Raw genomic sequence first — 72,089 nt, forward strand, 5'->3', positions numbered from 1 at the left:
TAACTCCTTTTTCTACTCAAATTGAATCAGTTAACTCCTTATTTTACTCAAATTAAATCCGTTAACTCCCTTTAATTAGGAGATCTCTCTCTATGACTGAACTTCACCTTTAATCCTGACCGTTGATTGAAATCGATCTCAACTGTTGATGAATTTCAGGAAAGTCTATTTAAGAGACCCTCATCTCTTCATTTTGAAAGGTTGAATGAGAATTTGCATCGAATTGTTGCTAGAATTCATACTCACATTTGCTTATATTCACATACAGAAAGATCAAGTTTGACCAAAAGTTGACCAAATTTAACAACAGTTGACTTGAGTTGACTAGTTTTGAAAAGAATTTTGAAATAATTAAATGAAATTATTTAATTAAACGGAGTACTTACTTCTAATTAATTAAACAAAGTTATTTAATTAAATGAGAAGCCATTCCTAATTAATTAAATGAAGTTATTTAATTAAATAAGAAAAGTGTGTCTAATTAATTAAAGATTATTTAATTAAATAGAAAAAGTAATTATGAGAGCATATCTAATTTTATTAAATTAAATATCTCAACAAATTCTCTCTTCAGTTCACAAAGGGAAATTTCCTGTTCACTATTGATAAAAAATGAGTTAAATCATTTAAGTCCTTTTTCTACTCAAATTGAATTAGTTAACTCATTATTTTACTCAAATTAAATCTGTTAACTCCCTTTAATTTGGAACTCTTCCTTTATTAATGAACTTCACCTTTAATCCTGACCGTTGATTGAAATCGATCGCAACCGTTGATGAATTTCAGGAAAGTCTATTTAAGAGAACCTCATCTCTTCATTTTGAAAGGTTCAATGAGAATTTGCTTCGAATTGTGGCTAGAATTCATACTCACATTTGCTCATAAGCACATACGCAAAGATCAAATTTCACCAAAAGTTGACCAAATTCAACTACGGTTGACTTGAGTTGACTAGTTTCGAAAATAATTTTCAAATAATTAAATGAAATTATTTAATTAAATGGAGTACTTCTAATTAATTATACAAAGTTATTTAATTAAATGAGAAGCCATTCCTAATTAATTAAATGAAGTTATTTAATTAAATAAGAAAAGTGTCTATAATTAATTAAAGATTATTTAATTAAATAAAAAAAGTAATTATGAGAGCATATCACATTTTATTAAATTAAATATCTCAACAAAATCTCTCTTCAGTTCAAAAAGGGAAATTTTCAATTCACTATTGATAAAAAATGAGTTAAATGAGTTAACTCCTTTTTCTACTCAAATTGAATCAGTTAACTCTTTATTTTACTCAAATTAAATCTGTTAACTCCATTTAATTTGGAAATCTCCCTTTATGACTGAACTTCACCTTTAATCCTGACCGTTGATCGAAATCGATCTCAATCGTTCATGAATTTCAGAAAAGTCTATTTAAGAGTCCCTCGTCTCTTCATTTTGAAAGGTTGAATGAGAATTTGCGTCGAATTAGTTATGGAATTCATACTCACATTTGCTCATATTCACATACGCAAAGATCAAGTTTGACTAAAAGTTGACCAGATTTAACCACGATTGACTTGAGTTGACTAGTTTCAAAGAGAATTTTGAAATAATTAAACGAAATTATTTAATTAAATGGAGTACTTACTTCTAATTAATTAAACAAAGTTATTTAATTGAATGAGAAGCCATTCCTAATTAATTAAATGAAGTTATTTAATTAAATAAGAAAAGTGTCTCTAATTAATTAAAGATTATTTAATTAAATAGAAAATGTAATTATGAGAGCATATCTCATTTTATTAAATTAAATATCTCAACAAAATCTCTCTTCAGTTCAAAAAGGGAAATTTTCAGTTCACTATTGATCAAAGATGACTTAAATCAGTTAACTCCTTCTTCAAGTCTGTTTGCAAGATTTAACTCATTTTTTATTAATAGTGAACTGGAAGAAATAGTGAACTATCAACTCGGTCGTTGTTAGTAACTCGGCTCCTGAAGGCAATTTTGACATATTTTCACAAAAGCTGTCAATTTTGACTTAGCATCTTTGTTTATGCTGATTTCATTTTTGCAGTTCTTTATATGTCTTGGGACTGATTTATGATGTAACTCGATTTATCAATCCCTCACAATTGTTCTTTGCTTAATTTGATGAAGTGTGATCACTTGACCTATTGGGGGAAGTGATCTTTGTACTTGATGTGCTAGACTTTTCTTTCTTCCTCCATGTCTTATTCATTTAACTTCTGATGTGTTCAACATCCATCTTTGTCTTTCCTTTGCTGAGCTCAGAACTTGATGCCTTTGACCTTGTTGGGCAATTTTTGCTGACATGACCAGTTTTTAAGCAACTAAAACATGTGGTTTGACTCAACCATATTTTTTAGTTCCCTCTAAAATTGTGTTCTTATGTAATTCTTTGGAATATGTCCATATTCTTGACAATAGTGATAGTTGTTCCTAGTGTTGTAATCCCAAAATTCATGGTTTGATGTCTTTGTTGGTTGATTTACTGTCCACATAGGTTTTGATCTGCATTCAAATGCCCTATGTCCATATTTTTTGCAATTATAACAATGTCCATCAAATCTTTGAGCCCTTGTAACATTGGATTTGTAGTTTTGTGTCATATGTCCTTGCATGTTGCACTTGTGACAAAAACTTTTGGGTATGTTTGATTGATTGAATCTTCTACTCCTGCACACACTAGTTGTATGTCCCTTCTTATTACAGAAATGACAAGTGGGTTTTGAATTCTTACCTTTATCACTTCTTTGTTCAGCACTCTTTGATGATTCTCCAACTTTAGTGCTATTGTATCCAAGTCTTGATGTATCATGGGTAGATTTTGGTGATTTCAGCAACTGTTCAAAATATTTGATTACTTAACTTGATTTGTTGAGATTCTCTACTACCTCTTTTTTCCTATTCAATTCATTCTTCATTTGTTCATTTTGCATCTTGAAGGTAGAGATCTCAATATTTTTTACATTGAGTTCATGATGAAGGTTCATCATTTGCGCAAGTGTATCCATCTGCATGTTTGAGATCCTTGTCAGTTCAGTACATTTTTCTTCAAGTCTGTTTGTAAGATTCCTTTTGTCATTTTCCATCATGACCTTATCATCAACTGCTCTTTTCTTTTGTTCAGTAATTTCACATATCATTATAGTCTGTGATTCATGTTCCATCTTGAGAGTTCTTATTTCTTCTGCTTGAATTTTATTTTTCTCCGTCAGTTTTGCTATTGCTGCATCAAACTCTTTAGTGTCTCCACTGAAAAATATGTTGGTGGTGTCAATCTCCTTGTAGTATATATCATTTTCAGCTATGGCTAGATCCTTCCTCTTTTTTAATGAGTTTCTCAATTTGTTTCTGAATTCCACCAAGCTATGCAGAGCAAGTTGCACATCTATCACCTGATTTTCAATGATCTTTCCAAGTTTGAAAGCTTCCATCTTTAGATCTTTTCCCTCCAAGCTATTAGGCTTTTTCTTGTGAGAACTTGATAGGCTCTGATACCAATTATTGGAATATTCAAATATGGAAAGAGTACTTATGAGAGGGGGGGTGAATCATAAGTATCAAACTTTAGCCAATAAAATTTTTAACTGAAAATAAGTTGCATGCATGTAAATACATCAAATAAAAACTCATGCATCAATTAATCATAACACCAAAATTTTGATAACCCAGAAACCCTCCAGGAATAAGAAGGTAAAACTGGGGTGGGGATGATACCCACAAAAATTACTGCAGCATTATTGTTCAACCACTTCTGATGCTTTGCCCTATTAAAGGCCTGCCCTGTTAAAGGCTTTACAATGTGTTAATAGTGACCTGGTTAGAGGATTTGCAAACACTTAACATGAAGTGTCACCTGGTTAAAGGATTTTAATCACCTAATCAAAAGGTTCTTACAAAATAGCTATAAAGCTAACCTATCACCATAGGATTTTTATTCTAATACAATTTCTAGAGAGTATTAGATGCAATAAATCTGATAGATTACAATCCTTGATTGCTGAATGCAGGATCCTTTTCTGCCTTCTCCTAATCTTGATCCTGTGTGATCTGATAACTCTTGCTTCTGAAAATATATTTGCTCATGCACCCTTGTATGTCCTTCAATATGTCTCATTTCCCTATTTTTTTACAGTGAAATTTCATCTTCCTTATAAAGACTTCAAAGACTTAGGGTTCGTTTTGGATCTACGATCTCAATTTCTCGCTCAATACTTATCTTTTGCTGATTGGTTGCATGCCTTTTGCATTTTTCTTATTGGCTGCATGCAAATTGCATAGGAAAATTAAAAGATTCTATCTTATCATTCAATCCTTCGAGATTTACCTTCTGTCGACAGCAAAAAATATTTGCATCATAGTTTGTGTAATTCCAAACTTTTATGTTGTTCTACTAAGTTACTCGGCTCCTGAAGTATTTCTAATACTCGGTACATAATGTTTTCTGGATAGCTCGACACTTGAACAAAAATTGTATCACTCGGCACATGTTGCACTCGACACTTATTATCACTCGGCACCTGTTGCACTCAGAACATGTTATCACTCGGCACCTGTTGCACTCGGCACATGTTATCACTCGGCACCTGTTGCACTCGGCACATGTTATCACTCGGCACCTGTTATTACTCGGCACATATTATCACTCGACACATGTTTCACTCGGTACTTTCTATTGATCTTGGTTGAGTGTATTGACACTCAGTTGTCAAATTTATTCTTTAAGCTAACAATCTCCCCCTTTGACATGAGTGGCAAAAACACTTAATTAAGATCCATGTGACTCAGTAATTTATCCTTTATTCAAACTTTGCTCCCAAAATTTGCTATCTCCCCCAAAATTTCACAAAATTTTCTATCTCTGCTATCTCCCCCTATTACTATACTTATCATTTCATTCCTATATTCAACTTTTATTACTTATTCTCCCCCTTTTTGACACTTATGTCAATGGTCTTTACAATGAAATTCCATACTTGGCCAAAAATGTGATGTTTACTTCAAGGAGTACTTTTAGAGCTGCATCCCAATTTGCTAATGCGACATCCAATGTCTTATGCTAGATGGCAATCTCTGCTACTAGATGTACAAGTCCATCAGATGAAGAAAGGTTGGGATCTTTCCTAAGGACTATTTCTGCATTTATCTACTCCTTATGAAGTAATTCCAAATGAGGAGTAATTGATGATTGAATTTGTATCAATTTAGCTTTTGTGGTTGCCTCCTCTGTTGTTAAAACAGTTAGCTCTCTTTGTGTGTGAAGCAATTGGACAAAATGCTTCTGACTCTAAGCTGGATCTATGGAGAGTTGCATGCTAGAAGTTTTCAGATTGTTTTCCAATCTCAGTATTTTCTGGCTAGTGTCTTGTGTGAATGTGGAAAAATCACACAATTTTTTGTACAGGAAAAAAAATTTTCCTAGTACAATTTTAACTGTTACAACTTTTTTTGTCAGTTCTTCTTGTGATAGTGCTATATCATCAGATATTTTACTATTTACTTTACCTTGGAACTTCTTTTCGGACCATTCAAGCAATCTAGCATTTGTTTGCTGGTCTTCATTAGTCACCTGGTCAACTATATCAGATAGTTGTTCCATGATTGGTCTTGACTCATCTGGAGAGTGTAAGCAAAAAGCTTTTGTGAATATATCTTTAATTTCATTCAATGTAAGCTTATGCTTGTATTCTTTTCTTAGTGCTTCTTGTCTCTTTCTTTTGTCTAATGCACTCTGAATTTCATTAATCTTTTCTTTAGTAAGAGTGTTAGATTCATAATATGGGATCTTTATTTCTTCATCAAGCTCAGGAACTCCATAGTGAAGTTTTCTAACTGCCTTTGATGAGCTCGATCCTGGTGTCCTGATTTGCAACTGTAATCCATCTGTGCTCGGCTGCTAAAGAGTTTGTGTAGGAGTACTAGATTTTGGTAATGCAACCAATGTTTGTATTGCAGTCTCCTCCTTTTTTTGTGTCTCTTTTTCTTCAGCATGAATATGCCTTTTATGAATGCTATGTGGGGTTGAACTTGTTGGTTGTTCAGATATTTCTTTTGTTTCCCCTGCTGCTGTACTCGGCACTTGGAGTGTATCAGTGATTATACTTGGTGGAGGTGGTGGTGGAAGGAATAGAATACCAGTAGTTTGTGTGGTCAAAGGTGGCACTTGTGCTTTTACCTTGACTTCTAGATTCTGTAATTCATCAACACTGACCAATACATGATTTGAACTTAATTTTGCTACAAGTGATGATTGGTCAAGGATTCCCAAATCCTCTGCAGTTAATGGATTGATGTTTAGATTTGAAGTATCTGTAACATCCTTTATTTTTATGATATCTGTAGGTGTGATGGTGGCATGAGGAGGACTAGGAGGAGATGTCTGTATATCTTATATACTTTGATCTTGTGGCTCAACTGTATCTTTATCTTCCTCTTTCTCCTCATAGTGTGCCTCTTCTTCCTTTTCTTCTTTTCTTTCCTCCACTAGTTTCTTTTTTTTTTCTTTTGTTTCTGTCACCTTCTTTTCTTTTGTCTTGGCAATTTCCTCTACCTTATATTCTTCATTATATACATCTTCAGTTTTCTTGTAAACTATTTTCCACAATCTTGTGGATTTAGTAACTACCTCTTCAATTTTATTCTGCAGTATGTTGAATGCTCTATACTTGGGAGTGAATCTGTTATTATGCCTTTTTACGGCATTTATTATTTGATCTTTAGTCAGATTAGGCAACAATATTGCTAATGTAGACTCCCTTATTTCTTTTTCCATTTGTAAACAAAAATGCCATTTATCCTCTACAATTTTATACAATTCTCTCGACATAGATTCATCTAATTCTAGAGGTGTGTGCTTATACTCAGCCATCATAGCATACACAGATTCCACTAGTTTATTTTTCTCTTCTTTGGTGAGCTTAGAAAAATTTAGGTTCTTTAGACCTTTTAAATCATTATTTCTAATTTTTGAGCATAATTTATCAACAGTAGTCTGAGGTTTGTGTCTTACCACTTGAAATTGACTAATGTCCTCTAACTCTATTTTCTCCTCATCTGTTTCAAGTTGGGGAATGAACTTCCTTTTCTTTGACTCAGTAGCAGTCTTCTTTGAGTCTTTCTTCCTTGCTTTTGTCTCTTCTTGGACTTTTTGAGCTGTAGCCCTTGTGGTAGGTCTCTTTGATGCAGGGGCAGCTACTTTCCTTCCTTTGAATTTAGGAGCAGAGGGAGTTGTGATCTTTCTCTTAACTGGTGCTTCCTTAGCTTCTTCTACCTCAGCACTTTCCTCTTTGTCTTCTCTTGACTCATGAGTCTGACTTTGAAGTTTATCTCCTTCTTCTTCAATGTCTTCTCCTTCTTCTTTTGTTGTTCCTTCTTCTTCTTCCATGCCAAACTTTCTTTTGATTTGTCTCACCATTTTCTCTTTCTTCTTTATTGCTGAAGCAATCTTCAAATCTATTATTACCTTTGATTTGACAACATCATAGGTTCCAAAAATTTGTGCATTTTTATCAACTTCTTTTGCAAGTAGAGTTGTTATTGCTGCAGAGGCTTGATCAACATCAAGTTCATAACCTAGTGGCCTAAGCTATCTTATTCTAGGTATAACTGCTTGTATGTAAGTATAATCTATATCTACAAGAAAAAAAATATCTTTTTCATATTTCTCAGTCAATGAGACTGGAATTCTCATTCTTTGTTTCATGGACTTTTTGAAGTCCTCAAATAACTTTTCATTTGGGCATCAAAATTTTCACCCATTTGTTCAATGTATCCATTAATTTGTTCAACAATTGTTTTATCCAGATTCCATTTTACTTTCCCCATAGAGGGAAATTCTTTCATCAGATAGAAGAACATACACATCAAAACTTATCCAAATTTGCATTGAGCTCCCTTGCTCTTCCTTATAGCTCCCAGATTTTCATTAATCTTTTGAAACATGAGCTCTGCCAAATCATAAGTGTGATCCCTTTTGATTATCTTGTATGCAACATCAACTGCTATACAAGGTACATTGTTCAACCTACTTGATTGATAGAATTTGTGTGAAATAATTCTCACAGCAAAATCTAGTAGGGGATCTATGACTGTGTCGATAGTCAATCCTCTATTGTTCCATTTGGCACCTGTATTTTTCTCTATTATTTCCCTTTTGTCACTTCGCAGGGTCTTTGGCCGATCTAGGGTTGGAATACCAGTAACCCTATGAATAGTTTTCTTGGTAAATTTTACTGGCCTTGATTCTAACCAAAAAGCTCCATCATGTATTTGGCTCAAAATTATCCATACCCATTCTGTTTTGAAAATAGTCGAAAATGCTAGAGTTTTGGTCAATCCTTTTCTTTCTACTATTGAAAACTCATTTTTTAGTACTTTGTTTTCACACAGTTTATTATATGCATTATGAATTTCTAAGTCTTCTATGGCACCAATTTTGCAATTGTAACATCTGCGAACATCTTAGACCATAACAACCTTATTCGGAATAACTGATAATGCTCTTGCAGGATTATTCTTATATGCTACTTCTGGAATGGGCTTAAATTCAGGTTGTTTTACTTCATTGCTGACCAACTGAACTTCATGACTCTCTATACCCTTAATGGTTCCTAACCCAGATGCCATTGTTTGCCAAACTAGGGTTTATAATTTAAACAAGTTTATGAGTCCTACGTAGCTCGACACTTAAGTAAAATACCTTAAATTGACGAAATTTGTCTTGAATCGCTGTTGAAATCTTCACGAATGGCTTTTGAGCTGATCTTGATCTTCTCTGCTCCTTTTCTGGCTTTGCTTCTTGTTTGAATGGTGATAAATGATCAGAAATAGGATTTATGTACCCTTAAAAATAGAGTAATAAATGCTTAGTATGCTGCCAACTGTTTACTCGGCTCTTGAAAGGTTTTGTCATAACTCGGCTCTCATTATGTTACTTTACTCGGCTCCTATTGATATTTCATAGCTCGACATCAACTATCAACTCGGTTGTTGTTAGTAACTCGGCTCCTGAAGGCAATTTTGACATATTTTCACAAAAGCTGTCAATTTTGACTTAGCATCTTTGTTTATGCTGATTTCATTTTTGCAGTTCTTTACATGTCTTGGGACTGATTTATGATGTAACTCGATTTATAAATCCCTCACACTTGTTCTTTGCTTAATTTGATGAAGTGTGATCACTTGACCTATTGGGTGAAGTTATCTCTGTACTTGATGTGCTAGACTCCTCTTTCTTCCTCCATGTCTTATTCATTTCACTTCTGATGTGTTCAACATCCATCTTTGCCTTTCCTTTGCTGAGCTCAGAACTTGATGCCTTTGACCTTGTTGGGCAATTTTTGCTGACATGACCAATTTTTAAGCAACTGAAACATGTGGTTTGACTCAACCATCTTTTGTAGTTCCCTCTAAAATGTGTTCTTATGCAATTCTATGGAATATGTCCATATTCTTGACAATAGTGACAGCTATTCCTGGTGTTGTAATCCCAAAATTCATGGTTTGATGTCTTTGCTGGTTGATTTACTGTCCACATAAGTTTTGATCTGCATTCAAATGCCCTATGTCCATATTTTTTAAAATTATAACAACATCCATCAAATATTTGAGCCCTTGTAACATTGGATTTCCAATTTTATGCCATATGTCCTTGCATGTTGCACTTGTGACAAAAACTTTTGGGTATGTTTGATTGATTGAATCTTCTACTCCTGCACACACTAGTTGTATGTCCCTTCTTATTACAGAAATGACAAGTGGGTTTTGAATTCTTACCTTTATCACTTCTTTGTTCAGCACTCTTTGATGATTATCCAACTTCAGTGCTATTGTATCCTAGTCCTGATGTATCATGGGTAGATTTTGGTGATTTCAGCAACTGTTCAAAATATTTGATTGCTTCACTTGATTTGTTGAGATTCTCTACTACCTCTTTTTCCCTATTCAATCCATTCTGCATTTGTTCATTTTGCATCTTCAAGGTAGAGATCTCAATATCCTTTACATTGAGTTCATGATGAAGGTTCATCATTTGCGCAAGTGTATCCATTTACATGTTTCAGATCCTTGTCAGTTCAGTACATTTTTCTTCAAGTCTGTTTGCAAGATTCCTTTTGTCATTTTCCATCATGACCTTGTCATCAACTGCTCTTTTCTTTTGTTCAGTAATTTCACATATCATTATAGCCTGTGATTCATGTTCCATCTTGAGAGTTCTTATTTCTTCTACTTGAATTTTATTTTTCTCCATCAGTTCTGCTATTGCTGCATCAAACTCTTTAGTGTCTCCATTGAAAAATATGTTGGTGGTGTCAATCTCCTTGTAGTGTATATCATTTTCAGCTATGGCTAGATCCTTCCTCTTTTTTAATGAGTTTCTCAATTTGTTTCTGAATTCCTCCAAGCTATGCAGAGCAAGTTGCACATTTATCACTTGATTTTCAAAGATCTTTCCAAGTTTGAAAGCTTCCATCTTTAGATCTTTTCCCTCCAAGCTGTTAGGCTTTTTCTTGTGAGAAATTGATAGACTCTGATACCAATTGTTGGAATATTCAAATATGGAAAGAGTACTTATTAGAGGGGGGGTGAATCATAAGTATCAAACTTTAGCCAATAAAACTTTTAACTGAAAATAAGTTGCATGCATGTAAATACATCAAATAAAAACACATGCATCAATTACTCATAACACTAGAATTTTGGTAACCCAAAAACCCTCCAGGAATAAGAAGGTAAAATTGGGGTGGGGATGATACCCACAAAAATTACTGTAGCAATATTGTTCAACCACTTCTGATGCTTTGCCTTGTTAAAGGCCTTACACTGTGTTAATAGTGACTTGGTTAGAGGATTTGCAAACACTTAACATGAAGTGTCACCTGGTTAAAGGATTCTATTCACCTAATCAAAAGGTTCTTACAAAATACCTGTAAAGCTAACCTATCACCATAGGATTTTTATTCTAATACAATTGCTAGAAAGTATTAGATGCAATAAACCTGATAGATTAAAATCCTTGATTGCTGAATGCAAGCTCCTTTTCTGCCTTCTCATGATCTTGATCCTTTGTGATCTGATAACTCTTGCTTCTGAAAATAGATTTTCTCATGCACCCTTGTATGTCCTTCAATATGTCTCATCTCCCTATTTTTTTACAATGAAATTTAGTCTTCCTTATAAAGACTTCAAAGACTTAGGGTTTGTTGTGGATCTACGATCTCAATTTTCCGCTCAATACTTATCTTTTTGTGATTGGTTGCATGCCTTTTGCATTTTTCTTATTGGCTGCATGCAAATTGCATAGGAAAATTAAAAGATTCGATCTTATCATTCAATCCTTCGAGATTAACCTTCTGTCAGTTGCAAAAATTGTTTGCATCATAGTTTGTGTAATTCCAAACTTTTATGCTGTTCTATTGAGTTACTTGGCTCCTGAAGTATTTATGATACTCGGCACATAATGTTTCCTGGATAGCTCGGCACTTGAACAAAAATTGTATCACTCGGCACATGTTGCACTTGGCACTTATTATCACTCGACACCTATTGCACTCAACACATGTTATCACAAGACACCTCTTGCACTTGGCGCATGTTATCACTTGGCACCTGTTGCACCATGTTATCACTCGGTACCTGTTATTACTCGGCACATATTATTACTCGGCACCTATTGTACTTGGCACTTGCTATTGGTCTTGGTTAAGTGTATTGACACTCAGTTGTCAAATTTATTCTTTAAGCTAACATAATCTCGACTATTGATTGAAATTGATCTCAACCGTTGATGAATTTTAGGAAAGTCTTTTTAAGACACCCACATCTCTTCATTCTGAAAGGTTTAATGACAATTTGCATCAAATTGTTGCTGGAATTCATACTCACATTTGCTCATATACACATACGCAAAGATCAAGTTTAACCAAAAGTTGACTAGATTTAACCACGGTTGACTTGAATTGACTAGTATCGAAAAGCATTTTGATATAATTAAATGAAATTATTTAATTAAATGGAGTACATACTTCTATTTAATTAAACAAAGTTACTTAATTAAATGAGAAGCCATTCCTAATTAATTAAATGAAGTTATTTAATTAAATAAGAAAAGTGTCTCTAATTAATTAAAGATTATTTAATTAAATAGAAAAAGTAATTATGAGAGCATATCTTATTTTATTAAATTAAATATCTCAAAAAAATCTCTCTTCAGTTTAAAAAGGGAAATTTCTAGGTCGCTATTGATCAAAAATGAGTTAAATCAGTTAACTCCTTTTTCTACTCAAATTGAATCAGTTAACACCTTATTTTACTCAAATTAAATCTGTTAACTCCCTTTAATTTGGAAATCTCCCTTTATGACTGAACTTCACCTCTAATCCTGACCATTGACTGAAATCGATCTCAACCGTTGATGAATTCTAAGAAAGTCTATTTAAGAGACCCTCATCTCTTCATTTTAAAAGGTTGAATGAGAATTTGCATCGAATTTTTGCTGGAATTCATACTCACATTTGCTCATATTCACATACGCAGAGATCAAGTTTGACCAAAAGTTGACCAGATTTAGCCACGGTTGACTTGAATTGACTAGTATCAAAAAACTTTTGATATAATAAAATAAAATTATTTAATTAAATGGAGTACTTACTTCTAATTAATTAAACAAAGTTATTTAATTAAATGAGAAGAAATTCCTAATTAATTAAATGAAGTTATTTAATTAAATAAGAAAATTGTCTCTAATTAATTAAAGATTATTTAATTAAATAGAAAAAGTAATTATGAGAGCATATCTCATTTTATTAAATTAAATATCTCAACAAAATCTCTATTCAGTTCATGAAGGGAAATTTCTAGTTCACTATTGATTAAAAAAGAGTTAAATCAGTTAACTCCTTTTTCTACTCAAATTGAATCAGTTAACTCTTTATTTTACTCAAATTAAATCTGTTAACTCCCTTTAATTTGGAAATCTGCCTTTATGACTGAACCTCACTTTTAATCCTGACCGTTGATTGAAATCGATCTCAACCGTTGATGAATTCTAGGAAAGTCTATTTAAGAGACCCTCAACTCTTCATTTTGAAAGGTTGAATGAGAATTTGCATCGAATTGTTGCTAGAATTCATACTCACATTTGCTAATATTCACATATGCAGAGATCCAGTTTGACCAAAAGTTGCCTAGATTTAACCACGGTTGACTTGAGTTGACTAGTTTTGAAAAGAATTTAGAAATAATTAAACAAAATTATTTAATTAAATGGAGTACTTACTTCTAATTAATTAAGAAAAGTTATTTAATTAAATGAGAAGCCTTTCCTAATTAATTGAATGAAGTTATTTAATTAAATAAGAAAAGTGTCTCTAAATAATTAAATATTATTTAATTAAATAGAAAAATTAATTATGAGAGTATATCTCATTTTATTAAATTAAATATCTCAACAAAATCTCTCTTCAGTTCAAAAAGGGAAATTTCTAGTTCACTATTAATAAAAAATGAGTTAAATTAGTTAACTACTTTTTCTACTCAAATTGAATTAGTTAACTCCTTATTTTACTCAAATTAAATCTGTTAACTACCTTTAATTTGGAAATCTCCGTTTATGACTGAACTTCACCTTTAATCCTAACCATTGATTGAAATCAATCTCAACTGTTGATGAATTCCAGGAAAGTCTATTTAAGAGACCCTCATCTCTTCATTTTGAAAAGTTGAATGAGAATTTGCATCGAATTGTTGTTGGAATTCATACTCACATTCGCTCATATTCACATACGCAGAGATCAAGTTTGACCAAAAGTTGATCAGATTTAACCACAGTTGACTTCAGATGACTAGTTTCGAAAAGAATTTTGAAATAATTAAATGAAATTATTTAATTAAATGGAGTACTTACTTCTAATTAATTAAAAAAAGTTATTTAATTAAATGAGAAACCATTCCTAATTAATTAAATGAAGTTATTTAATTAAATACAAAAAGTAATTATAAGAGCATATCTCATTTTATTAAATTAAATATCTAAACAAAATCTCTCTTTAGTTCAAAAAGGGAAATTTTCAATTCACTATTGATAAAAAATGGGTTAAATTAGTTAACTCCTTTTTCTACTCAAATTGAATCAGTTAACTCCTTATTTTACTCAAATTAAATCTGTTAACTCTCTTGAATTTGGAAATCTCCCTTTATGACTAAACTTCACCTTTAATCCTGACCATTGATTGACATTGATCTCAACCGTTGATGAATTCCAGGAAAGTCTATTTAACAGACCCTCATCTCTTCATTTTGAAAAGTTGAATGAGAATTTGCATCAAATTGTTGATGGAATTCATACTTACATTTGCTCATATTCACATATGCAGAGATGAAGTTTGACCAAAAGTTAACCAGATTTAACCACGGTTGACTTGAGTTGACTAGTTTTGAAAAGAATTTTGGAATAATTACACAAAATTATTTAATTAAATAGAGTACTTACTTCTAATTAATTAAACAAATTTATTTAATTAAATGAGAATCCATTCCTAATTAATTAAATGAAGTTATTTAATTAAATAAGAAAAGTGTCTCTAATTAATTAAAGATTATTTAATTAGATTCAAAATTAATTATGAGAGCATATCTCATTTTATTAAATTAAATATCTCAACAAAATCTGTCTTCAGTTCAAAAAGGGAAATTTCTAGTTCACTATTGATCAAAAATGAGTTAAATCAGTTAACTCCTTTTTCTACTCAAATTGAATCAGTTAACTCCTTATTTTACTCAAATTAAATCTTTTAACTCCCTTTAATTTTGAAATCTCCCTTTATGACTGAACTTCACCTTTAATCCTAACCCTTGAATGACATCGATCTCAAATGTTGATGAATTCCAGGAAAGTCTATTTAAGAGACCCTCATCTCTTCATTTTGAAAAGTTGAATGAGAATTTGCATCAAATTGTTGCTGGAATTCATACTCACATTTGCTCATATTCACATCCGCAGAGATCAAGTTTTACCAAAAGTTGACCAGATTTAACCATGGTTGACTTGAGTTGACTAGTTTCAAAAAGAATTTTGAAATAATTAAGCGAAATTATTTAATCAAATGTAATACTTACTTCTAATTAATTAAAAAAATTTATTTAATTAAATGAGAAGCCATTCCTAATTAATTAAATGAAGTTATTTAATTAAATAAGTAAAGTGTCTCTAATTAATTAAAGATTATTTAATTAAATAGAAAAAGTAATTATGAGAGCACATCTCATTTTATTAAATTAAATATCTCAACAAAATCTCTCTTCAGTTCAAAAAGGGAAATTTCTAGTTCACTATTGATCAAAAATGTGTTAAATGAGTTAACTCCTTTTTCTACTCAAATTGAATTAGTTAACTCCTTATTTTACTGAAATTAAATCTTTTAACTCTCTTTAATTTGGAAATCTCCCTTTATGACTGATATTCACCTTTAATCCTGACCGTTGATTGAAATCGATCTCAACTGTAGATGAATTCTAAGAAAGTCTATTTAAGGGACCCTCATCTCTTCATTTTGAAAGGTTGAATGAGAATTTGCATCGAATTGTTGCTCGAATTCATACTCACATTTGCTCATATTAACATACGCAGAGATCAAATCTGACCAAAAGTTGACCAGATTTAACCACGGTTGACTTGAGTTGACTAGTTTCGAAAAGAATTTTAAAATAATTAAACAAAATTATTTAATTAAATGGAGTAATTACTTCTAATTAATTAAACAAATTTATTTAATTAAATGAGAAGCCATTCCTAATTAATTAAATGAAGTTATTTAATTAAATAAGAAAAGTGTCTCTAATTAATTAAAGATTATTTAATTAAATAGAAAAAGTAATTATGAGAGCATATCTCATTTTATTAAATTAAATATCTCAACTGTAATGCCCCGCCAAGGGATCCAAAGAATTTCGCTAAGTTTGCTAAACAATTTTTTTTTTTTAAAACATGAAATATAAACCATTCATAACATTCATGGAAGCAATAGTAACATCCAACTGAAAGTAAAACATAACATACATAACACATTATATTCTTTAAAGATCCCTTAACATTGAATCACATCTAATCATAACTTATTCATCTAACATCACATTCTTATGAAATAACAATGATACATCCAACATTCTTAACCATATACAAGTGTCCTTTTTGTAATTACATTTTAGTTTAGCTCAATCATCTTCTGTACATGATACAAGGTATGAAAAAGCTTAAAAGAATAAACATCTGTATATATAATCTACATCATCATACTAACTCTAATCCATGATGCAACAAAGTAAATAAAACCACATTTCATACATGATACATCATCATAGAAGATATAAACACCCATCACAAAAGATAATTATTTATCACAAACATAAATAACTAAGTGCACAGTTCCTCCCAACCATAAATAGCATCGTTAGACCATCATGGATCCTAGCCATCCCTCTATGTGTAACATTCCAAAGCACCAAAGAGATCATCGGTATTATCATAGTAGGAATGTCACTCCTAAAACATCCTACTAACATGCAAAGTAAAACATAAAGTAACATCATCTAACATATGCAAATCATCAATATAAGAAACATACCAATAAATACATCTATCATAAGGTATATCATCTATCATAATGCTCCAAGAACATAATGAAGATAAATACTAACCAAGAATACTCTAGCCACGGTGTCTCAATGGATCTCAAATGATAAGAGTGGAGAAACACTACCACCCAACCATGTGGAACTTAAGTGGTCCACTCCCACCGTGCTGAGGAGATAATCTCAAGTCCCAAACAGGATCTCATAACCAAAAAGCATAAATCTCTATAAATCCAAAAATCCTAAAAGTATACTACTCAAAGGTTCCAACACACACAAAATCGACATCTAATTCCCAGAGGCACAACAATGACATGTAGAAAACCTACTATGCAAGCGGGAAAGTGTCATTGCATTTATCACATACAATTTACCTTGGCAGTTAGCTAAACTCCACGGGTCCATACTGATCTCATGTGGCCACTAGTATCCTCTCATACTAACAAGGCATACTACGGAATGCACAGTCACAACCATGTGTTCTCACTACTCCCATCCTAGCCTGTACAAGCACTCAAGGCATGGGCAATAACATCAAAATAATTATCTTTTTAAGTTCATTTAATCCCCATTTAGTGTGTAAATTTTATCACTTATTAACCAAACTTACAATGAGTTACCCTCGCAGCCACTTAGGGCCCCGGCCCCCATTACAAGCCACTTTCTGACACTACGAGTAGATTACCTACCCTAAGCTCATGGAATCATAAAATCACCACAATCCAGTACAAGCGACTGTAAAGAAAATCCAAAAGATAATCCATAAAAAGAATTGTCAAATATCTATGATAAAAGCATCAAATATCCATAATAAGAGTCATCAAATCATCAATATAAGAATCATCAAATCTTCATGAGCATCCGAAAAGAATCCATAAAAAATCATGACCACAATAGTTCTCTATTGGCAACTGAAGGCATCACTGATAATCATAAGTATCCATTGGTTCTCAATAACCAAAATATATCACAATATCCATTGGTTCTCAACAAACAACCAAGAATATCTCAAAATTATACTGATCGAAGACTCCAAAATGATTGAGTCAAAACATATCACAACATGATATCATCAAGAAATAAATCAACATTTCAGTCCCATCATGGCGACTAGAAAATAATCCAAGGATAACTGATCAATGACTCAAAAATGATTAGCTCAAGTGTCTCAGATACATATACATCTCAGCTTCACACATGAAGACTGATGAACAATAACAATCAGAAAATAAAAACATTTCATAGAGCATATGATCACATTACTATGGTTGGGCTTATTAAGATCAAGATCAAATAAGATCAACATACCATCACATCTCATAACCCTCGAGCCTCTAATAACAACCTAAGACTGGTCAACACTAGTCAACCCAAAACCCAAAACAAGAAGCATATAGAATACACAATGCAAACACATGTTTTGGTTTACTAATATCACATAGATGAGTTAAGTGTAGAGGTTTCCAGTTTTCGTTCCAAGTATACTTTCAAGTGTCTTAAGTCAATTTGTGTTACCCCTCGATTCAAACATAAAATTGTCCTTCCATTTATTAAAAGTAATTATCCAAAATTGATCAAAGATAACTATTTACTTTTTAGGTCACTAAATATATTAAACAATAATGTTATATCCATTAATGATTCCATTTATTACACAAAAATATCGATTAAACATTAAGTTTAGAACTTACATAATAACTTTGTCCATGGCATAATGATATGGACAAGCAGTCATAAATAAACCTCTGTGACAGGTACCCTACAAACTACCACCCCATACATACAAAAAATGATAATTAATACAAATTAAGCGTCCCTTATTCCATTTGACTAAACGTATCTACACCAGATTTGTCAGTGTGAAGGTGTTGTTTTATTAATGATTGTAGGGCAATTCACTGTGCAAAAAGACAGTCCCAAAAGCACATAAATCGCTCAATCTTCTCAAGTCATCCATATATGTGACAGGCCATGCTACAGTTAAAAAAAACCCATCACAATCTGAAGACATGGACATGATCAAAATTTACATTTATTAATCCAAAATTGTAAAGGTTAACCTTAGAGGGTCGTGACATATATACTCCAAGCATTAGAATTACAATTATATTGAGGAGCATCGCAGTTAGCAACAACATGCTTAGGAAATACAATTCACCAATAAGATCGATACCAAACAATAGTTATTATAATTAATAAGCCAATCACTATGAGGAAAAGGTTGATATGATAGGGAAGTCCTGGAATTATAATGGGCAAACGATGCCTCATGCAAGATCTAAATTCAAGATGTTGGCCAATCGAACTCATATGATAAGTATATTTATGTCAACACAAGGTCACTGATATGTATCCATGACCAAAGAGCATGCAAAGTCCTGGAAGTCACAAAATTACCATGGTAAAAAGCTTCATAAAACCCATGCTAGTGATTTAAAGTTCATGAACAATCATGATTTTAGGCTTGCGCAGCCAAAGGTGACATGCGGCAGCCCTCTATCGTCCTTATTTTTCGTGGCATCGCTTTGTAATGCTTAATATTGTTCACCTCTATTTGTTTCATAGTCTTTGAGTTTTAGTGACATGGCAGATTAGATTGAATGACTTGCAACATACTTTTGTAACTCTCGTCATCCTATTCTCCATTGCTATCTTTGCAAATTTGACTATCGATCTTAATGATTTAAAGCTTCAATTTCTTCACTGTTACCTACTCCTGGGAGTAATCTTATAATGATGTGATTCTGTTCTTCGGATGATTATTATTGTAGGGAATACTTTATTATGCCGTTAGCAGATCTCAATCACTGTTCGTAGGCCATACTCTGTATTTAGTTTAGAGAAGCCTTGAAAAATTTGGCAACAAGCATTAATGAATCCCGCTAGCTTGCCCAAGATATCCACTGGCATCCACCAACAGAATCTTGGAAATTCTTCATTCGACGACGAAGATTGCCTCATCCCACCAGCGAGCTTCATTGTTTTTGAATTAGGGAGTTATAAGCTAATAGGAATTAGAGTTTTGTTATGACCTCTGGAAAAAAGATTAACAAATAATCGTAAGAAAGACCAATTTATTCTCATCCAATTGAGAGATCCCAAACAAATGAAATCATGCAATAATTGTTATTGATGGGAATATCTAAGGGGTGAAATCACAATGTCGTAATCTCAAGAAATGCCAATTTATCCTACACTAAATGTTTTGGTTACATTCTGCTTGCAACATTCAGCTCCAATTTCTTGTCTAAATTGATATACAATACCATTGTTATGGATGTTCTAAGAGTCTGCTTAACTATACTAGCAGTAAATACAATTGCACATTTGACTCAAGAAAATTTCTGAGTTAGAACTTGATACTACTTGACTCGTGCAAAGTAATTATAAGGACCAAATTTAATTTACACTCAAGGTTGTGGTTCTAAGAGAATATAATGATCAATAAATCTCATTCCCATAGTCAATCAAGATTCGTAATGTTATAGATCGATTATAGAATCTGCGATATAGGGTTTCATCAATTCAAGGGTCTAAATCAACGGAGACAACATTCTCATTGCACATATGTATAGTTTGAATAAATGTGAAATCAAACAATCATGATTAAAGAATTCAGTTCTGTATCTAGCTAGAATATGTTTACTCTTTTAATTTCATGATTTTAACCTACTGATTCAAATTTAACCACAGATCATTTACTGCAATATTGTGAATGCAAGCAATCCACTCCTATTCTGAAATAGATTGTTTCAATCTCTATGATAATGTGGCTAAAAGTATGATGCCATATTCAAATAGTCTTTTTCGAAGATACGAGTAGAACAGGAAGAGAGAGAGAGTAATGGTATATGCAGAATGGTCAAGAGTACTTAGCTGGACTCTGATGTTGATCTACTATGCCTTTGGAGTCCATAGGTAAATCCCCTCTTTCTTCAACGTTCACAATTCCTTCAACAACTGAACCTCCTTTCGAGTGTCTAAAAGTGCTTGTAGAAGCAGACGAGGATGTTGAAGCATATGAGCTTCTCGAATGCATATAAGCTTGTAGATGCCTATCAGGATGATCATACACACTAAGAGAGCCTTTATATAAAGGCCTCTAAGATGCATCTAGAATGTGTCTAGAAGGAGCTAGAAGATAAGCATGACAACTGAGCATGAGTCTACTCCAACCTTCTAGATGCGTCTTAAGGTTGTAGACACCATGTGCTCAAATAAAATGCTAACTTCTAAGTGTAGATAACTTGTGCATTCTTAGAGCGCAAACCCCAGTGTTGTCTATATGACAACTCCCAAGAATTTGCCAACTCCTATGTGAGCGAATATTAAAATAATGCACATTAATTAATTTAATATTTAATTTTACTCTTTTCAATTTAATTAATTTATTTATTAAATCTCATGCACTAACTTTAATAATTCCACTTTTCAATGTTAATATATTTATATTTTAAGCACATGAAATCTAGAATCTTTTAATAATTTAAAATATATTTTCCACTTTTAAATTTCATTTTCCAAAACTTTATTGCTAAAATATTTATTAGCTTTAATAATGATATTATTTAGTCATTTATTTAAAAATGAGCTCCAAATATATTATTATTAAAATAAATATTGTCACATTCCAAATTTAAACTTTAAACTTTTATTTTCAAATTTAATTATTTTATTTAATTAATTTCCCAATTAATTAAATAAAATAAATATTAAAATATCATATTAATTTTTCATTTAATTAAACTATTAATTAAATCTTTTAATTAGGCTTAATTAATAGAAAATACATCAAAGACTCATAAGGTAAAAATATGAAAACTCATCATAGCAGAAATACATACAAAATCAAACCAAAGGTTTAAATCACGAATTACATCATCTGATGCATTCGGAGGGTACTCAATTCAGATACTTGTCCTAATTTTCCAATTAGAACAAATGGCTTAAAGGGTTGGGATTTGGACTTGAGAATTTATCTCCCCTCTCTTATCATTGAGATAATGTGATAGGGTACGCTCATCCTGGCAATTCAGGGAAGTCGATACTCGGTACCTGTAACTTGCATAAAAACCATGCATGTACAAACACAATATATACTAAACTAAACAGGCAATGGCAGGAAGTGGTGCATCGTGTAGATCCTGACTAGCAGGTGACTACGACTCCCTTCCTTAACCACATCAGACACGCCATACAAAAGCAAATACGCAAAGCAAACACGCACACCATATACATGCAAGTATGGGGTAAGTATCCATAAGAAAACACATATGATAATAAATCATCTTACTAATCATCATTAATAATTGCAAACACTGAAAATAATCATCATGCATACATGAAATGTAAAATCTAAGTAATCTCATCACATAATAAACTGAATCCATAACACAATATCTGATAATCTCAAAAGAATGTTGTTAACCAACAACATAAAACCAGCTCTAAAAGAGTTTAGCAACGATAACAAAATGTGAACTAGGGGCAGACAGTACATTAACAAAATCTGTCTTCAGTTGAAAAAAGAAAATTTCCAGTTCACTATTGATAAAAAATGAGTTAAATGAGTTAACTCCTTTTTCTACTCAAATTGAATCAGTTAACTCCTTATTTACTCAAATTAAATCTGTTAACTCCCTTTAATTTGAAAATCTCCATTTATGACTAAACTTCACTTTTAATCCTGACCGTTGATTGAAATCGATCTCAACCGTTGATGAATTCCAGGAAAGTCTATTTAAGAGACCCTCATCTCTTCATTTTGAAAGGTTGAATGAGAATTTGCATCGAATTTTTGTTGGAATTCATACTCACATTTTCTCATATTCACATATGCAGAGATTAAGTTTGACCAAAAGCTGACAAGATTTAACAACGATTGACTTGAGTTGACTAGTTTCAAAAAGAATTTTAAAATAATTAAATGAAATTATATAATTAAATGGAGTACTTCCTTCTAATTAATTAAACAAAGTTATTTAACTAAATGAGAAGCCATTCATAATTAATTAAATGAAGTTATTTAATTAAATAAGAAAAGTGTCCTTAATTAATTAAAGATTATTTAATCAAATAGAAAAAGTAATTATAAGAGCATATCTCATTTTATTAAATTAAATATCTCAACAAAATCTCTCTTCAGTTCAAAAAGGGAAATTTCTAGTTCACTATTGATAAAAAATGAGTTAAATCAGTTAACTCCTTTTTCTACTCAAATTGAATGAGTTAACTCCTTATTTTACTCAAATAAAATCTGTTAACTCCTTTTAATTTGGAAATCTCCTTTTATGATTGAACTTCACCTTTAATCCCGACCGCTGATAGAAATTGATCTCAACCGTTGATGAATTCCAAGAAAGTCTATTCAAGAGACCCTCATCTCTTCATTTTGAAAGGTTGAATGAGAATTTGCATCGAATTGTTGTTGGAATTCATACTCACATTTGCTTATATTCACATATGCAGAGATCAAGTTTGACCAAAAGTTGACCAGATTTAACCACGGTTGACTTGAGTTGACTAGTTTAAAAAAGAATTTTGAAATAGTTAAACGAAATTATTTAATTAAATGGAGTACTTACTTCTAATTAATTAAACAAAGTAATTTAATTAAATGAGAAGCCATTCCTAATTAATTAAATGAAGTTATTTAATTAAATAAGAAAAGTGTCTCTAATTAATTAAAGATTATTTAATTAAATCAGTTAACTCCTTATTTTACACAAATTAAATCTGTTAAATCTCTTTAATTTGGAAATGTCCCTTTATGACTGAACTTCACCTTTAACCATGACCGCTGATTGAAATCGATCTCAACTGTTGAGGAATTCCAGGAAAGTCTATTTAAGAGACTTTCATCTCTTCATTTTGAAAGGTTGAATGAGAATTTGCATCGAATTGTTGCTGGAATTCATACTCACATTTTCTCATATTCACATATGCAGAGATCAAGTTTGACAAAAAGTTGATCAGATTTAACCATGGTTGACTTGAGATGACTAGTTTCAAAAAATTTTTTGAAATAATTAAATGAAATTATTTAATTAAATGGAGTACTTACTTCTAATTAATTAAACAAAATGTTTTAATTAAATGAGAAGTCATTCCTAATTAATTAAATGAAGCTATTTAATTAAATAAGAAAAGTGTCTTTAATTAATTAAAGATTATTTAATTAAATAGAAAAAGTAATTATGAGAGCATATCTCATTTTATTATATTAAATATCTCAAAAAAATCTCTCTTCAGTTCAAAAAGGAAAATTTCAAGTTCACTATTGATCAAAAATGAGTTAAATCAGTTAACTCCTTTTTATACTCAAATTGAATTAGTTAACTCCTTATTTTACTCAAATTAAATCTGTTAACTCCTTTTAATTTGAAAATGTCCCTTTATGACTGAACTTCACCTTTAATCCTGATCGCTGATTGAAATCAATATCAACCATTGATGAATTCTAGGAAAGTCTATTTAAGAGACCCTCATCTCCTCATTTTGAAAGGTTGAATGAGAATTTGCATCGAATTGTTGCTGGAATTCATACCACATTTGTTCATATTCACATACGCAAAGATCAAGTTTAACCAACAGTTGACCAAATTTAACCACGGTTGACTTGAGTTGACTAGTTTCGAAATTTTTTTTGAAATAATTAAACGAAATTATTTAATTAAATGGAGTACTTACTTCTAATTAATTAAAAAATGATATTTAATTAAATGAGAAGCCACTCCTAATTAATTAAATGACGTTATTTAATTAAATAAGAAAAGTGTCTCTAATTAATTAAATATTATTTAATTAAATAGAAAAAGTAACTATGAGAGCATATCTCATTTTATTAAATTAAATATCTCAAAAAAATCTCTCTTCAGTTCAAAAAGGGAAATTTCTAGTTCACTATTGATCAAAAATGAGTTAAATCAGTTAACTCCTTTTTCTACTCAAATTGAATCAATTAACTCCTTATTTTACTCAAATTAAATCTATTAACTCCCTTTAATTTGGAAATTTCCCTTTATGACTGAACTTCACCTTTAATCTTGACCACTGATTTAAATCGATGTCAATCGTTGATGAATTTCAGGAAAGTCTATTTAAGAGACCCTCATCTCTTCATTTTGAAAGGTTGAATGAGAATTTGCATCGAATTGTTGCTAGAATTCATACTCACATTTGCTCATATTCACATACGCAGAGATAAAGTTTGACCAAAAGTTGACCAGATTTAACCATAACTGACTTGAGTTGACTAGTTTCAAAAAGAATTTTGAAATAATTAAATAAAATTATTTAATTAAATGGAGTACTTAGTTATAATTAGTTAAACAAAGTTATTTAATTAAATGAGAAGCCATTCTTAATTAATTAAATGAAGTTATTTAATTAAATAAGAAAAGTGTCTCTAGTTAATTAAAGATTATTTAATTAAATAGAAAATGTAATTATGAGAGCATATCTCATTTTATTAAATTAAATATCTCAAAAAAATCTCTCTTCAGTTCAAAAAGGGAAATTTCCAGTTCACTATTGATAAAAAATGAGTTAAATCAGTTAACTCCTTTTTCTACTCAAATTGAATCAATTAACTCCTTATTTTACTCAAATTAAATCTATTAACTCCCTTTAATTTGGAAATTTCCCTTTATGACTGAACTTCACCTTTAATCTTGACCACTGATTTAAATCAATGTCAATCGTTGATGAATTTCAGGAAAGTCTATTTAGAGACCCTCATCTCTTCATTTTGAAAGGTTGAATGAGAATTTGCATCGAATTGTTGCTAGAATTCATACTCACATTTGCTCATATTCACATACGCAGAGATAAAGTTTGACCAAAAGTTGACCAGATTTAACCATAACTGACTTGAGTTGACTAGTTTCAAAAAGAATTTTGAAATAATTAAATAAAATTATTTAATTAAATGGAGTACTTAGTTATAATTAGTTAAACAAAGTTATTTAATTAAATGAGAAGCCATTCTTAATTAATAAAATGAAGTTATTTAATTAAATAAGAAAAGTGTCTCTAGTTAATTAAAGATTATTTAATTAAATAGAAAATGTAATTATGAGAGCATATCTCGTTTTATTAAATTAAATATCTCAACAAAATCTCTCTTCAGTTGAAAATGGAAAATTTTGAGTTCACTATTGATCAAAAATGAGTTAAATTAGTTAACTCCTTTTTCTACTCAAATTGAATCTGTTAACTCCTTATTTTACTCAAATTAAATCTGTTAACTCTCTTTAATTTGGAAATGTCCCTTTATGACAGAACTTCACCTTTAATCCTGACTGCTGATTAATATCGATCTCAACCCTTGATGAATTCCAGAAAAATCTATTTAAGAGACCCTCATCTCTTCATTTTGAAAGGTTGAATGAGAATTTGCATCGAATTGTTGCTGGAATTCATATTTAAATTTGCTCATATTGACATACGCAAAGATCAAGTTTGACCAAATGTTGACCAGATTTAATCACGGTTGACTTTAGTTGACTAGTTTCAAAAAGAATTTTTAAATAATTAAACGAAATTATTTAATTAAATGGAGTGTTTACTTCTAATTAGTTAAACAAAGTTATTCAATTAAATGAGAAGCCATTCCTAATTAATTAAATGAAGTTAATTAATTAAATAAGAAAAGTGTCTCTAATTAATTAAACATTATTTAATTAAATAGAAAAAGTAATTATGAGAGCATATCTCATTTTATTAAATGAAATATCTCAACAAAATCTCTCTTCAGTTCAAAAAGGAAAATTTTTAGTTCACTATTGATCAAAAATGAGTTAAGCTAGTTAACTCCTTTTTCTACTCAAATTGAATCAATTAACTCTTTATTTTACTCAAATTGAATCTGTTAACTCCTATTAATTTGAAAATCTCCCTTTATGACGAAACTTCACCTTTAATCCTGACCATTGATTGAAATCGATCTCAACCGTTGATGAATTTCAAGAAAGTCTATTTAAGAGACCCTCATCTCTTCATTTTGAAAGGTTAAATGAGAATTTGCATCAAATTTTTGTTTGAATTCATACTCACATTTGCTCATATTCACATACGCAAAGATCAAGTTTGACCAAAAGTTGACCAGATTTAACCACGGTTGAATTGAGTTGACTAGTTTCGAAAATAATTTTGAAATAATTAAATAAAATTATTTAATTAAATGGAGTAATTACTTCTAATTAATTAAACAAAGTTATTTAACTAAATGAGAAGTCATTCCTACTTAATTAAATGAAGTTATTTAATTAAATAAGAAAAGTACCTCTAATTAATTAAAGATTACTTAATTAAATAGAAAAAGTAATTACAAGAGCATATTTCATTTTATTAAATTAAATATCTCAACAAAATCTCTCTTCAGTTCAAAAAGGGAAATTTTAAGTTCACTATTCATAAAATATGAGCTAAATGAATTAACTCATTTTTCTACTCAAATTGAATCAGTTAACTCCTTATTTTACTGAAATTAAATCTGTTAACTCCATTTAATTTTGAAATCACCCTTTTATGACCGAACTTCACCTTTAATCCTGACTGCTGATTGAAATTGATCTCAACCATTGATGAATTCCAAGAAAGTCTATTTAAGAGACCCCCATCTCTTCATTTTGATAGGTTGAATGAAAATTTGCATCGAATTGTTATTGGAATTCATACTCATATTTACTCATATTCACATACGCAAAGATCAAGTTTGACCAAAATTTGACTATATTTAACCACGATTGACTTGAGTTGACTAGTTTTGAAAAGGAATTTTTAAATAATTAAATGAAATTATTTAAATAAATGGAGTACTTACTTCGCATTAATTAAAAAAAGTTATTTAATTAAATGAGAAGCCATTCCTAATTAATTAAATGAAGTTATTTAATTAAATAAGAAAAGTGTCTCTAATTAATTAAAGATTACTTAATTAAATAGAAAAAGTAATTATGAGAGCATATCTCGTTTTATTAAATTAAATATCTCAACAAAATCTCTCTTCAGTTCAAAAAGGGAAATTTCTAGTTCACTATTGATAAAAAATGAGTTAAATCAGTTAACTCATTTTTCTACGCAAATTTAATTAGTTAACTCCTTATTTTACTCAAATTAAATCTGTTAACTCCCTTTACGTTGAAAATCTCCCTTTATGACAGAACTTCACCTTTAATCCTGACCGCTGATTGAAATTGATTTTTTATTTAAGAGACCCTTGTCTTTTCATTTTGAAAGGTTGAATGAGAATTTGCATCGATTTGTTCGTAGAATTCATACTCACATTTGCTCATATTCACATACGCAAAGATCAAGTTTGACCAAAAGTTGACCAGATTTAACCATGGTTGACTTAAGTTGATTAGTTTCGAATTTTTTTTTAAATAATTAAACAAATTATTTAATTAAATGGAGTAATTATTTCTAATTAATTAAACAAACTTATTTAATTAAATGAGAAGCCATTCCTAGTTAATTAAATGAAGTTATTTAATTAAATAAGAAAAGTGTCTCTAATTAATTAAAGATTACTTAATTAAATAGAAAAATTAATTATGAGAGCATATCTCATTTTATTAAATTAAATACCTCAACAAAATCTCTCTTCAATTCAAGAAGGAAACTTTCCAGTTCACTATTGATCAAAAATGAGTTAAATAAGTTAACTCCTTTTTCTACCTTTAATCCTGACTGCTGATTAAAATCGATCTCAACCGTTGATGAATTTCAGGAAAGTCTATTTAAGAGACCCTCATCTCTTCACTTTGAAAGGTTGAATGAGAATTTGCATTGAATTGTTGCTGGAATTCATACTCACATTTGCTCATATTCACATACACAAAGATCAAGTTTGACCAAAAGTTGAGCATATTTAACCACAGCTGAATTGAGTTGACTAGTTTCAAAAAGAATTTTGAAATAATTAAACGAAATTACTTAATTAAATGGAGTACTTCCTTTTAATTAATTAAACAAAGTTATTTAATTAAATGAGAAGCCATTCCTAATTAACTAAATTAAGTTATTTAATTAAATAAGAAAAGTGTCTCTAATTAATTAAAGATTACTTAATTAAATAGAAAAAATAATAATGAGAGCATATCTAATTTTATTAAATTAAATATCTCAACAAAATCTCTCTTTAGTTCAAAAAGGGAAATTTCCAATTCACTATTGATAAAAAATGAGTGAAATGAGTTAACTCCTTTTTCTACTAAAATTGAATAAGTTAACTCCTTATTTTACTCAAATTAAATCTGTTAACTCTCTTTAATTTGGAAATCTCTCTTTATGACTGAACTTCACCTTTAATCCTAATCACTGATTGAAATCAATCTCAACCGTTGATGAATTCTAAGAAAATTTATTTAAGAGACCCTCATCTCTTCATTTTGAAAGGTTGAATGAGAATTTGCATCGAATTGTTGCTGGAATTCATACTCACATTTGCTCATATTCACATACTCAAAGATCAAGTTTGACCAAAAGTTGACTAGATTTAACCACGGTTAAGTTGAGTTGACTAGTTTCGAAATTTTTTTAAAAATAATTAAACAAAATTATTTAATTAAATGGAGTACTTACTTCCAATTAATTAAACAAATTTATTTAATTAAATGAGAAGCTATTCCTAATTAATTAAATAAAGTTATTTAACTAAATAAGAAAAGTGTCTATAATTAATTAAAGATTACTCAATTAAATAGAAAAAGTAATTATGAGAGTATATCTCATTTTATTAAATTAAATATCTCAACAAAATCTCTCTTCAGTTCAAAAAGAGAAATTTCTATTTCACTATTGATAAAAAATAAGTTAAATCAGTTAACTCCTTCTACTCAAATTGAATCGGTTAACTCCTTATTTTACTCAAATTAAATCCGTTAACTCCCTTTAATTTGAAAATCTCCATTTAAGACTGAATTTCACCTTTAATCCTGACTATTGATTGAAATTGATCTCAACCATTGATGAATTCCAGGAAAGTATATTTAAGAGACCCTCATCTCTTCATTTTGAAAGGTTGAATCAGAATTTGCATCGAATTGTTGCTGAAATTCATACTCACATTTTCTCATATTCACATACACAAAATCAAGTTTGACCAAAAGTTGACTAGATTTAACCACAGTTGAGTTGAGTTGACTATTTTTGAAAAGAATTTTGAAATAATTAAATAAAATTATTTAATTCAATGGAGTACTTACTTCTAATTAATTAAATAAGAAGTCATTCCTAATTAATTAAATGAAGTTATTTAATTAAATAAGAATTTTTTTTAAAATTAACTTAAGATTATTTGATTAAATAGGAAAAAAAATTACGAGAGTATATCTCATTTTATTAAATTAAATATCTCAACAAAATTTCTCTTCAGTTCAAAAAGGGAAATTTCTAGTTCACTATTGATAAAAAATGAGTTAAATCAATTAACTCCGTTTTCTACTAAAATTCAATGGGTTAACTCTTTATTTTACTCAAATTAAATCCATTAACTCCTTTTAATTTGGAAATCTCCCTTTATGACTGAACTTCACCTTTAATCCTGACCGTTGATTGAAATCGATCTGAACCGTTGATGAATTCCAGGAAAGTCTAATTAAGAGACCCTCATCTCTTCATTTTGAAAAGTTGAATGAGAATTTGCATCGAATTGTTGCTGGAACTCATACTCACATTTGCTCATTTTCACATACGCAAAGATCAAGTTTGACCAAAATTTAAACAAATTTAACCACAGTTGACTTGAGTTGACTAGTTTCGAAAAGAATTTTGAAACAATTAAATGAAATTATTTAATTAAATGGAGTACTTACTTCTAATTAATTAAACAAAGTTATCTAATTAAATGAGAAGCCATTCCTAATTAATTAAATGAAGTTATTTAATTAAATAAGAAAAGTGTCTCTAATCAATTAAAGATTATTTAATTAAATAGAAAAAGTAATTATGAGAGCATATCTCATTTTATTAAATTAAATATCTCAACAAAATCTCTCTTCATTTCAAAAAGAGAAATTTCAAGTTCACTATTGATGAAAAATAGTTAAATCAGTTAACTCCTTTTTCTACTCAAATTGAATCAGTTAACTCCTTATTTTACTCAAATTAAATCTGTTAACTCTCTTGAATGTGGAAATCTACCTTGATGACTGAACTTCACATTTAATCTTGACTGTTGATAGAAATCGATCTCAACCATTGATGAATTCCAAAAAAGTCTATTTAAGAGACCCTCATCTGTTCATTTTGAAAGGTTGAATGAGAATTTGAATTGAATTTTATTGGAATTCATACAAACATTTGCTTATATTCACATACACAAAGATCAAGTTTGACCAAAAGTTGACCAGATTTAACCACGATTGAGTTGAGTTGACTAGTTTCAAATAGAATTTTGAAATAATTAAACGAAATTATTTAATTAAATGGAGTACTTACTTTTAATTAACTAAAAAAGTTATTTAATTAAATGAGAAGCCATTCCTAATTAATTAAATGAAGTTATTTAATTAAATAAGAAAAGTGTCTCTAATTAATTAAAGATTATTTAATTAAATAGAAAAAGTAATTAGGAGTGCATATCTCATTTTATTAAATTAAATATCTCAACAAAATCTCTCTTCAGTTCAAAAAGGGAAATTTCCAGTTCACTATTGATAAAAAATGAATTAAATCAGTTAACTCTTTTTTCTACTCAAATTGAATCGGTTAACACGTTATTTTTCTCAAATTAAATCCATTAACTCCCTTTAATTTTGAAATCTCCCTTTATGACTGAACTTCACCTTTAGTCCTAATCGTTGATTGAAATCGATCTCGATTGTTGATGAATTTAAGGAAAGTCTATTTAAGAGACCCTCATCTCTTCATTTTGAAAGGTTTAATGAGAGTTTGCATTGAATTGGTGATATAATTCATACTCACATTTTCTCATATTCACATACGCAAAGATCAAGTTTGCCCAAAAGTTGACAAGATTTAACCATAGTTGACCTGAGTTGACTAGTTTCGAAAAGAATTTTCAAATAATTAAATGAAATTATTTAATTAAATGGAGTACTTACTTCTAATTAATTAGATAAAGTTATTTAATTAAATGAGAAGCCATTTCTAATTAATTAAATGAGAAGCCATTTCTACTCAAATTGAATCAGTTAACTCGTTATTTTACTCAAATTAAATCAGTTAACTTCACCTTTAATCCAGACCACTGATTGAAATCGATCTCAACTGTTGACGAATTCGAGAAAAGTCTATTTAAGAGACCCTCATCTCTTCATTTTGAAAGGTTGAATGAGATTTTGCATCGAATTGTTGCTGGAATTCATACTCACATTTGCTCATATTCACATATGCAAAGATCGAGTTTAAAAAAAAGTTGATTAGATTTAACCATGGTTGACTTGAGTTGACTAGTTTCAAAAATAATTTTGAAATAATTAAACAAAATTATTTAATTAAATGGAGTACTTACTTCTAATTAATTAAAAAAAGTTATCTAATTAAATTAGAAGCCACAGCTAATTACTTAAATGAAGTTATCTAATTAAATAAAAAAAGTGTCTCTAATTAATTAAAGATTATTTAATTAAATAGAAACAGTAATTATGAGAGCATATCCCATTTTATTAAATTAAATATCTCAAAAAAATCTCTCTTCAGTTCAAAAAGCGAAATTTCTAGTTCACTACTGATCAAAAATGATTTAAATCAGTTAACTCCTTTTTCTACTTAAATTGAATCAATTAACTCCTTATTTTACTCAAATTAAATCTGTTAACTCCCTTTAATTTAGAAATCTCCCTTTATGACTGAACTTCACCTTTAATCTTGACTGCTGATTGAAATCGATCTCAACTATTGATGAATTTCAGGAAAGTTTGTTTAAGAGACCCTCATCTCTTCATTTTCAAAAGTTGAATGAGAATTTGCATCGAATTGTTGTTGTAATTCATACTGACATTTGCTCATATTCACATACACAGAGATCAAGCTCGACCAAAAGTTGACCAGATTTAACCACGGTTGACTTGAGTTGACTAGTTTCTAAAATAATTTTGAAATAATTAAATAAAATTATTTAATTAAATGGTGTAATTAGTTCTTATTAATTAAACAAAGTTATTTAATTAAATGAGAAGCCATTCCTAATTAATTAAATGAAATTATTTAATTAAATAAGAAAAGTGTCTCTAATTAATTAAAGATTATTTAATTAAATACAAAAAGTAATTATGAGAGCATATCTCATTTTATTAAATTAAATATCTCAACAAAATCTTTCTTCAGTTAAAAAAGGGAAATTTGACTGGTTCACTGTTGATCAAAAATGAGTTAAATCAGTTAACTCATTTTTCTACTCAATTTGAATCAGTTAACTCATTATTTTACTCAAATTAAATCTATTAACTCCCTTTAATTTGAAAATCTTCCTTTATGACTAAACTTCACCTTTAATCCTGACCGTTGATTGAAATCGATCTCAATCGTTGATGAATTCTAGGAAAGTCTATTTAAGAGACCCTCATCTCTTCATTTTGAAAGGTTGAATGAGAATTTGCATCGAATTATTGCTAGAATTCACACTCACATTTGCTCATATTCACATACGTAAACATCAAGTTTGACGAAAAGTTGACCAGATTTAACCACGGTTAAATTGAGTCGACTAGTTTCGAAATGAATTTTAAAACAATTAAACAAAATTATTTAATTAAATAGACTTATTTAATTAAATAAGAAAAGTTTCTCTAATTAATTAAAAATTATTTAATTAAATAAAAAAAGTAATTACGAGAGCGTATCTCATTTTATTAAATTAAATATCTCAAAAAAATCTCTCTTCAGTTCAAAAAGGGAAATTTCCAGTTCACTATTGATAAAAAATGAGTTAAATCAGTTAACTCCTTTTTCTACTCAAATTGAATGAGTTAACTCCTTATTTTACTCAAATAAAATCTGTTAACTCCCTTTAATTTGGAAATCTCCTTTTATGATTGAACTTCACCTTTAATCCTGATCGCTGATAGAAATTGATCTCAACCGTTGATGAATTCCAAGAAAGTCTATTCAAGAGACCCTCATCTCTTCATTTTGAAAGGTTGAATGAGAATTTGCATCGAATTGTTGTTGGAATTCATACTCACATTTGCTTATATTCACATATGCAGAGATCAAGTTTGACCAAAAGTTGACCAGATTTAACCACGGTTGACTTGAATTGACTAGTTTAAAAAAGAATTTTGAAATAGTTAAACGAAATTATTTAATTAAATGGAGTACTTACTTCTAGTTAATTAAACAAAGTAATTTAATTAAATGAGAAGCCATTCCTAATTAATTAAATGAAGTTATTTAATTAAATAAGAAAAGTGTCTCTAATTAATTAAAGATTATTTAATTAAATAGAAAAAGTAATTATGAGAACATATCTAATTTTATTAAATTAAATATCTCAACAAAATCTCTCTTCAGTTCAAAAAGGGAAATTTTCAGTTCACTATTGATAAAAAATAAGTTAAATCAGTTAACTCCTTTTTCTACTCAAATTGAATCAGTTAATTCCTTATTTTACTCAAATTAAATCTATTAAATCCCTTTAATTTGGAAATGTCCCTTTATGACTGAACTTCACCTTTAACCATGACTCCTGATTGAAATCGATCTCAACTGTTGAGGAATTCCAGGAAAGTCTATTTAAGAGACCTTCATCTCTTCATTTTGAAAGGTTGAATGAGAATTTGCATCGAATTGTTGCTGGAATTCATACTCACATTTGCTCATATTCACATATGCAGAGATCAAGTTTGCAAAAAGTTGACCAGATTTAACCATGGTTGACTTGAGATGACTAGTTTCAAAAAGAATTTTGAAATAATTAAATGAAATTATTTAATTAAATGGAGTACTTACTTCTAATTAATTAAACAAAGTTATTTAATTAAATGAGAAGTCATTCCTAATTAATTAAATGAAGCTATTTAATTAAATAAGAAAAGTGTCTTTAATTAATTAAAGATTATTTAATTAAATAGAAAAAGTAATTATGAGAGCATATCTCATTTTATTAAATTAAATATCTGAGGAAAATCTCTCTTCAGTTCAAAAAGGGAAATTTCCAGTTCACTATTGATCAAAAATGAGTTAAATCAGTTAACTCCTTTTTATACTCAAATTGAATCAGTTAACTCCTTATTTTACTCAAATTAAATCTGTTAACTCCTTTTAATTTGAAAATGTCCCTTTATGACTGAACTTCACCTTTAATCCTGACCGCTGATTGAAATCGATATCAACCATTGATGAATTCCAGGAAAGTCTATTTAAGAGACCCTCATCTCCTCATTTTGAAAGGTTGAATGAGAATTTGCATCGAATTGTTGCTGGAATTCATACCACATTTGTTCATATTCACATACGCAAAGATCAAGTTTGACCAAGAGTTGACCAGATTTAACCACGGTTGATTTGAGTTGACTAGTTTCGAAAATTTTTTTGAAATAATTAAACGAAATTATTTAATTAAATGGAGTACTTACTTCTAATTAATTAAAAAATGATATTTAATTAAATGAGAAGCCACTCCTAATTAATTAAATGATGTTATTTAATTAAATAAGAAAAGTGTCTCTAATTAATTAAATATTATTTAATTAAATAGAAAAAGTAATTATGAGAGCATATCTCATTTTATTAAATTAAATATCTCAAAAAAATCTCTCTTCAGTTCAAAAAAGGAAATTTCCAGTTCACTATTGATCAAAAATGAGTTAAATCAGTTAACTCCTTTTTCTACTCAAATTGAATCAGTTAACTCTTTATTTTACTCAAATTAAATCTATTAACTCCTTTTAATTTGAAAATTTCCCTTTATGACTGAACTTCACCTTTAATCTTGACCGCTGATTTAAATCGATGTCAATCGTTGATGAATTTCAGGAAAGTCTATTTAAGAGACCCTCATCTCTTCATTTTGAAAGGTTGAATGAGAATTTGCATCGAATTGTTGCTAGAATTCATACTCACATTTGCTCATATTCACATACGCAGAGATAAAGTTTGACCAAAAGTTGACCAGCTTTAACCATAACTGACTTGAGTTGACTAGTTTCAAAAAGAATTTTGAAATAATTAAATAAAATTATTTAATTAAATGGAGTACTTAGTTCTAATTAGTTAAACAAAGTTATTTAATTAAATGAGAAGCCATTCTTAATTAATTAAATGAAGTTATTTAATTAAATAAGAAAAGTGTCTCTAGTTAATTAAAGATTATTTAATTAAATAGAAAATGTAATTATGAGAGCATATCTCGTTTTATTAAATTAAATATCTCAACAAAATCTCTCTTCAGTTGAAAATGAAAAATTTTGAGTTCACTATTGATCAAAAATGAGTTAAATCAGTTAACTCCTTTTTTTACTCAAATTGAATCTGTTAACTCCTTATTTTACTCAAATTAAATCTGTTAACTCTATTTAATTTGGAAATGTCCCTTTATGACTGAACTTCACCTTTAATCCTGACTGCTGATTAATATCGATCTCAACCGTTGATGAATTTCAGGAAAGTCTATTTAAGAGACCCTCATCTCTTCATTTTGAAAGGTTGAATGAGAATTTGCATCGAATTGTTGCTGGAATTCATATTTAAATTTGCTCATATTGACATATGCAAAGATCAAGTTTGACCAAATGTTGACCAGATTTAATCACGGTTGACTTCAGTTGACTAGTTTCAAAAAGAATTTTTAAATAATTAAACAAAATTATTTAATTAAATGGAGTGTTTACTTCTAATTAGTTAAACAAAGTTATTTAATTAAATGAGAAGCCATTCCTAATTAATTAAATGAAGTTAATTAATTAAATGAGAAAAGTGTCTCTAATTAATTAAACATTATTTAATTAAATAGAAAAAGTAATTATGAGAGCATATCTCATTTTATTAAATGAAATATCTCAACAGAATCTCTCTTCAGTTCGAAAAGGAAAATTTTTAGTTCACTATTGATCAAAAATAGGTTAAGCTAGTTAACTCCTTTTTCTACTCAAATTGAATCAGTTAACTCTTTATTTTACTCAAATTGAATCTGTTAACTCCTATTAATTTGAAAATCTCCCTTTATGACGAAACTTCACCTTTAATCCTGACCATTGATTGAAATCGATCTCAACCGTTGATGAATTTCAAGAAAGTCTATTTAAGAGACCCTCATCTCTTCATTTTGAAAGGTTAAATGAGAATTTGCATCAAATTTTTGTTAGAATTCATACTCACATTTGCTCATATTCACATACGCAAAGATCAAGTTTGACCAAAAGTTGACCAGATTTAACCACGGTTGAATTGAGTTGACTAGTTTCGAAAATAATTTTGAAATAATTAAATAAAATTATTTAATTAAATGGAGTACTTACTTCTAATTAATTAAAAAAATTTATTTAACTAAATGAGAAGTCATTCCTACTTAATTAAATGAAGTTATTTAATTAAATAAGAAAAGTACCTCTAATTAATTAAAGATTACTTAATTAAATAGAAAAAGTAATTACGAGAGCATATTTCATTTTATTAAATTAAATATCTCAACAAAATCTCTCTTTAGTTCAAAAAGAGAAATTTTCAGGTCACTATTGATCAAAAATGAGCTAAATCAATTAACTCATTTTTCTACTCAAATTGAATCAGTTAACTCCTTATTTTACTGAAATTAAATCTGTTAACTCCATTTAATTTTGAAATCACCCTTTATGACCGAACTTCACCTTTAATCCTGACTGCTGATTGAAATTGATCTCAACCATTGATAAATTCCAAGAAAGTCTATTTAAGAGACCCTCATCTCTTCATTTTGATAGGTTGAATGAGAATTTGCATCAAATTTTTATTGGAATTCATACTCACATTTACTCATATTCACATATTCAAAGATCAAGTTTGACCAAAAGTTGACCAGATTTAACCACGATTGACTTGAGTTGACTAGTTTTGAAAAGAATTTTTAAATAATTAAATGAAATTATTTAAATAAATGGAGTACTTACTTCGCATTAATTAAACAAAGTTATTTAATTAAATGAGAAGCCATTCCTAATTAATTAAATGAAGTTATTTAATTAAATAAGAAAAGTGTCTCTAATTAATTAAAGATTACTTAATTAAATAGAAAAATTAATTATGAGAGCATATCTCATTTTATTAAATTAAATACCTCAACAAAATCTCTCTTCAATTCAAAAAGGAAAATTTCCAGTTCACTATTGATCAAAAATGAGTTAAACAAGTTAACTCCTTTTTCTACCTTTAATCCTGACTGCTGATTAAAATCGATCTCAACCATTGATGAATTTCAGGAAAGTCTATTTAAGAGACCCTCATCTCTTCACTTTGAAAGGTTGAATGAGAATTTGCATTGAATTGTTGCTGGAATTCATACTCACATTTGCTCATATTCACATACAAAAAGATCAAGTTTGACCAAAAGTTGAGCATATTTAACCACAGTTGAATTGAGTTGACTAGTTTCAAAAAGAATTTTGAAATAATTAAACGAAATTACTTAATTAAATGGAGTACTTCATTTTAATTAATTAAACAAAGTTATTTAATTAAATGAGAAGTCATTCCTAATTAACTAAATGAAGTTATTTAATTAAATAAGAAAAGTGTCTCTAATTAATTAAAGATTACTTAATTAAATAGAAAAAATAATAATGAGAGCATATCTAATTTTATTAAATTAAATATCTCAACAAAATCTCTCTTTAGTTCAAAAAGGGAAATTTCCAATTCACTATTGATAAAAAATGAGTGAAATGAGTTAACTCCTTTTTCTACTGAAATTGAATCAATTAACTCCTTATTTTACTCAAATTAAATCTGTTAACTCCCTTTAATTTAGAAATCTCCTTTTATGACTGAACTTCACCTTTAATCTTGACCGCTGATTGAAATCGATCTCAACCATTGATGAATTTCAGGAAAGTTTGTTTAAGAGACCCTCATCTCTTCATTTTCAAAGGTTGAATGAGAATTTGCATCGAATTGTTGTTGTAATTCATACTGACATTTGCTCATATTCACATACACAGAGATCAAGCTCGACCAAAAGTTGACCAGATTTAACCACGGTTGACTTGAGTTGACCAGTTTCTAAAATAATTTTGAAATAATTAAATAAAATTATTTAATTAAATGGTGTACTTAGTTTTAATTAATTAAACAAAGTTATTTAATTAAATGAGAAGTCATTCCTAATTAATTAAATGAAATTATTTTATTAAATAAGAAAAGTGTCTCTAATTAATTAAATATTATTTAATTAAATACAAAAAGTAATTATGAGAGCATATCTTGTTTTATTAAATTTAATATCTCAACAAAATCTCTCTTCAGTTAAAAAAGGGAAATTTGACTGGTTCACTGTTGATCAAAAATGAGTTAAATCAGTTAACCCATTTTTCTACTCAATTTGAATCAGTTAACTCATTATTTTACTCAAATTAAATCTATTAACTCCCTTTAATTTGAAAATCTTCCTTTATGACTAAACTTCACCTTTAATCCTGACCGTTGATTGAAATCGATCTCAATCGTTGATGAATTATAGGAAAGTCTATTTAAGAGACCCTCATCTCTTCATTTTGAAAGGTTGAATGAGAATTTGCATTGAATTATTACTGGAATTCACACTTATATTTGCTCATATTCACATACGTAAAGATCAAGTTTGACGAAAAGTTGAACAGATTTAACCACGGTTAAATTGAGTCGACTAGTTTCGAAATGAATTTTAAAATAATTAAACGAAATTATTTAATTAAATGGACTCATTTAATTAAATAAGAAAAGTTTTTCTAATTAATTAAAAATTATTTAATTAAATAAAAAAAGTAATTACGAGAGCGTATCTCATTTTATTAAATTAAATATCTCAACAACATCTCTCTTCAGTTCAACAAGGGAAATTTCCAATTCAGTATTGATAAAAAAAGAGTTAAATCAGTTAACTTCTTTTTCTAATCAAATTGAATCACTTAACTCCTTATTTTACTCATGATAAATCTGTTAACTCGCTTTAATTTGGAAATCTCCCTTTATGACTGAACTTCACCTTTAATCCTGACCGTTGATTGAAATCGATCTCAACCGTTGATGAATTCCATGAAAGTCTATATAAGAGACCCGCATCTCTTCATTTTGAAAGGTTGAATGAGAATTTGCATCGAATTGTAGCTGGAATTCATACTCACATTTCCTCATATTCACATACGTAAAGATCAAGTTTGACCAAAAGTTGACCAGATTTAACCATGATTGACTTGATTTGACTAGTTTCAAAAAGAATTTTGAAATAATTAAACAAACTCATTTAATTAAATGAAGTACTTACTTTTAATTAATTAAACAAAGTTATTTAATTAAATGAGAAGCCATTCTTAATTAATTAAATGAAGTTATTTAGTTAAATAAGAAAAGTGTCTCTAATTAATTAAAGATTATTTAATTAAATAGAAAAAGTAATTATGAGAGCATATCTCATTTTATTAAATTAAATATTTCAAAAAATCTCTCTTCAGTTCAAATTAGGGAAATTTTCAGTTCACTATTGATCAAAAATGAGTTAAATCAGTTAACTCCTTTTTCTACTCAAATTGAATCAGTTAACCCCTTATTTTTCTCAAATTAAATCTGTTAATTCCTTTTACTTTCGAAATCTCCCTTTATGAATGAACTTCACCTTTAATCCTGACCATTAATTGAAATCGATCTCAACCGTTGATGAATTTAAGGAAAGTCTATTTAAGAGACCCTCATCTCTTCATTTTGAATGGTTGAATGAGAATTTGCATCAAATTGTTGCTGGAATTCATACTCACATTTGCTCATATTCACATACACAAAGATCAAGTTTGATGAAAAGTTGAACAGATTTAACCACGGTTGTCTTGAGTTGACTAGTTTTGAAAAGAATTTTGAAATAATTAAACGAAATTATTTAATTAAATTGAGTACTTATTGCTAATTAATTAAACAAAATTATTTAATTAAATGGGAATCCATTCCTAATTAATTAAATGAAGTTATTTAATTAAATAAGAAAAGTGTCTCTAACTAATTTAATATTATTTATTTAAATAGAAAAAGTAATTATGAGAGCATATCTCATTTTATTAAATTAAATATCTCAATAAAATCTCTGTTCATTTCGAAAAGAAAAATTTTCAATTCATTATTGATCAAAAATGAGTTAAATCAGTTAACTCCATTTTCTACTCAAATTGAATTAGTTAACTCCTTATTTTACTCAAATTAAATATGTTAACTCCCTTGAATTTGGAAATCTCCCTTTATGACTGAACTTCACCTCTAGTCCTGACCGTTGACTAAAATCGATCTCAACCATTGATTAATTCTAGGACTGTTTGACCAAAAGTTGACCATATTTAACCACAGTTGACTTGAGTTGACTAGTTTCGAAAAGAATTTTAAAATAATTAAACGAAATTATTTAATAAAATTTAGTACTTACTTCTAATTAATTAAACAAAGTTATTTAATTAAATTTGAAGTCATTCCTAATTAATTAAGTGAATTTATTTAATTAAACAAGAAAAGTGTCTCTAATTAATTAAAGATTATTTAATTAAATAGAAAAAGTAATTATGAGAGCATATCTCATTTTATTAAATTAAATATCTAAACAAAATCTCTCTTCAGTTCAAAAAGGGTAATTTGAAGTTCACTATTGATGAAAAATGAGTTAAATGAGTTAACTCCATCTTCTACTCAATTTGAATTAGTAAACTCCTTATTTTACTCAAACTAAATCTGTGAACTCCCTTTAATTTGAAAATCTCCCTTTATGACTGAACTTTACCTTTAATCTTGACCATTGATTGAAATCGATCTCAACCGTTGATGAATTCAAAGAAAGTCTATTTAAGAGACCCTCATCTCTTCATTATTAAAGGTTGAATGAGAATTTGCATCGAATTGTTGCTGGAATTCATACTCACGTTTGCTCATATTCACATACACAAAGATCAAGTTTGACCAAAAGTTGACCAGATTTAAACACGGTTAACTTGAGTTGACTAGTTTCGAAAAGAATTTTGAAATAATTAAATAAAATTATTTAATTAAATGGAGTACTTACTTCTAATTAATCAAACAAAGTTATTTAATTAAATGAGAAGCCATTCCTAATTAATTAAATCAAGTTATTTAATTAAATAAGAAAAGTGTCTCTAATTAATTAAAGATTATTTAATTAAATAGAAAAAGTAATTATGAGAGCATATCTCATTTTATTAAATTAAATATCTCAACAAAATCTCTCTTCAGTTCAAAAATAAAAATTTCTAGTTCACTATTGATAAAAAATGAGTTAAATCAGTTTACTCCTTTTTCTACTCAAATTGAATCAGTTAACTCCTTATTTTACTCAAATTAAATCTGTTAACTCCCTTTAATTTAAAAATCTCCCTTTATGACTGAACTTCACCTTTAATCCTAACCGTTGATTGAAATCGATCTCAATCGTTGATGAATTCCACTAAATTCTATTTAAGAGACACTCATCTCTTCATAATTTCAAAGGTTGAATGAGAATTTGCATCGAATTGCTACTGTAATTCATGCTCACATTTTCTCATATTCACATACGCAAAGATCAAGTTTGACCAAAAGGTGACCAGATTTAACCACGGTTGACTTGAGTTGACTAGTTTCAAAATTTTTTTTGAAATAATTAAACAAAATTATTTAATTCAATGGAGTACATACTTCTAATTAATTAAACAAGTCATTTAATTAAATTTGAAGCCATTCCTAATTAGTTAAGTGATGTTATTTAATTAAATAAGAAAAGTGTCTGTAATTAATTAAAGATTATTTAATTAAATAGAAAAAGTAATTATGAGAGCATATCTCATTTTATTAACTTAAATATCTCAACAAAATCTCTATTCAGTTCAAAAAGGGAAACTTTCAGATCATTATTGATAAAAAATGAGTTAAATCAGTTAACTCTTTTTTCTACTCAAATTGAATCAATTAACTCGTTATTTTAATCAAATTAAATCTATTAACTCCCTTTAATTTGGAAATCTCCCTTTATGACTGAACTTCACCTTAAATCCTAACCGTTGATTGAAATCGATCTCAACCGTTGATGAATTCCAGGAAAGTCTATTTAAGAGACCCTCATCTCTTCATTTTGAAAGGTTGAATGAGAATTTGCATCGAATTGTTGATGGAATTCATACTCACGTTTGCTCATATTCACATATGCAAAGATCAAGTTTGACCAAAAGCTGACCAGATTTAATCACAGTTAACTTGAGTTGATTAGTTTTGAAAAGAATTTTGAAATAATTAAATGAAATTATTTAATTAAATGGAGAAAAGAATTTTGAAATAATTAAATGAAATTAGTTAATTAAATGGAGTACTTAATTCTAATTAATTAGATAAAGTTATTTAATTAAATGAGAAGCCATTCCTAATTAATTAAATGAAGTTATTTAATTAAATAAGAAAAGTATCTCTAATTAATTAAAGATTATTTAATTAACTAGAAAAAGTAATTATGAGAGCATATCTCATTTTATTAAATGAAATATCTCAACAAAATCTCTCTTCAGTTCAAAAAGGGAAAATTAACTAATTTCATTTAATTATTCCAAAATTCTTTTCGAAACTAGTCAACTCAAGTCAACCGTGGTTAAATCTGGACAACTTTTGGTCAAACTTGATCTTTGCGTATGTGAATATGGGCAAATGTGAGTATGAATCCTAGCAACAATTTGATGCAAATTCTCATTCAACCTTTCAAAATGAAGAGATGAGGGTCTCTTAAATAGACTTTCCTAGAATTCATCAATGGTTGAGATCGATTTCAATCAACGGTCAGGATTAAAGGTGAAGTTCTGTCATAAAATGAGATTTCCAAATTAAAGGGAGTTAACAGATTTAATTTGAGTAAAATAAGGAGTTAATTGATTCAATTTGAGTAGAAAAAGGAGTTAACTGATTTACCTAATTTTTGATCAATAGTGAACTGAAAATTTCTCTTTTTGAACTAAAGAGAGATTTTGTTGAGATATTTAATTTAATAAAATGAGATATGCTCTCATAATTACTTTTTCTATTTAATTAAATAATCTTTAATTAATTAGAGACACTTTTCTTATTTAATTAAATAACTTCATTTAATTAAATAGGAATGGCTTCTCATTTAATTAAATAAGTTTGTTTGATTAATTAGAAGTAAGTACTCCATTTAAGTAAATAATTTCGTTTAATTATTTCAAAATTTTTTTAAAACTATTCAACTCAAGTCAACCGTGGTTAAATCTAGTCAACTTTTGGTCAAACTTGATCTTTGATTATGTGAATATGAGAAAATGTGAGTATGAATTCCAGCAACAATTCGATGCAAATTCCCATTCAACCTTTCAAAATGAAGAGATGACGGTCTCTAAAATAGACTTTCCTAGAATTCATGAACGGTTGAGATCGATTTCAATCAACAGTCAGAATTAAACGTGAAGTTCAGAATCGAATTGTTGCTAGAATTCATACTCACATTTGCTCATATTCACATACGAAAAGATCAAGTTTGACCAAAAGTTGACCAGATTTAACCATTGTTAACTTGAGTTGACTAGTTTCAAAAAGAATTTTGAAATAATTAAACAAAATTATTTAATTAAATTTAGTACTTACTTCTAATTATTTAAATAAAGTTATTTAATTAAATAAGAAGTCATTCCTAATTAATTAAATGAAGTTATTTAATTAAATAAGAAAAGTGTCTCTAATTAATTAAAGATTACTTAATTAAATAGAAAAAGTAATTATCAGAGCATATCTCATTTTATTAAATTAAATATCTCAACAAAATCTCTCTTCAATTCAAAAAAGCAAATTTCTAGTTCACTATTGATCAAAAATGAGTTAAATCAGTTAACTTCTTTTTCTAATCAAATTGAATCAATTAACTCCTTATTTTACTCAAATTAAATCTATTAACTCCCTTTAATTTGGAAATCTCCCTTTATGACTAAACTTCACCTTTAATCCTGACTGTTGATTGAAATCGATCTCAACCGTTGATGAATTCCAGGAAAGTCTATTTAAGAGACCCTAATCTCTTCATTTTGAAAAGTTGAATGGGAATTTGCATCGAATTGTTGCTGGAATTCATACTCACATTTGCTCATATTCACATACGCAAAGATAAAGTTTGACCAAAAGTTGACCAGATTTAACCACGGTTGACTTGATTTGACTAGTTTCGAAAAGAATTTTAAAATAATTAAAATAAATTATTTAATTAAATGGAGTACTTACTTCTAATTAATTAAACAAAGTTATTTAATTAAATGAGAAGCCATTCCTAATTAATTAAATGAAGTATTTTAATTAAATAAGAAAAGTGTCTGTAATTAATTAAAGATTACTTAATTAAATAGAAAAAGTAATTATGAGAGCATATCTCATTTTATTAAATTAAATACCTAAACAAAATCTCTCTTCAGTTCAAAAAGGGAAATTTCTAATTCACTATTGATCAAAAATGATTTAAATGAGTTAACTCCTTTTTCTACTCAAATTGAATTAGTTAAATCCTTATTTTAAGCAAATTAAATCTGTTAACTCCCTTTAATTTGAAAATCTGCTTTTATGACTGAACTTCAAGTTTAATCCTGACCATTGATTGAAATCGATCTGAACCGTTGATGAATTTTAGGAAAGTCTATTTAAGAGACCCTCATCTCCTCATTTTGAAAGGTTGAATGAGAATTTGGATCAAATTGTTGCTAGAATTCATACTCAAATTTCTTCATGTTTACATACGCAAAGATCAAGTTTGACCAAAAGTTGACTAGATTTGACCACGGTTGATTTGAGTTGACTAGTTTCGAAAAGAATTTTGAAATAATTAAATGAAATTATTTAATTAAATAGAGTACTTACTTCTAATTAATTAAACAAAGTTATTTAATTAAATGAGAAGCCATTCCTAATTAATTAAATGAAGGTATTTAATTAAATAAGAAAAGTGTCTCTAATTAATTAAAGATTATTTAATTAAATAGAAAATGTAATTATGAGAGCATATCTCATTTTATTAAATTAAATATCTAAACAAAATCTCTCCTCAGTTCAAAAAGAGAAATTTCCAGTTTACTATAGATCAAAAATGAGTTAAATCAGTTAATTCCTTTTTCTACCCAAACTGAATCAGTTAACTCCTTATTTTACTCAAATTAAATCTGTTAACACCCTTTAATTTGGAAATCTCCCTTTATGATTGAACTTAACCTTTAATCCTGACTGTTGATTGAAATCAATCTCAACCGTTGATGAATTTCAGGAAAGTCTATTTAAGAGACCCTCATCTCTTCATTTTGAAATGGTGAATGAGAATTTGCATCGAATTGTTGCTGGAATTCATACTCACATTTGCCCATATTCACATACACAAAGATAAAGTTTGACCAAAAGTTGACCAGATTTAACCACGGTTGACTTGAGTTGACTAATTTCAAAAATAATTTTGAAATAATTAGATGAAATTATTTAATTAAATGGAGTACTTACTTCTAATTAATAAAACAAAGTTATTTAATTAAATGAGAAGCCATTCCTAATTAATTAAATGAAGTTATTGAATTAAATAATAAAAGTGTTTCTAATTAATTAAAGATTTCTTAATTAAATAGAAAAATTAATTATGAGAGCATATCTAATTTTATTAAATGAAATATCTCAACAAAATCTCTCTTCAGTTCAAAAAGGGAAATTGCCAGTTTACTATTGATCAAAAATGAGTTAAATCAGTTAACTCCTTTTTTACTCAAATTGAATCAGTTAACTCCTTATTTTACTCAAATTAAATTTGTTAACTCTCTTTAATTTGGAAATCTCCCTTTATGACTGAACTTTACCTTTAATCCTTACTGTTGATTGAAATTGATCTCAACCATTGATGAATTGTAATGCCCCGCCAAGGCATCCAAAGAATTAACCTAGAGTTTCATTAAGTTTTTTAACATTTTTTTTTTACATGAAAGTAATTACCATACATAACTTATTCAGAATAACTGAAGCAATAGCAATATCCATCTAGAAGTAAACATAACATACATAACAGATTACAATCTTTAAATATCCCTTAACTTTGAATTACATACAAGAATCCACCTAGTACAACATCTACATGAAATAATAATGATAAGTCCAATATTTAAACATTACATTTCCAAATGCTCAATCATCCACTGTACATGTCACAGGGTATGACAAGCTCAAAAAATATACATATGTGAAATAAGGTACATCATCCTATTCTAATCAATGATACATCATCATAGATTACATATACATCCATCATAAAATAAAACATAATAAACTAAGTGCACAGTTCCTCCCAACCATCAATAGCATCATTAGACCATCGTGGGCCCTAGCCATCCTTCCGTGCATAACATCCCAAATCACCGAAGAGATCATCGGTACTAACATAGTAGGAAAGTCACTCCTAATATATACAACATCATATGTAGAAAGTAATCTAACATGCAAATATAAGCATAAGATAACATCATCTAGCATATGCTAATCATCAATGAAAAGATACATATCCACCATCACGAAGGACGCATCAGCCACGATGTCTCAATGAGTCTCAAATGATAAGAGTGGAAAATACACTACCACCCGACCACGTGGTACCTAAGTGGTCCACTCCCACCATGCTCAGGAGATAATCTCAAGTCCCAAACAGGCTATCAAAATCACATAGCACAAATCTCCATAAGTCCAGGAATCCTAAAACTATACTAACTCAAAGGTTCCAAACACAAAATTTAACATCTAATCTTAGAGGCACACAATGACATGTAGGAACCTACTATGCAAGCGGGAAAGTGTCATCGCATTTATCACGTACAAGTTACCTTGGCAGTTAGCTAAACTCCACGGGTCCATACTGATCTCATCCGACCACTAGTATCCTCTCATACTGACAAGGCATACTATGGAATGCAAGGTCACAACCATGCGTCTCACTACTCCCATCCTAGCCTGTACAAGTGCTCAAGGTATGGGCGAGAACAAAAAACTTATGTTTTTAGGTTCATTCAATTAATATTAGGTTTGAATGTTATCACTTATTAATCCAACTTACAATTAGTTACCCTGGCAGCCTCTTAGGACCCCAGCCCCCATTGCAAGCCACTTCCTGTCACTACATGCAGATATCCTACCCTAATGCTCATGGACTCATAAATCTCAAAATTACAAAAGATAATCCATATTAAAATCATCAAATATGCATAAAAGCATCAAATCTCCATGAGCAAACATCCATAGAAAATCATGAACACAACAGCTCTCTATTGGCAACTGAAGTATCACTGATAATCAAAAGTATCCAATGGTTCTCAATAACCAAAATATATCTCAATCATACTGATCGAAGACTCCAAAAATGGTGAGTCAAACATGTCACAACATGACATCATCAAGAATAAATGCACATCACAGTCCCATCATGGCGACTAGAAAATAACCAAGGACAACTAATCGATGACCAAAATAATGGTTAGGTCAAGAGTCTCATAAATAAAAAATCCCAACTATAACAATCAGTATTCACATCTAATACATAGAGCATTCCATCACATAACCATGGTTGGGTTTATAAATATCGAGATTAAAGCATCATCATGACATCACAATCACAAAACTCCCAAGCCTCTGGTAGACGTCTTATAACTGGTCAACACTAGTCAACCCAAAACCCAAAACAATAGCATAAAGAATACACAATGTAAACACATGTTTTGGTTTTTCTATGTTTTCAATTTTGAATTCAAATGCAAAAGTCTCGGTTTACGTTTCCCAAACTATATCAAGTGGAGAAATTTCACGTTTTACCTAACCCATGTATTTGTTTGATGGATAAAAAGTTTCTCCATTAGACTCAATTTTCTAATTGATCTAATAATATTTTATTCATATAAACTTTGTTTGAAAAATGACATTTCCATTGAACAAAATTTGCATATATCAAAACTTATATCACATTCTAATAATTAACCTTAATTAACTAAATTAAATTAATTATTATTATCTCCTCATTATAAGTATTAATCATATTCTTTTAATCTTTTATCTTTACAAAATGATCCATCTATATAAATCATTTTAAATAAAATAATTATTTATAACTATTATACATATACATACATACATACATATATATATTAATATCAATTGATAATAACTTTTTTTAAAATTATATAAAAATCGATCACAATTTATAACCAAAGCCAAAAGCAATTGATATATTTGAATCGCCGCCGATGACATGCGATCATACCCGTCGCGGGTACCCTGCGACCACTGCTGTATGGCAGTTCTTTTGTCACGGGTACACTGCGTTGTAGGTACCTTGCGACCCGCCAATATAAATATCGGTGGATAGATAAAGGTGGGGAGGTACATACCCGCCCAGACATATTTATTTATTATTATTTTTTGAAACAACATTTTTAAAAAAAAATTCACAGAGATACATTGCAATGCGATTTCTTATTTATATATATACATATGTATGTATATATATGTAAAGGTATATATATATATATATATATATATATATATATATATATATATATATATATATATATATATATGCAAAATTAAAAACATCACAGTATATGAACATATATATATATATATATATATATATATATATATATATATATATATAATTGCATATATATATATATAAGTATGTATAAGCAAATTTATGAATACAATCTTCAATTTTCAGAATTTCTTTATAAACTTTTGATTTCCAAAATTTCCAATAATTAATCTAATGGGTTTGACTATGAATTTCAACCCTAGCCCCATTTTTCCTTTTTGATGTATGCATATAAAATTCTCAAATAAATTTAATTGCCCAAATTGAGAATGCATACAATAAAAATATGAAATTCTTCAGAAGACATATGAAAGACACGAAGAAGATAGGGAAAGCAAGATGTGAAAATAGCATAAGTAAAATCACAAGAATCTACCTGGATTCTAATGCTAAATCACTCTTCCTCATAAAACCCGCAGAGCAAGCTCCCTTCTTTAGAACTCTCGAATCCTCCAATGCTCCAATTGCACTCCAAACGCTATGTATAAGCTTCTAGGGATGCCTGAATATAAAGAGCTCTCATAAAACCTCTAGAATGCTTCTAGAAATAGCTAGAAGGTGTCACCAACTAAGCATGGGACTTTTCCAACCTTTTTGATGAGTCATAGGGTTGTAGACACCATGTGCTTAATTGATGCACTAACCCCCATGTTATTGACACAAGAGAAATAGAAAATGCGTTAATTCCCATGCAAGCTTATAACTCCAATTTACTTTTTAAATAATTTCTATTTAAATATTTATAACTTTCATTTTGATTTTTATAACTTTTATTATTATTATTTTATTTATTACTTTATTATTATTTTATAATTATTATTAATTTTAATTTACTAATTTTTTTTTATTTAATTCTTTTTACTCAATTAATTCTCATTTAATTAATTATGAACAAAATATCAAAGATTATGATATTTTATATTAATTTGCTCAAATAATTAATTTATTAATTAAATCTATTTATTAAGATTTAATTAATAGAAAATTCACCATAGACCTCCAAGATAAAATATGAAAACCCATCATAGAAAAAATCATACAAAATCAGTCTAAAGGGTTAAAAATCATGAATTATGTCATCCAACACATTCAGTGAGTACTCAACTCTGATACTTTTCCTAACTCACTAGGACAAATGGTTTTAGGGTTTGGGATTTGGACTTGAGAATTTATCTCCCTTCTCTTATCATTGAGATAGTATAATAGGGTACGCTCATCCTGGCAATTCAGGGAAGTTGATACCCGGTACCTGCAACCTGCAGAAAAACCATGCATGTACATCCAATATATATATAGTGCTAAGCTAAATAGGCAATGGCAGGAAGTGGTGCATCGTGTAGATCCCGACTAAGCAGGTGACTATGACTCCCTTCCTTAACCACATCAGAAATGTCATACAATATGAAAACATGCACACCATACACATGCAAGTATGGGGTAAGTATCCATAATAAAATACATGAGATAATAAACCATCTAACTAATCATCATTAATAACTAAAAATAATATAATGATCATCATGTATGCATGAAATGTAATGTCTAAATAATCACATCATATAACCATTGAATTCATAACATAATGTCTGATAGTCTCAAAACAATACCACTAATCCATCAACATAATACTAGTCCATCAAAGTCTAATAATAATAGCAACAATGATTCTAGAAAATATGTGAACGAGGGTAGGCACTACATCCACCCCCCCTTGGATTAGGCTTACTCCGGGAAGCCTACAAACAAGTAGGGATACAACTCCCATAATCTAGCTGCATCCTCCCAAGTAGTTGAAGAATCATTAGTAGGGTCCCATTGGACCCTTACCTGCTTGATGGTTCGACCCTTGAGGGTGAACCCCCGCTGCTCCAGAATATGAACCGGATCCAAAGCCAACTACCCATCCTCTACCTGCAATGCATTCTAATCAAGAACATGCACAATATCAGGAATATATTGTCTAAGCACTGAAACATGGAAAACATCATGAATGCGAGCTAGGTTGGGCGGTAGAGCAAGACGGTAAGCAACTAGGCCAATCCTCTCCAAAATCTTGAATGGTCCCACAAAGCGAGGTGCTAGCTTAGAACCCTTTCCATACTAGATTGGAATCTTTTGTGGTTGCACTCTCAAGAAAACCTTATCACCCACAACAAACTGCTTATCTGTCATATGAGCATCGGCATACTTCTTCTGCCTATCCTGTGTCATAGTCAAATGGTTACGGATATGCACTACCTATTGCTCCATATCACGAAGCATCTCAGAACCCAATAGGATGCAATCCTCAAGGTTGTCCCAACTCAAGGGTGTATGACAAGGACGTCCATATAATGCCTGAAAAGGTGCCATGCCAATAGAACTATGATACCCATCGTTGTAAGCAAACTCCACTAGGTAGAGATAGTCCTCCCAATGTGTTTGCCTATCCATCACATACATCCATAACATATCCTCCAGAACCTAGTTCACCCTCTTTGTCTGACCATCAGTCTCTGGATGATATGCCAAATTGAAGTTTAGTTGTGCTCCAAGCTCATGCTGCAACGATGTCCAGAATGCGGATGTGAATACAGGATCCTTGTCATAAATGATCTTTCTAGGAATACCATGTAATCTCACAATGTCACGCATGAAGACATTAGCTACAAAAACTATTGTGTAGGAAGACCTGATCGGTAAAAAATGCGCCACCTTAGTCAACCGATCAATGGTAACCATGATAGCATCATGACGTCGAACTATCATAGGTAATCCTACTATAAAATCCATGGAGATGATATCCCATTTTCAAGAAGGAATGAGATTAGTCTGCAAAAGTCTAGCTGGGTGCTGATGTTCTGCCTTAACTCTCTGAAACTCAAGACACCTAGCCACAAAATCAGCAATATTTCGCTTCATCCCAGACCAAAAGAACAAACGTCTCAAATCAGCATGCATCTTCTTGACACCTGGATGTGCTGAGTAAGGTGTACGATGGGTTTCTGCCAGAATCAAGGTGTGAAGCTCATCCAGTAATGGCAAATAAATCCTCCCCAAATGTCTCAAAAGACCATCTGATTCTCGAACATAACCTGCAAACTTACCTTCCCAGGGTCTTCCTGAACCAATCTCTCTGCACACTTCCTGATACTAGGAATCTGTAGGAAGTGCTTGAAGAGTCCGACTCCTCAAATCCACACTAAGAGTCATCGATGATAACACATGTCTCCTATGACTCAAAGCATCCGCCACCACATTCTCCTTACCCTGAATGTACTTAACCTCAAAATCATACTCGCATAAAAATTCCATCCATTGCCTCTGGCGAGCATTCAAATTAGGCTGAGTAAAAATGTACTGAAGACTACGATGATCGCTATGTAGCTCAAACCTGTGCCCCAACAAGAAATGTCTCCATCTTGTCAAAGCATGAACTAATGCTGCTAACTCAAGATCATGCATAGGGTAATTTAGCTCATGATCCTTGAGCTTGCGTGATTCATACGCAATCACCCATCCATTCTGCATCAACACTGCCCCAATTCCTTCAAGAGAAGCATCTGTACATACCATGAAATCACCTTCTGAATCAGGTACAGCTAAAATCAGTGCACTAGTCAAAAGCTCCTTGAGCTTTTGAAAAGCTTCCTCACATTTCTCTATCCACACAAACTTCTTACCTTTCCTCTGAAGAGAAGTGATAGGATGTGCTATCCTAGAGAAGTTCTAGACAAATCTCTAATAATAACCTGCTAGGCCCATGAAACTATGAATCTCTGACACATTAGTCGGTATCGGCCAATCTATTATTGCCTAAATCTTGGCAGGATCCACTAAAATACCATCACTTGAGATGACATGCCCTAAATACTGAATCTTCGATTTGAAGAATTCACACTTAGCTGCATTGGCATAAAGTTGATTTTCTCTTAAACACTGCAAAACTAACCACATGTGTTCCTCATGCTCCTTCTGAGTCTTAGAATATATCAATATGTCATCAAGAAATACGAGAACAAACCTGTCAAGATATGATCGAAAAACACCATTCATCAAACTCATGAACACTGATGGAGTATTAGTCAACTGAAAAGATACCACTATAATCTCATAATGCCCATAGCAAGTTTGAAAAGCGGTCTTGTGAATATTAGCTTCCTTGGTGTGAAGCTGGTGGTATCCTGACTTAAGGTCAATCTTGGAGAATACTGTAGCTCCCTTGATTTGATCAAATAAGTCATCAATCCTAGGCAAAGGATACCTGTTCTTAATAGTCACCTTATTCAACTATCTATAGTCAATACAAAGGCGGAAAGAACCGTCTTTCTTCTTCACAAAGAGCACTGGAGCTCCCCATGATGATACGCTAGGTCGAATGCTCCCTTTGGCTAGAAGTTCCTCTAGCTGAAGACGTAGCTCACCCAATTCTTGAGTAGTCATATGATAAGGAGCTTTAGAGATAGGCTCCACTCCAGGAATTAGATCAATACTTAAATCAATGTCCCTCTTTGGAGGCATGCCTTGAATCTCACTTGGAAAAAACATCTGCGTACTCCTACAAAATTGGGTGATCTAAAGTCTTTCTCACAGGATCTTCCTCATCAAGATCATTTACCATAACAACAAATATCTGATATCCCTTACGGAAACTCTACTTCATTTGCATAACAAAAATCATCCGCAGAGATATAGGCCTTGGTATCCCAACTATCTTTGCATCATTCCCTTGGTCATCTTGGCACAAAATAATCTTCTTCCTACAATCTATACTGGCTCTATGAGATCAAAGCCAATCCATGCCTAAAACCACATCATAGGAACCAAGGGGTATGACTCGAAGATCCATTGCAGTATCAAAGCTTTCTAATCTAAGCCCACACTTATGAACTACAGAATCCGTGGAGACCTTAATCCTTGAGGCTAGTTCCACTTTCCAACCATGATCTTGCTTCACCGCATCCAGCTTATACTTAGAAACTATAGATGGAGAAATAAATGAATCTGTAACTCCTAAATCAAACAATACTGAAAGAGATATACCTCGAATAGCACCTGTGGTCTCAACCACTGTTCCCTGATGATCTGCCTGATGCTGATTAACTACTACAAAAACTCTATGAGCTCTACTTGCATCACCAACTGTGGGTTTTGAAGCTGTAGGCCTAGGTCCTGAAAACTGAGGTGCTCACTGTGGACACTGAGCTGCATAATGTCCAATCTGACCACATGAAAAGCATTCCATATTTTTTCCAAATCCTCTATCCATAGGTGGTACATTAGATTGTTGGCGACTATTCCTGCTAACAAAAGACTAGCTACTTTGAGCTGGTTGATTGGGTTGATTCTGTTTATTGCATTGAGCATTGTAGTTGTTCTTAAAGTTAGAACCTTTGCCACCACCTTGAGCCTGGAAATTCGATCCTTTTTGTTGTTGCGTCTATTGAGACTACTGGTGATACTGTTTTCCCTTAGAAAAGAAAGGTTTCTTGTTACCACCTGAATTGAAGTTACCTTTAGATCCTGATGCTGCTGGTGCTCCTACAAAACCACCTTGACCAAGGTTGACACTTTTCTCAACAAGGATTGCTCGATGTACTACATCCTTGAGATTTTTTGGCTCAAATACCTTGACACCCCCAATTATACGGTTATTCAAACCCCTAATAAAGTGTTGTGTCAACTGAGCTGAATTTTCACTGAACCTTGAAAAAAACATGAGCTCATAAAACTTACACTCATACTCAGTCACTGACATAGTGTACTTCTTGAGATTATGAAACTCATCTACCCTTTTCTGCTTCCATTCCTCTGGTAGGAATCGTTCACTAAAACTCTCTAAGAATAGTTCCCACATGACACTGATCATATTGATTCCCAGCTTCTTCTCCTCAATTGTCGGCCAAGTGGCCCCAAAATTCTCCAAATCGATAATCAGAAATCTTGCCTTAACATTGCTATTGAAATCCTGCATAGCAAAAAATCCATCGAGGGAAATAAGCCACTGCTCAACCACATAACCAGAACCTTGCCCATTGAAAGGCTTGACCTTGGATCTTGAAAGATCATTCATCTGAGTGGACACAATGGACCTCTGACGATCCTTTCGAGGACTTCTAGATCTGGGTCTATGCTCTTGTTCTGTTTGATGCACTTTAGGCTGTTCTTGAACAGGAGGTAGATGTTCCAAAATAGTCTGCATCATCTGTCTCAAACCAACCTCTTCAGACTTAGCTTGGTCCTCTCTATGACTCTTTTCCTGCTACCTATTAGAGTGCTCTTCCCTGCTCTCTACATGAGTCAATCCCTCATGGGCAAACTCATGGGCACTGACAGCTCTGCTATGACCACAGCCTCTACTATGTCCTCTAATAGAAGACCTAGTCCCAGATACCATCCTACAATAGTACAAAGTACTATTAAAATTAAAAGACGCATGTTTGCAATAGACTAAGTTCAATTCTATGTTTAGGTTTAAGTAAAGTTTCCAATTTTGAAAGCTAAGTGTTGAAGTATGAAAAATACTCAAGTAACAGTTCAGGTTCTATTTTAGTTCACCTAGTTTCAAGTTGAAGAGATACACTTTATAGTTCAAAGTTCTAGTTGTTCCAAAATACCCAGAGCTCCCAATGTAGAAACTTGGGCTCTGATACCAAATGTAATGCCCCGCCAAGGGATCCAAAGAATTAACCTAGAGCTTCACTAAGTTTGGTAACATTTTTTTTTACATGAAAGTAAATACCATACATAACTTATTCACAATAACGGAAGCAATAGCAATGTCCATCTAGAAGTAAACATAACATACATAACAGATTACAATCTTTAAAGATCCCTTAACGTTGAATTACATACAAGAATCCATCTAGTACAACATCCACATGAAATAATAATGATAAGTCCAATATTTAAACATTACATTTCCAAATGCTCAATCATCAACTGTACATGTCACAGGCTATGAAAAGCTCAAAGAATATACATATGTGAAATAAGGTACATCATCCTATTCTAATCCATGATACATCAAAGAAAATCACATGATACACATGATACATCATCATAGATTACATATACATCTATCATAAAATCAAACATAATAAACTAAGTGCACGGTTCCTCCCAATCATCAATAGCATCATTAGACCATCGTGGGCCCTAGCCATCCCTCCGTACGTAACATCCCAAATCACCAAAGAGATCATCGATATTAACATAGTAGGAATGTCACTCCTAATATATACAACATCATATGTAGAAAGTAATCTAACATGCAAATATAAGCATAAGATAACATCATCTAACATATGCTAATCATCAATGAAAGGATACATATCCACCATCACGAAGGACGCATCAGCCACGATGTCTTAATGAGTCTCAAATGATAAGAGTGGAAAATACACTACCACCCGACCACATGGTACCTAAGTGGTCCACTCCCACCGTGCTGAGGAGATAATCTCAAGTCCCAAACAGGCTATCAAAATCACATAGCAAAAATCTCCATAAGTCTAGGAATCCTAAAACTATACTAACTCAAAGGTTCCAAACACAAAATCTAACATCTAATCCCAAAGGCACACAATGACATGTAGGAACCTACTATGCAAGCGGGAAAGTTTCATCGCATTTATCACGTACAAGTTACCCTGTAGATAGCTAAAGTCCACGGGTCCATACTGATCTCATGTGGCCACTAGTATCCTCTCATACTGACAAGGCATACTATGGAATGCAAGGTCGCAACCATGCATCTCACTACTCCCATCCTAGCCTATAAAAGCGCTCAAGGCATGGGCAAGAACAAAACACTTATTTTTTTAGGTTCATTCAGTTAGTATTAGGTGTGAATGTTATCACTTATTAATCCAACTTACAATGAGTTACCCTGGCAGCCTCTTAGGACCCCAGCCTCCATTGCAAGCCACTTCCTGTCACTATATGAAGATATCCTACCCTAATGCTCATGGACTCATAAATCTCAAAATCACAAAAGATAATCCATAATAAAATCATCAAATATGCATAAAAGCATCAAATCTCCATGAGCAAACATCCATAGAAAATCATGAACACAACAGCTCTCTATTGGCAACTGAAGTATCACTGATAATCAAAAGTATCCAATGGTTCTCAATAACCAAAATATATCTCAATCATACTGATCGAAGACTCCAAAAATGGTTGAGTCAAACATGTCACAACATGACATCATCAAGAATAAATCCACATCACAGTCCCATCATGGCGACTAAAAAATAACCAAGGACAACTGATCGATGACCAAAATAATGGTTAGGTCAAGAGTCTCATAAATAAAAATCCCAACTATAACAATATGTATTCACATCCAATACATAGAGCATTCCATCACATAACCATCGTTGGGTTTATAAAGATTGAGATTAAAACATCATCATGACATCACAATCACAAAACCCCCAAGCCTCTGGTAGACGTCTTATAACTGGTCAACACTAGTCAACCCAAAACTCAAAACAATAGCATAAAGAATACACAATGTAAACACATGTTTTGGTTTTGCTATGTTTTCAATTTTGAATTCAAATGCAAAAGTCTCAATTTACGTTTCCCAAACTATATCAAGTGGAGAAATTTCACGTTTTACCTAACCCATGTATTTGTTTGATGGATAAAAAGTTTCTCCATTAGACTTAATTTTCTAATTGATCTAATAATATTTTATTCATATAAACTTTGTTTGAAAAATGACATTTCCATTGAACAAAATTTGCATATATCAAAACTTATATCACGTTCTAATAATTAACCTTAATTAACTAAATTAAGTTAATTATTATTATCTCCTCATTATAATTATTAATCATATTCTTTTAATCTCTTATCTTTACAAAATGATCCATCTATATAAATCATTTTAAATAAAATAATTATTTACAACTATTATACATATACTTATATATATACACACACACACACACACACACACACACACATAAATATATATTTATATATTAATATCAATTGATAATAACTTTTTTAAAAATTATACAAAAATTGATCACAATTTATAACCAAAGCCGAAAGCAATTGATATATTTGAATTGCCACCGATGACGTGCGATCATACCCGTCGCGGGTACCCTGCATCTGAAGGTACCCTGTGACCCTGTGACCCACCAATATAAATATCGGTGGACAGATAAAGGTGGGGGGGGTACATACCCACCTAGACATATTTATTTATTATTATTTTTAAATAGCGTTTTTAAAACATTTTTCTCAGAGATAAATCGCGATGTGATTTCTTATTTATATATATTATATATATACATATGTATATATGTATATATATATATATATGTATGTATGTATATATATGTATGTATGTATGTATGTATGTATATATATAAGTATGTATAAGCAAATTTATGAATACAATCTTCAATTTTCAAAATTTCTTTATAAACCTTTGATTTCCAAAATTTCCAATAATTAATCTAATGGGTTTGACTATGAATTTCAACCGCAGCCCCATTTTTCCTTTTTGATCTATGCATATAAAATTCTCAAATAAATTTAATTGCCCAAATTGAGAATGCATATAATAAAATAATGAAATTCCTTTGAAGACATATGGAAGACATGAAGAAGATAGGGAAAAAAAGATGCAAAAATAGCATAAGTAAAATCACAAGAATCTACCCGGATTCTAATGCTAAATCACACTTCCTCAGAAAACCCACAGAGCAAGCTCCTTTCTTCAGAACTCTCGAATCCCGCAATGCTCCAATTGCACTCCAATTAATTAAATAAGAAAAGTGTCTCTAATTAATTAAAGATTATTTAATTAAATAGAAAAAGTAATTATGAGAGCATATCTCATTTTATTAAATTAAATATCTCAACAAAATCTCTCTTTAGTTTAAAAAGGGAAAATTTCAGTTCAATATTGATAAAAAATGAGTTAAATCAGTAAACTCCTTTTTCTACTCAAACTGAATCAGTTAACTCTTTATTTTACTCAAATTAAATCTGTTAACTCCCTTTAATTTGGAAATCTCCATTTATGATTGAACTTCACCTTTAATCCTGACCGTTGATTGAAATCGATCTCAACCGTTGATGAATTCCAAGAAAGTCCATCTAAGAGACCCTCATCTCTTCATTTTGAAAGGTTGAATGAGAATTTGCATCGAATTGTTGCTAGAATTCATACTCACATTTGCTAATATTCACATATGCAAAGATCAAGTTTGACCAAAAGTTGACCAGATTTAACCACGGTTGACTTGAGTTGACTAGTTTCAAATTTTTTTTCAAAATAACTAAAACAAATTATTTAATTAAATGGAGTACTTACTTCTAATTAATTAAACAAAGTTATTTAACTAAATGAGAAGCCATTCCTAATTAATTAAATGAAGTTATTTAATTAAATAAGAAAACTGTCTCTAATTAATTAAAGATTATTTAATTAAATAGAAAAAGTAATTATGAGAGCATATCTCATTTTATTAAATTAAATATCTACACAAAATCTCTCTTCAGTTCAAAAAGGGAAATTTTCAGTTCACTATTGATAAAAAATGAGTTAAATCAGTTAACTCCTTTTTCTACTCAAATTGAATCAGTTAAGTCCTTATTATACTCAAATTAAATCTTTTAACTCCCTTTAATTTGAAAATCTCCCTTTATGATTGAACTTCACCTTTAATCCTGACCGTTGATTGAAATCGATCTCAACCATTGATGAATTTTAGGAAAGTCTATTTAAGAGACCCTCATCTCTTCATTTTGAAAGTTTGAATAAGAATTTGCATTGAATTGTTGCTGGAATTCATACTCACATTTGCTCATATTCACATACGCAAAGATCAAGTTTGACCAAAAGTTGACCATATTTAACCATGGTTGACTTGAGTTGACTAGTTTCGAAAAGAATTTTGGAGTAATTAAACAAAATTATTTAATTAAATTTAGTACTTCTAATTAATTAAACAACTTTATTTAATTAAATGAGAAGCCATTCCTAATTAATTAAATAAGAAGAGTGTCTCTAATTAATTAAAGATTATTTAATTAAATAGAAAAAGTAATTATGAGAGCATATCTCATTTTATTAAATTAAATATCTCAACAAAATCTCTCTTCAATGCAACAAGGGAAATTTTCAGTTCACTATTGATAAAAAATGAGTTCAATCAGTTAACTCCTTTTTCTACTCAAATTGAATCAGTTAACTCCCTTTTTTACTCAAATTAAATCTGTTAACTCCCCTTAATTTGGAAATCTCCGTTTATGAGAGAACTTCACCTTTAATCCTGACCGTTGGTTGAAATCGATCTCAACCGTTGATAAATTTAGAGAAAGTCTATTTAAGAGACCCTCATCTCTTCATTTTGAAAGATAGAATGAGAATTTGCATCGAATAGCTGCTGGAATTCATACTCACATTTGCTCATATTCACATATGCAAAGATCAAGTTTGAGCAAAAGCTGACTAGATTTAACCACGGTTGACTTGAGTTGACTAGTTTCAAAAAGAATTTTGAAATAATTAAACGAAATTATTTAATTAAATGGACTTCTTATTTCTAATTAATTAAACAAAGTTATTTACTTAAATGAGAAGCCATTCGTAATTAATTAAATGAAGTTATTTAATTAAATAAGAAAAGTATCTCTAATTTATTAAAGATTATTTAATTTAATAGAAAAAGTAATTATTAGAGCATATCTCATTTTATAAAATTAAATATCTCAACAAAATCTCTCTTCAATTCAAAAAGGGAACTTTCCAGTTCATTATTGATCAGAAATAAGTTAAATCAGTTAACTCCTTTTTGTACTAAAATTTAATCAGTTAGCTTCTTATTTTACTCAAATTAAATCTGTTAACCCCCTTTAATTTGGAAATCTACCTTTATGACTGAACTTCACCTTTAATCCTGACTGTTGATTGAAATCGATCTCAACCGTTGATGAATTCCAAGAAAGTCTATCTAGGACACCCTCATCTCTTCATTTTGAAAGGTTGAATGAGAATTTGCATCGAATTATTTTTAGAATCGATACTCACATTTGCTCATATTCGCATTCGTAAAGATCAAGTTTGACCAAAAGTTGACTAGATTTAACCACGGTTGACTTGAGTTGACTAGTTTCGAAAAGAATTTTGAAATAATTAAACGAAATTATTTCATTAAATGGAATACTCACTTCTAATTAATTAAACAAAGTTATTTAATTAAATGAGAGGCCAATCCTAATTAATTAAATGAAGTTATTTAATTAAATAAGAAAAGTGTCTCTAATTAATTAAAGATTATTTAATTAAATAGAAAAAGTAATTATGAGAGCGTATCTCATTTTATTAAATTAAATATCTCAACAAAATCTCTGTTCAGCTCAAAAAGGGAAATTTCCAATTCACTATTGATCAAAAATGAGTTAAATCAGTTAACTCCTTGTTCTAATCAAATTGAATCAGTTAACTCCTTATTTTACTCAAATTAAATCTGTTAACTCCCTTTAATTTGGAAATCTTCCTTTATGACTGAACTTCACCTTTAATCCTAACCGTTGATTGAAATCGATCTCAACCGTTGATGAATTCTAGGAAAGTCTATTTAAGAGACCCTCATCTCTTCATTTTGAAAGGTTGAATTAGAATTTGCATCGAATTAATGCTAGAATTCATACTCACATTTGCTCATATTCACATACGCAAAGATCAAGTTTGACCAAAAGTTGACTAGATTTAACCACGGTTGACTTGGGTTGACTAGTTTTGAAAAGAATTATGAAATAATTAGACAAAATTATTTAATTAACTAGAGTACTTACTTCTAATTAATTAAACAAAGTTATTTAATTAAATGAGAAGCCATTCCTAATTAATTAAATAAAGTTATTTATTTAAATAAGAAAAGTGTCTCTAATGAACTAAAGATTACTTAATAAAATAGAAAAAGTAATTATGAGAGCATATTTCATTTGATTAAATTAAATATCTCAACAAAATCTCTCTTCAGTTCAAAAAGGGAAATTTCCAGTTCACTATTGATCAAAAATGAGTTAAATGAGTTAACTCCTTTTTCTCCTAAAATTGAATCAATTAACTCCTTATTTTACTCAAATTAAATCTGTTAACTCCCTTTAATTTGGAACTCTCTGTTTCTGACTGAACTTCACCAGTAATCCTGACCGTTGATTAAAATCGATCTCCACCATTAATGAATTACAAGAAAGTCTATTTAAGAGACCCTCATCTCTTCATTTTGAAAAGTTGAATGAGAATTTGCATCGAATTGTTGCTAGAATTCATACTCACATTTGCTCATATTCAGATATTCAAAGATCAAGTTTGACCAAAAGTTGACCAAATTTAACCACGGTTGACTTGAGTTGAGTAGTTTTGAAAAGAATTTTGAAATAATTAAATAAAATTATTTAATTAAATGGAGTATTTACTTCTAATTAATTAAACAAAGTTATTTAATTAAATGAGAAGCCAATCCTAATTAATTAAATGAAGTTATTTAATTAAATAAGAAAAGTGTCTCTAATTAATTAAAGATTATTTAATTAAATAGAAAAAGTAATTATGAGAGCGTATCTCATTTTATTAAATTAAATATCTCAACAAAATCTCTGTTCAGCTCAAAAAGGGAAATTTCCAATTCAATATTGATAAAAAATGAGTTAAATCAGTTAACTCCTTGTTCTACTCAAATTGAATTAGTTAACTCCTTATTTTACTCAAATTAAATCTGTTAACTCCCTTTAATTTGGAAATCTCCCTTTATGACTGAACTTCACCTTTAATCCTAACTGTTGATTGAAATCGATCTCAACTGTTGATGAATTCTAAGAAAGTCTATTTAAGAGACCCTTATCTCTTCATTTTGAAAGGTTGAATTAGAATTTGCATCGAATTAATGCTAGAATTCATACTCACATTTGCTCATATTCACATACGTAAAGATCAAGTTTGACCAAAACTTGACTAGATTTAACCACGGTTGACTTGAGTTGACTAGTTTCGAAAAGAATTATGAAATAATTAGACAAAATTATTTAATTAAATAGAGTACTTACTTCTATTTAATTAAACAAAGTTATTTAATTAAATGAGAAGCCATTAATAATTAATTAAATAAAGTTATTTAATTAAATAAGAAAAGTGTCTCTAATGAATTAAAGATTACTTAATAAAATAGAAAAAGTAATTATGAGAGCATATTTCATTTGATTAAATTAAATATCTCAACAAAATCTCTCTTCAGTTCAAAAAGGGAAATTTCCAGTTCACTATTGATCAAAAATGAGTTAAATGAGTTAACTCCTTTTTCTACTGAAATTGAATCAATTAACTCCTTATTTTACTCAAATTAAATCTGTTAACTCCCTTTAATTTGGAACTCTCTGTTTCTGACTGAACTTCACCAGTAATCCTGACCGTTGATTAAAATCGATCTCCACCATTAATGAATTACAAGAAAGTCTATTTAAGAGACCCTCATCTCTTCATTTTGAAAAGTTGAATGAGAATTTGCATCGAATTGTTGCTAGAATTCATACTCACATTTGCTCATATTCAGATATTCAAAGATCAAGTTTGACCAAAAGTTGACCAAATTTAACCACGGTTGACTTGAGTTGAGTAATTTTGAAAAGAATTTTGAAATAATTAAATAAAATTATTTAATTAAATGGAGTATTTACTTCTAATTAATTAAACAAAGTTATTTAATTAAATGAGAAGCCAATCCTAATTAATTAATTGAAGTTATTTAATTAAATAAGAAAAGTGTGTCTAATTAATTAAAGATTATTTAATTAAATAGAAAAAGTAATTATGAGAGCGTATCTCATTTTATTAAATTAAATATCTCAACAAAATCTCTGTTCAGCTCAAAAAGGGAAATTTCCAATTCAATATTGATCAAAAATGAGTTAAATCAGTTAACTCCTTGTTCTACTCAAATTGAATCAGTTAACTCCTTATTTTACTCAAATTAAATCTGTTAACTCCCTTTAATTTGGAAATCTCCCTTTATGACTGAACTTCACCTTTAATCCTAACCGTTGATTGAAATCGATCTCAACCGTTGATGAATTCTAAGAAAGTTTATTTAAGAGACCCTCATCTCTTCATTTTGAAAGGTTGAATTAGAATTTGCATTGAATTGTTGCTAGAATTCATACTCACATTTTCTCATATTCATATACGCAAAGATCAAGTTTGATCAAAAGTTGACTAGATTTAACCACGATTGACTTGAGTTGACTAGTTTCGAAAAGAATTATGAAATAATTAGACAAAATTATTTAATTAAATAGAGTACTTACTTCTAATTAATTAAACAAAGTTATTTAATTAAATGAGAAGCCATTGCTAATTAATTAAATAAAGTTATTTAATTAAATAAGAAAAGTGTCTCTAATGAATTAAAGATTACTTAATAAAATAGAAAAAGTAATTATGAGAGCATATTTCATTTGATTAAATTAAATATCTCAACAAAATCTCTCTTCAGTTCAAAAAGGGAAATTTCCAGTTCACTATTGATCAAAAATGAGTTAAATGAGTTAACTCCTTTTTCTACTGAAATTGAATCAATTAACTCCTTATTTTACTCAAATTAAATCTGTTAATTCCCTTTAATTTGGAAATCTCAGTTTCTGACTGAACTTCACCAGTAATCCTGACCGTTAATTCAAATCGATCTCCACCATTAATGAATTACAAGAAAGTCTATTTAAGAGACACTCATCTCTTCATTTTGAAAAGTTGAATGAGAATTTGCATCGAATTGTTGCTAGAATTCATACTCACATTTGCTCATATTTAGATACTCAAAGATCAAGTTTGACCAAAAGTTGACCAAATTTAACCACAGTTGACTTGAGTTGAGTAGTTTCGAAAAGAATTTTGAAATAATTAAATAAAATTATTTAATTAAATGGAGTATTTACTTCTAATTAATTAAACAAAGTTATTTAATTAAATGAGAAGCCAATCCTAATTAATTAAATGAAGTTATTTAATTAAATAAGAAAAGTGTCTCTAATTAATTAAAGATTATTTAATTAAATAGAAAAAGTAATTATGAGAGCATATCTCATTTGATTAAATTAAATATCTCACCAAAAGCTCTCTTTAGTTCAAAAAGGGAAATTTCCAGTTCAGTATTGATAAAAAATGAGTTAAATTAGTGAACTCCCTTTTCTACTCAAATTGAATCAGTTAACTCGTTAATTTACTCAAATTAAATCAGTTAACGCAAAGATTAAGTTTGACCAAAAGTTGACCAGATTTAACCACGGTTGACTTGAGTTGACTAGTTTCGAAAATAATTTTGAAATAATTAAATAAAATTATTTAATTAAATGGAGTACTTACTTCTAATTAATTAAACAAAGTTATTTAATTAAATGAGAAGTCATTCCTAATTAACTAAATGAAGTTATTTAATTCAATAAGAAAAGTGTCTCTAATTAATTAAAGATTACTTATTTAAATAGAATAAGTAATTATGAGAGCATATATCATTTTATTAAATTAAATATCTCAACAAAATCTCTATTTAGTTCAAAAAGGAAAATTTCTAATTCACTATTGATCAAAAATGAGTTAAATCAGTTAACTCCTTTTTCTACTCAAATTGAATTAGTTAACTCCTTATTCTACTTAAATTAAATTTTTTAACTCCCTTTAATTTGGAAATATCCCTTTATGACTGAAATTCAACTTTAATTCTGACCGCTGATTGAAATCGATCACAATCGTTGATGAATTCCAGGAGAGTCTATTTAAGAGACCCTCATCTCTTCATTTTGAAAGGTTGAATGAGAATTTGCATCGAATTGTCGCTGGAATTCATACTCACATTTGCTCATATTCACATACGTAGAGAACAAGTTTCACCAAAAGTTGACCAAATTTAACGAAGGTTGACTTGAGTTGACTAGTTTCGATAAGAATTTTGAAATAATTAAACAAAATTATTTAATTAAATGGAGTACTTAATTCTAATTAATCAAACAAAGTTATTTAATTACATGAGAAGCCATTCCTAATTAATTAAATGAAATTGTTTAATTAAATAATAAAAGTGTCTCTAATTAATTAAAGATTACTTAATTAAATAGAAAAAGTAATTATGAGTGCATATCTCATTTTATTAAATTAAATATCTCAACAAAATCTCTCTTCAGTTCAAAAAGGGAAATTTTCAGTTCACTATTGATCAAAAATGAGTTAAATGAGTTAACTCCTTTTTCTACTCAAATTGAATCAGTTAACTCCTTATTTTACTCAAATTAAATCTGTTAATTTCCTTTAATTTGAAAATCTCCCTTTATGACTGAACTTCACCTTTAATCCTGACCGCTGATTAAAATCGATCTCAACCACTGATGAATTCTAGGAAAGTCTATTTAAGAGACCCTCATCTCTTTATTTTGAAAGGTTGAATGAGAATTTGCAAGGAGTCTATTTGAATGACTATTTTCGAAAAGAATTTTGAAATAATTAAACGAAATTATTTAATTAAATGGAGTTCTTACTTGTAATTAATTAAACAAAGTTATTTAATTAAATGAGAAGCCATTCCTAATTAATTAAATGAAGTTATTTAATTAAATAAGAAAATTGTCTCTAATTCATTAAAAATTATTTAATTAAATAGAAAAAGTAATTATGAGAGCATGTGTCATTTTATTAAATTTAATATCTCAACAAAATCTCTCTTCACTTCAAAAAGGAAAATTTTCAGTTCACTATTGATAAAAAATGAGTTAAATCAGTTAACTCTTTTTTCTACTCAATATGAATCGGTTAACTCATTTTAGTCAAATTAAATTTGTTAACTCCTTTTAATTTGGAAATATTCATTTATGACTGAACTTCACCTTTAATCCTGACCGTTGATTGAAATCGATCTCAACCGTTGATGAATTTTAGGAAAGTCTATTAAAGAGACCCTCATCTCTTCATTTTGAAAGGTTGAATGACAATTTGTATCGAATTCTTGTTGGAATTCATAGTCACATTTTTCCACATTCACATAGGCAAAGATCAAGTTTGACCAAAAGGTTACCAGATTCAACTATGGTTGACTTGAGTTGACTAGTTTCGAAAAGAATTTTGAAATAATTAAACAAAATTATTTAATTAAATGTAGTATTTACTTCTAATTAATTAAACAAAGTTATTTAATTAAAGGAGAAGCCATTCCTAATTAATTAAATGAAGTTATTTAATTGAATAAGAAAAGTGTCTCTAATTAATTAAAGATTATTTAATTAAATAGAAAAAATAATTATGAGAGCATATCTCATTTTATTAAATTAAATATCTCAAAAAAATCTCTCTTCAGTTCAAAAAGACAAATTTCCCGTTTACTATTGATCAAAAATGAGTTAAATCAATTAACACCTTTTTCTACTCAAATTGAATCAGTTAACTCCTTATTTTACTCAAATTAAATCTGTTAACTCCTTTTAATTTGGAAATCTTCCTTTATGACTGAACTTCACCTTTAATCCTGACCGTTGATTAAAATTGATCTCAAACACTGATGAATTCCAGAAAAGTCTATTTAAGAGACCCTCATCTCTTCATTTTGAAAGGTTGAAAGAGAATTTGCATCGAATTGTTACTGGAATTCATACTAACATTTGCTCATATGCACATAGGCAGAGATCAAGTTTGACCAAAAGTTGACTAGATTTAACCACGATTGACTTGAGTTGACTAGTTTCGATTTTTTTTTTAAAATAATTAAAGGAAATTATTTAATTAAATGGAGTACTTACTTCTAATTAATTAAACAAAGTTATTTAATTAAATGAGAATCTATTCCTAATTAATTAAATGAAGTTATTTAATTAAATAAGAAAAGTGTTTCTAATTAATTAAATATTGTTTAATTAAATAGAAAAAGTAAATATGAGAGCATATCTCATTTTATTAAATTAAATATTTCAACAAAACCTCTCTTTAGTTCAAAAAGGAAAATTTCTAGTTCACTATTGATAAAAAATGAGTTAAATTAGTTAACTCCTTTTTCTACTCAAATTGAATTAGTTAACTCCTTATTTTACTCAAAGTAAATCTGTTAACTCGTTTTAACTTGGAAATCTCTGTTTATGATTGATCTTCACCTTTAATCCTGACCGTTGATTGAAATCGATCTCAACCGTTGATGAATTCAAGAAAAGTCTATTTAAGAGACCCTGATCTCTTCATTTTGAAAGGTTGAATTAGAATTTGCATCGAATTATTGCTATAATTCATACTCACATTTGCTCATATTCACATACGCAAAGATTAATTAAATAAAGTTATTTAATTAAATGAGAAGCCATTCCTAATTAATTAAATTAAGTTATTTAATCAAATAAGAAAAGTGTCTCTAATTAATTAAAGATTATTTAATTAAATAGCAAAAGTAATTATGAGAGCATATCTCATTTTATTAAATTAAATATCTCAACAAAACCTCTCTTCAGTTAAAAAAGGGAAATTTCCAGTTCATTATTGATCAAAAATGAGTTAAATGAGTTAATTCTTTTTTCTACCAAAATTGAATCAGTTAACTCCTTATTTTACTCAAATTAAATCTGTTAACTCCCTTTAATTTGGAAATTTCCCTTTATGACTGCACTTCACCTTTAATCCTGACCGTTGATTGAAATCGATCTCAATCGTTGATGAATTTCAGGAAAGTCTATTTAAGAGACCCTCATCTCTTCATTTTGAAAGGTTGAATGAGAATTTGCATCAAATTGTTGCTGGAATTCATACTCACATTTGCTCATACTCACAAAATCTCTATTTAGTTCAAAAAGGGAAATTTCCAGTTCACTATTGATAAAAAATGATTTAAATCAGTTAACTCCTTACTTTACTCAAAGTAAATCTGATAACTCCTTTTAATTTGGAAATCTCTGTTTATGATTGAACTTCACCTTTAATCTTGACTGTTGATTGAAATCGATCTCAACCATTGATGAATTCCAAGAAAGACTATTTAAGACACCCTCATCTCTTCATTTTGAAAGGTTGAAAGAGAATTTGCATCGAATTGTTGCTGGAATTCATACTCACATTTGCTCATATTCACATACGCAGAGATCAAGTTTGACCAAAAGTTGACCATATTAACCACGGTTGACTTGAGTTGACTAGTTTCGAAAAGAATTTTTAAATAATTAAATAAAATAAAATAATTAAATGTAGTACTTACTTGTAATTAATTAAACAAAGTTATTTAATTAAATGAGAAGCCATTCCTGATTAATTAAATGAAGTTATTTAAATAAATAAGAAAAGTGTCTCTAATTAATTAAAGATTACTTAATTAAATAGAAAAAGTAATTATGAGAGCATATCTCAGTTTATTAAATTAAATATCTCAACAAAAGCTCTGTTCAGTTCGAAAAGGAAAATTTCCAGTTCACTATTGATCTAAAATGATTTAAACCAGTTAACTCATTTTTCTACTCAAATTGAGTCAGTTAACTTCTTATTTCACTCAAATTAAATCTGTTAACTCCCTTTAATTTGAAAATCTCCCTTTATGACTGAACTTCAACTTTAATCCTGACCGTTGATTGAAATCGATCTCAACCGTTGATGAATTCCAGGAAAGTCTATTTAAGAGACCCTCATCTCTTCATTTTGAAAGGTTGAATGAGAATTTGCATCGAATTATTGCTGGAATTCATACTCACATTTGGTAATATTCACATATGCAAAAATCAAGTTTGATCAAAAGTTGACCAGATTTAACTATGGTTGACTTGAGTTGACTTGTTTCGAAATAAATTTTGAAATAATTAAACAAAATTATTTAATTAAATGGAGTACTTACTTCTAATTAATTAAACAAAGTTATTTAATTAAATGAGAAGCCATTCCAAATTAATTAAATGAAGTTATTTAATTGAATAAGAAAAGTGTCTCTAATTAATTAAAGATTATTTAATTAAATAGAAAAAGTAATTATGAGAGCATATCTCATTTTATTAAATTAAATATCTCAACAAAATCTCTCTTCAGTTCAAAAAGAGAAATTTTCAGTTCACTATTGATAAAAAATGAGTTAAATTAGTTAACTCCTTTTTCTACTCAAATTGAATCATTTAATTCCTTATTTTACTCAAATTAAATCTGTTAACTCCTTTTAATTTGGAAATCTCCCTTTAGGGCTTAACTTAACCTTTAATCTTGATCGTTGATTGAAATCAATCTCAACTATTGATGAATTCCAAAAAAGTCTATTAAAGAGACCCTCATCTCTTCATTTTGAAAGGTTGAATGAAAATTTGCATCAAATTGTTGCTGGAATTCATACTCACATTTGCTCATGTTAACATACACAGAGATCAAGTTTGACCAAAAGTTGACCAGATTTAACCACGGTTGACTTGAGTTGACTAGTTTCTAAAAGAATTTTAAAATAATCAAACAAAATTATTTAATTAAATAGAGTACTTACTTCTAATTAATTAGACAAAGTTATTTAATTAAATGAAAAGCCATTCCTAATTAATTAAATGAAGTTATTTAATTAAATAAGAAAATTTTCTCTAATTAATTAAAGAAAATTTAATTAAACAGAAAAAGTAATTATGAGAGCATATCTCATTTTATTAAATTAAATATCTCAACAAAATCTCTCTTCAATTCAAAAAGAGAAATTTCTAGTTCACTATTGATCAAAAATGAGTTAAATCAGTTAACTCCTTTTTCTACTCAAATTGAATCAGTTAACTCCTTATTTTACTCAAATTAAATCTGTTAACTCCCTTTAATTTGAAAATCTTCCTTTATGATTGAACTTCACCTTTAATCCTGACCGTTGATTGAAATCAATCTCAACCGTTGATGAATTCCAGGAAAGTCTATTTAAGAGACCCTCATCTCTTCATTTTGAAAGGTTGAATGAGAATTTGCATCGAATTGTTGCTGGAATTCATACTCACATTTGCTCATATTCACATATGCAGAGATCAAATTTGACCGAAAGTTGACCAGATTTAACCACAGTTGACTTGAGTTGACTAATTTTGAAAATAATTTTGAAATAATTAAACAAAATTATTTAATTAAATGGAGTACTTACTTCTAATTAATTAAACAATTTTATTTAATTAAACGAGAAGCCATTCCTCATTAATTAAATTAAGTTATTTAATTAAATAAGAAAAGTGTCTCTAATTGATTAAAGATTACTTAATTAAATAGAAAAAGTAATTTTGAGAGCATATCTTATTTTATTAAATTAAATATCTCAACAAAATCTCTCTTCAGTACAAAAAGGGAAATTTCCAGTTCACTATTGATCAAAACTGAGTTAAATTAGTTAACTCCTTTTTCTACACAAATTGAATAAGTTAACTCCTTATTTTACTCAAATTAAATCTGTTAACTCCCTTTAATTTGGAAATCTTCATTTATGACTGAACTTCACCTTTAATCCTGACCGCTGATTGAAATCGATCTCAACCGTTGATGAATTTCAAGAAAGTCTATTTAAGAGACTCTCATCTCTTCATTTTGAAAGGTTGAATGAGAATTTGCATCGAGTTGTTGCTAGAATTCATACTCACATTTGCTCATATTCACATACGTAGAGATCAAGTTTGACCAAAAGTTGACCAGATTTAATGACGATTGACTTGAGTTGACTAGTTTCGAGAAGAATTTTGAAATGATTAAACAAAATTA

The sequence above is a fragment of the Cupressus sempervirens genome, chromosome 11 (genome assembly GCF_028749045.1).
Source record: "Cupressus sempervirens isolate cs-2001-9-10 chromosome 11, ASM2874904v1, whole genome shotgun sequence".
NCBI classification, from domain to species: Eukaryota; Viridiplantae; Streptophyta; class Pinopsida; order Cupressales; family Cupressaceae; genus Cupressus; species Cupressus sempervirens.